Raw genomic sequence first — 72,089 nt, forward strand, 5'->3', positions numbered from 1 at the left:
CCGCTGTCCCGTATACCTATAGCGATTGTCGATTTAAATGTTTACTAATAACCAGGCTTGTCCCGCAACCACCCAGAAGTCGGTCGCTTTGCATTTTTATAAGTACATCTTAAGGCCGGTTCCAAGAACGGGGACGTTTCATATTCATCTGGCCGCCGCCGACCGACTGTCCCCTTGCGCTCGCAGACTCCTCTGCCTCCGCGTATTGTCTGCTTCCATCGGGATATGCATGCGCGCCGCGATTAGCCAGCCAACGGCATAATCATTCGCGATGCTCCTCGTGGATGTCCTGCAGAACGCTGCACAGGTCGAATCGTTGCAATGATGGAAGGATATTTGCTCCTTGTGGACTACGCGACGTATGGGTTGCGTTGAGGAGACATAAAAAGATTTTTTACAAAGGATAATACCTATGCTTGTATTTTAGAATAGAAATGCAAGTTGTTTGTTGCAAGGTTAAACTTGGTGGCCAATATTAATGGTTGGATTCAATTACCCTCGCTACTTCGGGGCCTAAAGCATAAATTGGATAACAGGATGATTGAGAAGGAATTAAAGGAAAATCTGTTTGTCTAAGAATGGGACAAAGAAAAGCTCGCTCATCTATCTCTCCAAAAATCCTTTCCCATAGATGGCAGCGATCGATCAAAAGCAGGATGTGGTGAAGAGGGAAAGAACAACGAAGCCTACCAGGTTTTCTTTTTGTATAATGATTCGTTTATTGCGAAAGGACACAGTCTGCAAGCCATCTGCCAATGTGGCATCGGCGAGCTCGCGTGAAATTTTGGACACGAATGACTAAAAGGTGATGGCGATCGTTCACTCTCGACATGACATGATATGTTGACAGTCGCTGCGCCCTGCAGGTGTCCCGTTCAACGGTTCGTGGAACTGGTAATTCAGTGTATAGTACGTATCTGGGTTTCCCCTTCCCCTATTCTTTGCTCAAGATTCGAAACATCTCAGGGTAGCAGGGCGCAACGGGAATTCTAAGTTCCGACAGATTACGAGAAGAGTCGAGCGCAGACACAATGACAATACGTCATCGGTGGTAATATTATTAAAGGACCGAGAAAAAATTAAAAGAATGCTATCTTCTACTTATTTATGAATTTTCTCAAAGGAACATCTTTTCTATCAAATCGTTTAAAGCAATAAATAAATAATACTTACGAACGCAGGATCCACCCTCACCCCGTAATCTGTCGCAGCGATCAACGATCCATACCTCGTCATGATCGACCGAGTCGACGTGAATCGATAATATTATAAACATTGCAATAACAATAATAATAATAATCATCATCATAATAATCATAATAATAATAATAATAATCGTCATCGTCGTCGTTAGTATGAATTATGATCCTCAAATATTATAATAATAATAATATCGTACCTACTCTACATACAATACATACACTGGCCGGACGCTCTTCTACTGGGCCCTCTCTACTATTTACAAACGCATAAATAATTATTATCATCGTTTATTTATATATATAGTACTTTATGTATAGTATTACCGTCGAGTCGACACGCCTAGGGATAGTTTATCTTTTTTTCCTTTAAACCGCGGTGGTTGCTGCTGCTGCTACGGAGATAAACGGGGCCTAAGATTTCGTTCTCTCGTCTCCTTTAATCAAAAGTAGGAGATCGGTAGGAATGGGGGAAAGGAGAGGTGGAGGACAAACCGCGAGAGAACGAAAGACGATAAACTATAGCTGGGACAACGTCAACTGGCTTGTTCAAGACCTTACAGGGGTTGTTCCCACCATTTCATCTCGCCAGCCTCCACTTATAAAACATCTCTTCGACGCATCGTTTGCCTCTGAATCATGGAAACAACTAAAAAACAAACCTGCGAATAAGCCGCGATAAGCAGCCTCGAACGGTCACTTGATCTTGTCCCACCTATAGGGACAACGCGCCCAGTCCAAGGGGGGGTAGAAAGGGTATATATATATCTCGTTCTGTCGGTCAGTTACTGTACACTAATTACAAGATCGTAGTCTCTTATTATTGTCATCCACACCACACTGCGCCACGCGCGACCGTCCCTCGGTTCGATTCAGTCACCTCGATTCAACAGTTCACGGGAATCACACTCGTCCGGGGGACTTGAGCTCCTGCGTGAGCGGCAGGTTACCGCTCGGATGGGGCGACTGGTCGGACCCTCCCGAGGAGGCCGTCGACGAGGAGGACGGGGAGAGGCCGGAGGACGCGGTCGTCAATAAAACGGCGGGTCCACCGGGGGTGCCGCTGCCCCCGTTGATCGAGAAGGGTTTAACGTTACCACCAGCGGAAACAGCCGACGCGGAGGACGTCAGTATGCTGGGCGCCGTGGAGGGCGGCATCACGCCGCTTAGCCCGCCCAGGGTCCTCGAGTACGTCTCTAGCAGGGACATGTCACCCGAGCCCAGGTGGGAGGCTCCGTACAGGTTCCGGTAGAAGTCGGGGTGCGGCCTGACGAACTGCGTCCCCGAGTGCATCGCGGGGTGCAACGGGTGATGGGGTGGTAAACGACTCGCCAAGGGACTCACCAGCTTCCCTCCACCTCCGCCACCTACGCCACCGCCGCCTCCTCCACTGCTGCCACTGTACGGCGACGGGAGGCCCGTCATCGTGGTGGGATTGGGACTCTGCTGGTCGCCGTCTTTGCTCGCCATGTCGGCCAGCGACCAGATCCTCGGCTTCGTGGTCACCACGCTGCCCGTGGACGGCGCGCTGCTGCTCGCCGGAAGGTGGTGACTGCTGGGCGATGTGCTCTCTGGAGAAGGGTGACGCAGCAATCGACCATGAGACGACGCCAGATACGCGGGATGCTGAAGCTGTAACGGATGCCTGGGCTCTCGTTGGTCGTACAGACACTCGGGGCTGTCTGGACCACTGTCGGCCCGAGACTCGCTCCACTCGCTCTCGGTTCTGCCTTGAACACCCGCGGAGCCGCCGCTGGTGCCGTGCAGAAGGTCCATCCGGTGCGCTGGTCGCTCACCATCTTCGCTTGAACCGGTACCCGAGTCCTTCGAGTCTGGAGCAAAGAAGGGATTTTTGGTTTTGGGTTATGGACTAGGGAAGTTTGATGAAAACACGCGAGAAAAAGGAACGATGCTGTGCAGCCTAAATTGTGGATCCGAACCCTTTGTACTCATATGTTTAGTGTTATTCGACATTAGTTTTCTTTATAACTACATCTATATTGAGTCACACTCGACATTTGTAAACTAACTTAGAATAACTGAGAATTAAAGAAAAGAAAATTTTTTAAAAAGCAGAAATGTAAAGGATTACGATAATAGGGAGTTCTTGGAAAAACAATTTTTTCAAAATCGGAAATGCAAAAATTTAAAATAATAGGGAGCTCTTGAAAAGACAATTTTTTAAAAATCGGGAGTGCAAGGGGTTAAATTTTGTTACAAAACTTACCTAGTCGATCTTTCTCGTCCACGCTCTTCCTTCCACTGTCATCGTCCTCGTTATTGTTGTCCTCGTCCTCAACCCTATTTCTCGGTTCCCACGTCATCTTGTTCTCCTTTTTAAGACGTCTTCGAGCATTCGCGAACCATGTCGACACCTGCGTCAGCGTCATCTTCGTGATGATAGCTAGCATAATCTTCTCACCCTTCGTTGGGTACGGGTTTTTCTTGTGTTCGTTCAGCCAGGCCTTCAGGGTACTCGTCGTCTCTCGCGTCGCGTTCTTCCGCCTCGCGCCATTTAAGTCCATGCCATAACTGGAATAAATAAATTAGACAACCTTGAATTAACAATACCTACACTATTTGATATATAACAGAAAATTTCCTTGGCGACGCGAGTAAAATAGCACTCATCAAATTGTCTTAAAAATAATTTCATCCTCAAATTGAAGACACTCTGCTCGATTCCTACGTATCGAAAGCTCCATATCGTTGGGGGAATCGAATGCAATGTCTCTAATGGAAACGCTCGGTCCTCTTATTAAATCCTCGGACGTTCTCATCGTCGTACGATGCACGTGACCCGGATATAAGACGGTCGGGTCGGTACACAAGTCGCGATACGTTATACCAGCAAACTGGATAAGAGGAGTCACCGCGATCTAGGGAAGGAGGAAAAGAAGAAGGCACAGCCTTCGTTGGAAGCTCGTGTCGGGAAACTTATCCAATCGTGAGGCTCGTTACGCCTTCCCCCTTCGGAGATCGGTATAAAACTCCGAGTCCTGCTCGGTTAGAGGAACGATATAAGCGGGTAGCTACTACTTTCATCCCGAGAGCAGATCTCTATCTAACGGTTTAAGCTCCTTTCTTCCATCCGGGAGTGGAGTGAAGAGGAGTCGTGAGTGCTGTGCGGCCTCCCCTCGCGCCGCCACCCAGTCGAACCGGAGCGACCGACCCTCCGAGATCCCATTACTAAAAGACTAACCCTTATCAAAGATTAAACTTCGGTATAACTGCTGAATCGACGGGATCGAAATTAAATTTTCCAGCGGCGACCAACCGGCTGAGACGTCGGGATGCTCACCCCCTCCCTTTTGCTCTTTCACGTTTTTCTCTTGTCCCACCTCTACTAGACTTCCTCCCCCGTTGCGGTCTTTTCTACATCCTTTACCCTGTTTAATGTTTCTTCTGTGACAAGCCGCTCGGTGGATGGTCGAACTTAGGAGTAGTTAAGGGTAATGTACTTCCGTGACTATCTGAAGCCAGAGATAAAACTTTACTTTCGACTTGTGTAGGTATACATAAAACAGTACAACAGCTAACAATGAACTCCTGATGACTGTATTCATCTGAGGATCGAAAAGGGTCAATATGAAATCTGACAATTTCCAACGCAGAAAAATCGCGGTTCTGAAATAATCCCTGAATATAGAGGTGACATCCCCAGCGGAAGTCAGCCCTCCGTCACGAAGGCACCGAGTAACATCCTGAACGACGAGATATCGTTGATCCAAATCCCCTTGGAGTCAACTCGGAAGCGCACCTTTGTCGTCCTACTGGGGACTGGGCCGGCGTGACGGGAAACCGCCATTATTGAGCTTTATTTTCACCCTCTTTCGGAGTGAACCGGGGAGGGAGGTCGGCGTGTGTGAACGCGCGAGTGACGTTCCCGGTGTTGGTGGCGGATCGAGGGAGGCGGCGAGGGCGGTGGAGATGGGAAATTAATAAAACTGTCACTTATCTACCCTTCCCCGAGGCAGGCCTACAACGCTATCTCTCCCGGCCTCTCTTCTATCTTCTTCCACCCCCTATCTTTCCGCGGGCTACGCACACCCTCCCCCTCTGCGCTCGCATCTGTCTCTGTTCCGCGTGAGGCTCGCAGCAGCTGAAACGAGGCGCTAAACATTTCAATTTGGCATCGCAGCCGCTTCCAGCAGAAAGCACGAAAAGCGGCGTGCACACATTCTCTCGCGCGTTTCGCTCCTCTCCCACCCCTCTAGCCATGAGTGTCCTTCCATTGTGGAGGGTCGAAGGCTGAGCAGTGTGCGCGAAGAGAGCGGAGGAGGCGAAGGAAGGTGGACCGACGGTGGTGAAAACAGAGAGGAGGAAAGGGAGAAAGAGGGTGGCTTAACCCCGGTCTGTTTGCGAGGAGCAAATGGCGTTCTGCAGTTATTTTAAAATTCAGCCGGTGGCAGGGGGCGCGGATCGGATTAAAAAATCAGAGTGGAAGCTTGTTTCTCATGATAACAGCCAGCCGCGCCCGAGAGCGGGAACTGCTGCTTTCTACCGATTCCGTCTCCACCCCCCTCTCGGCTGCTCTATCTCTCCGCCTCTTCCGCGTCCTCCCGTCTCTTCCTCTTGCTCCCTCTGTTTTTCTGTCTTCTTCGCCCCCAACCCCCGCTCACCATCGGCCAGTTTTTCGTTCTCTTCCCCCGTGGCGCGCTCCTGCACGCTTCTCCTGAACCATCTCTCGCTTGGTCTCCGCTGGTATCGCCGAACTCGCCACCCCCCTTTGGGGATCGCCATATCCTCGACAGCTTTAAATACGTCGCCAATACGGCTGCTCGCTTGCGTTCGAATATAGACGCGTTTATCTATATACAAATCGTATTATATACGCGTATACTTACGCAATCAGAATCGTATGCGCGCACAATCTCGAATCCCTCTTTCCCAGCGCGAGAGAGAGGTCGCATTAGCAACTTGTTCCCATGGCGATCGCTAATTGATTCGTCCCTCTGTTATTCTAGCATAGATGCTGCTTTGCTCCTTTTTCACACTTCGCGAAGAAGAGGTTGCAGAGATTTAAGGGTAGCTGTGCTTCGACATGATCAGATGACTTTATATTTTTTTCTAAATAACACCTATTTAATAAAACATCCATCAAATATCTTTTAACTTACTACTCTGCAAACCGCCGTAGTTAAAACTCTTTAGCGCTCATCGCAATCGCCGTCTACGATAATTAGAATTTCATTTCATCCCTCTGTATCGTGAAACGAGTGCTTCAACACGAAGATACAAACGTCCCCAGCTTTAGGAAAGTGATCAGCCATCAAAGTCCAGGGAATCCGCGCGGATCGACCATTAAAGTCTACCGAAACGGCCATTTCCCGCGACCCTCGTCGATAGAGTGGTCATCGCGGACGCGTTTGTCAAGGCGTAGCCTTGAAGGGGATCAAAACGGGGGTGAGTGACCATGGCCAGTTCGAAACGAGGCAGGTGTGCGGCTCGCACGACTCCGCCCCTCGTTACCACTCGTAACTAGGGGTGATATCCGACTTCTTTCCTCCCTCCCTCTCGCTCCCTCCCGTGTCACAGTCGGCTTAACGCACACCTTTCCAGGTGGGGTGACGGGATTCGCGCGCTTTTATCAACGCAAAGGTGCAGCCATTTCGTTCACGGCGCCATCTTCCCTTCGTGGGCACTGTACACACGCACTGAGGTCCGCACGCGCTCGCTCGTGTAGAAATTCCTGCCTCGTGGTCGCGTTTCAGCTTAATCAACCGCGAAGCCACGCCAGCCTTCTGCGGTCCCTTTCATCTGGCCGTCCTCCTTCGCTCGACTTTGCTATGGGACCCTGAGAATCCTCGAGGGACTCATGGGCTTTCGACTGGAAACTGCGTTCGAATATCGAGTAAAGTTCTATGCAAAGATGAGAAGTTGATTAGTGTCCAATTGATTGCACCATAATTTCCTCCTTATAAGTTATCTTTTCTCGCATCGAAAACATCAGTGAGTTTCTTTGTTTTGATATTCAATCATGGGTGTGTATGGACCACGAGCAACTGGGCCGATTTTAGCCGCATCGACACTATAGTAACAGCGACACGTGGTTTTGTAGGAAGTTGAAGCCTTTATCTTGTAATATTCCTGTCATTTCACTTCTCTAGTGCTCCAAACATGTTCATTTGGCCGTTTGAATAATTCTACGGCCACGCTGAATTTCTAGTCCAATTACACCTACCCTGTGCTCTTTCTTTTGTAAATAGCCAATCAACTTATTATCTTGACACAATAGTAGTTATGAGGTGATTATTTTCCAGCTTTGGTATGCTTTCTAACCCTTAACTACTACACCTATTGAAACTTACGTAACCACTATTAGCAGTCTCACGGATCATTAATGTTTATTGCGTCATTATTAACATAGAAGTAGCAAATAAAAAATCAAAATCAATTGTTCTTGACAGGCTCGTATGTCAGGCAGAAACGAAAATAGATGTAAATAAGTAATTAGTAGCGGTCTCACAAACCAACAATAGTAGTTAAGGTTTACAACATATAAGACCATAAGTACGTTTGATGAAAATCTTTGAATAAGGAAGATAGATAATTTAAGAGGCTCAGAGGAAAGTAGACCAACGAAGAATACGCAATTATATCTGAATGAAAGGCATGTAGCAGCGTTGTCGCGTTAAGTTCTCAGCAGCACAGATCGTCAAAGAAGCGCGCATCGCGTCGCGAGGAAGTTTGCGAGCGCGGTGACAGTCGGTTGTTCCACATCTAACTTTATTACCAGTTGGTTGCAACGTGACAGATCGATCGTAAACTTCGCCGATGCACGTGTGTACACGTTTTCCTCTGCGCGCGGGCCTGTATACGTGTGCGGGAAACGTCGCCAAAGGAGAACACTCGCGGATACACGACTGCACGCGCACCCACACAAAGATCTCGTCTGTCTCTCGACCCGACAGTCCAGAGATTATACAACCTATCTCTCTCCCGTTCTCGCCGAACAGCTATCTTCGTCCCTCGGCGAATGTAACGGAGTTTATATAAAATGATACACGGCCAGCTACTTTGTCATACGATCGTTTAAATTCATCTCGAGACAGACGTGCAGCGGGGCCGCGATTAAAGTCAACCACCGCTGAATTATCGTTAGCCGAGATTACCGCGGCTCGCTGTTATAGCGGGCTCGCGAAAATGTACAAAACCCGAATGATAGAGCGGGATCTACCCGCGTGTACCGTTCTGCGGCTACACTTGTCCCTGTTCTACCGTTACAACGCTCTGCGCAACCTTTATCGAGCGATTAAGAAAGCGAGGGTCGAATGTACGATCTGCGAGATAGCGGTGGAGCGAACAGTCTTATCGAAGGATAACAGAGTGTGGAGCAATGGGACACGTTGATAGACGTTTTGTGATATTCGCTATTGAACGATGGAGGTCAGAGTAACATTTTGCTAAACTATTGAATACCTTTGAATTGTCTATGGTAGACGCTTGAATCTCAAGCAGAGAATGCAGAAAGAATATGCAGACTTGGTTGAACGATCGACCTATAAATCTCTCACACGAGCCAATTTTTTCTCCCTCGGCAGCCGTTTACGTGGCATGACCTTTCACTGTCGACACGCGTTATCCGTAAAAGCGTTCACCTAGCCGCGCGCTCTACGAGAGAGCGAGCTCGTATCGAGAGACGCGAGGGGCGCGGCCGAGTCATTAAATCTTAGCGCGCACCCGACAGGACTAATCTGCGTCCATTAAGGCTAATGGGGAATAGCGCGAGAGACCGAGAACCGCTGTCATCTGCATGTCGAAGGCGAGAGGGAATGTGTCCCTCCTAACGAAAAACGCATGTCGCCGACTTTTCACTCGGCCACGTTCGGCGCAGCAACCCTTGCGCCGACCGTGGCAAAAACCAACCCCCGAGGACCGAAATCGGGTCATTAAACGGCCGTACATCATCGCTGGGACGTGACACATCCATGAGGCAGTAAGCTTTCACTCATTAGCCCTAAATATTTCTGGTTTGCAATGGATCGAGAGGAGGATCGGGTTCGATGAATGAATGGGTCCCTTGAGAACGTTATTTTATAGAAACAAGTCGCGATCTTTAGATGGTAGACGTTCATTTATGGGAGATCAATAGGAGAACACAGATTATGTCAAATTTGATATTCCTTGAACTGTTCACTTGTTACACAATGGTTACGCATTAGGTAGATTATGCACTCGTTTTTACTGTAAATAGAAACCATTCATTGAAGTATTATGTTAATATGAGAAACGTATCTTGCAGGGATTCCTTGTTGCACTGGGTAAGTAATACGTATCACTTCGCTAAAAACTTCGAGAAAATTAAGTGCAGAATAAACTGAATAAAAGAATAAACATTCTTTGCGAGACCTATAGCAGAATCAAATACATCGCGATTCAATCTAATTCCATTCCAGCCGAAGACAGCAAATATTTGACGGGGCCTTCAAAAAGGGTTGGCAGCGTGCTCGAAACGTAAATCAAATAAGCGATCTTATCGATGGATCGTACACTAGCTGTTGGCAACGCTAAATGGTCTACGATAGGATCGTCGAGTATCGTTCTATACGGTTGGTAAATAACAGACACAGTATCCCTGGGCACTAACTTTCATACTCCCTTTGATCGAGCACACCAGCAACAGTTTCACAATCATGTACCAAAAGGGACTGTTTCTCTACGAGCAACGCTTTAATCTTATCGAAATCACATACAGACAGATACAGTTATCAATGAAAATCGATTCGATTGGAAACCATTTTTCGCTGCGCCCGCGCTGTACATTCCTAACGGACAGCAGATAGCTTTCAATTCAGTATTCAGAATCGGTGCCAGAAAAATCTTGAAATTTTAGGGTCAAACCATACTACCTACATGTATGTATTGATATGCTTATGGTCCGCTCACTCTCTGCTCTCAATTCGATCAAATATTGTTTCATTGTTTTTTAAATGTACGTACGTGTTCGCATTATGAATAACTCTCCAATCTCGGTTCAGCCGTGTGTTATGGTATTGTATATTTAGACCAAGCGAACAAATGCTCATTCTTCTCCTACCTTCAGCAAAATTTAATTGACAATTGAATGACAAAATGCTTATGTCACTTGAATTCTACTGAAGTGAGGAACAAACGAACATTCGTTTGCTTGATTCAGCCGCGCCATCAGAAGAGTGTAGCTCCCAGAAATAAGCGTGATCGTATCAATAGTTCAACTTGTATCAAGATCAAATCACCAAGTCCCAAAAATCTTAGTATTCAAGTCAAGATTACTACTACGTATACCAAACTCTCGAGAGAACCCCAGTTCACGTGTCAGTGTCCATATCGTCGAGAAGTCACACCTGCACCCCATTTTTATCGCGCAAGCGGATCCAAGGTACAGCGATTAAGATTCGCGGGTCGTCCTGGCATCCTTAAACGCGCTCGAGGCTCGAAGCGCGTGCCGACACATCGGTCGTTGTACGGACACACTTAATAATACGTGTCGACGATCCAAGAGCATGGCGAGGGGACACAGCAGAGGAGGAGCGAGAAACGAAGTGGCCGGACATAGAGCACGGGCTACGTAAGCGGACTGTGTTCGTACAACGATATACACGGCTGGTTGTTTCTTATTGTTTACCCTATATGTCCCCGGAAGCAGGGCCAATCCGGCGGAAAGACGAGACCGTTAACCCGCACGATCCCAAGACCTCGCGGCCATGCATGCCAACTCTGCATTATTAGCTTTTTGTATGCTTATGTTAAGCGACGACCGCGCGCGCCTGGGCATAATGCTCCTTTCGATCTCCTTCAAGCAACACCTCCACGATTTTCGCTGAAACTATCGGCAGTTTTGGGGTTTGTCTGCCTCGAGCTCACCCGCTTCTTCCGAGAATTGACACGGGATTGAGAGATAAGAACTCCCGAGGCGAAGGGATTTGAGTACGGGTCATATCAGTCACCACTTTCTTCCTTCCATGAAGCAAATGAATTTTTAAATATTGTATATCTCAACAATTTTTCATTTCTGAGTGTTTAGATGCACATATACCCATATTCAGCGTATGTACATTCACCATAAGGGCTGTCAACTTGGTCTAAGAGAATTCTTTGTCAGAATTTGCTAGTCAAATTGAAAGATTTTTCTGTCCTAGTACTAAATTTGTATACAAGGCAAGATAAGTCTTACTACATAGAAAGCTTTATGTAAGTCATCTTGAATCCCCTAAGCCCCCAAAAGTGATCATTATTTATCAGTATATTGTAATTTTTCATTAAAACGCCATAAAATGAAATTCACTCTTTTTGCAAATCTTTTACTACTGTTATTTTTCGATTTTAATTATGAATTAATAAATATCGTATGGGTGGTAAATTTAAGAGCACTGGCGAAATAGACGTTATTTATCGATTTAAATTTTTTAGAGATTCCAGTTTCTGAAGCAGAATGCCCTTCTTGTGAATCGTTTCGCTTGTGAAATTGTTCTCAATTAGTCACCTTTGCACTATGTCAAATGTTCCTTAAATTTCTTAAAAGTTGTGTATCATGAATTCCGTATTCGATGAAAGCAAAGTCATGTAGATGCATAAGTTAGAAGGAACTACTCCAAAATGTTCAGTAAAAAGTAGCTACCGATGAGAACCACTGTAAATATCTGCAAAGTGCATAGTTAAATTTCACTTCAACTAAAAGCAACAATATCTCTAAAGCAGACGATTTGCACTTCTCCAGTTGATTAATAGATATTATTTAAAACACTTGTAGCCCGTATAAATACATGTCAAAACATCCTACAAAATCATTAATCTTCTGGAACGAAGAATTTCCTTAAAATTTGCTCCAATAAATATCTGCATGATTTATTGTATACTTCATTGTCGTTTGCACTTACGACCATTCGTACGCTTCGCCGTAATATTAATATCATGCTAATACCGATTCGTATGAAAAGAAGATAATGCCGGGGACCTTTCTACATAAATATGCAATCGTCAGTCGACGATGGAGTAGAATTTTACTTTACAAACACAAACGCGGAACTAGACCGAGAAATACGAAAACAGATAAACAGTGCCATCGAATGTGTTAATCAATGGGTCTATTAAGTGGTTAGATATTCCTCCGTTACAATCGCGAACTCTGTCGGTACACGATTCGATAAGTGCTCCACGTTGTTCCTACGATTATTTCCAAGTGCGCGTTACGTAAGTCGCGCGAGCGATAGGTTACACGCAGAACGAATTATCGATACTAACAAAATGTTGCTCGCGCCCGAGTACTCGGCGTTATCGAGGGTAGGCATAGACGTCTCCACGCGAGAGGTGCATCAGAACCGTCGTCGCGGAAAACGATGTGCCTGAGTAATGTGATGAGCCCCGAAAACGGAGACAGTGTCGAAAAAGTTGTGCTTACGTATCTCGTGCGACACCACCGAATAAATCTCATTCCTCGCAGCTTTTATTATTGGTGCGAGAGAAAAAGGTATGATAACGTATCGTCCGGCACCGCGACAAATAGATTGACGCGCGCGAATTATTCGCGAAAACGTAGAAAGAAAGCGCCCACGTATCTTGTAAACTCGTTGTTTCTCGTGGGACAGACACCTCGACGATATTTCGCGTTGCCATCGAGATAGCGACCGCCAATCCTGCGCATTAGTCTTTTCGTGCAGGGTCAAAGTGCATGCAATTTTTCTTCCGATGACTACGACAATGTACAGGTGGAACCTGTAATAACGTTTAAACGTTCAAATAAGAACGTGTTGTTTATGAAGACTCCTTGAAAATGCATCGAGTCGAAGCGTAAATTATTACCTTCCTTGTCAGCCCGATAAGACGCATCGCGATAGATATTACTCATGTTTTTTTTATGGTGCTGTGAAAATAGTTGTTTTTGATGAAAGCTTCGCGAGAATTTGACGTTGATTAAGTGTGGGGTAAAAGTGCAGTAACTGGCGTCTTTCTTTAGAAGCTTGAACCTGTTTTCTGGATTCCATGAACGTTAAGAAATATTACAGGAAATGAACTGTATCTTGTAATATTTAAGATATCCACTTGTAAAAAGAAAAATGATAATTCTTCGAGTAACCACTACCTACAGAAAACTAGCAGAATGTACTCAGATATCTTTATATTTAACCCTTAACCGGTATGGCATGAATTCAGTTGTTGCCATTCCATTATCAAACATAATTGATAACGGTAAACAGAAAATTGATAACTTTTCAGTTTATTATTATCTATAACTGATATTCATTAATATTTTATAAAAAATGAGACAATATACATGCTGTGATTCCCCTATACCAGTTACAGGTCAAGGATTTCATCTACTTTCAGCTTCCAATTATATCATCCAAAACTTCATAAAGTAAAGCTGATATTCTAGAGAAAGAAATTAGTGGAGCAAGACCGTATTATGTCAAGCAGCCGATATCAGCGAATCTTGTAAGCCTGCAGGTGCACCCTCGGACCTTTCGGTAATTATTATCGCGCAGAGGACTCGCTTGGTTCCGGTTTGGACCGGCGGTAGGTCGTCGGTAAAGGAAGACCCGGTGCGCGGAGCGACTAGACCGAATGGATGCTAAGCAAGCTGTAGTATCCGATCGCTTCCTTGCATACGAAGCAGTTTCCAGCGGAAATGCGTCACGCGCGCCTCTATAGATTCCACGAGGTGTCCGAGCACGAGGGCTACGTCGTCAAGCGGCATCGACCACCAGGTCGACCAGTGATACGTGACCACCGTCTTCCTTGAACCAGATAACGAATTAATTAGAATGATCGATAGCAGACACTGATACCATGACCTATGTTTCGTCTACTGTTTATTCAGAGGCGTTTAAAATTTAAACTTTCTATATCGCGAGCAGTTTTATTGCGGACAAATCGTCGTAAATTTGTTCGTAAACATTTGTGTGCCAGCCACTGTGGATATCGTTAAACCAGAGGAAATAGCCTTTGGATTTTTATGAACGACTGTGAGATCAAAGGTCGCCTCAAAAGGGTAGAGTCACAGACTGTGCCAGACGGTTTTGGTGCAATTTGATTACTGTGGTAGACGAATATTGGGTAACGTGGACAAATTTATTACTGTATTACTTAATTTCTACCCAAAAATTTGTACACCTACATCTATGTAAGTACTAACCAGTTCATAAAGATATAGACACACTTTTAAAGCAAATTTAGAAATAACTTTGATAATTAATATTACACAAAAAGCATTGATTAACGATCGATCTTCGTCCTTTGATTCAACCATCCTCCGATCGCACCGATACCCCTCTAATTGTTTACCAACTGCTAACGCGTTAACAAGTCGTTAAAACGCGCTTACAAATCGCCTGAAGGTTCGCTCGTGTTTCCTAGACCAAGCAAAAGCGATAACGAGCGGAAGGGACGGTTGAAAAAATGTAAAAATTGAAAACGTTCAAGAGCGTTGTCGAAAAGACGCCGGAAGGCGGCGATAAGCCGACTAATTATCGAGATCTCGCTCGAACTGTCCACCTTCGAATGCGCCATCGAATTCCCTAATCGCGTCCGCTGACCGATATACGATTTCCGATTTATCAAAATGGGCGACCTTTCACCGGTCGCGCATCGTGACACGCGTTGACCGATTCGAGGCGCGTAGCGCGAGAATAAAAACGCCCAAGGCGACAGTCCCGGGTCAACGGAGCGCTAATTTATTGGAATGTTTATGTGTTTCTCGTCCGCGCGTTATCTGGGCCTGTGCGAGCACATCGACCACTAGACCGAGCCGAGGAGAGCAACACACGCAGCAGCGTGCAAGCCGAGCAAAAGGGGGGCTTCTTCTCTCTCCTCTTTTGCCTGCTGCGCTGCTGCTGTTGCTACAAAACAGGAATCGTCGATTCGGCGCGCGTGGTGGAAGCGGATAGATAATTTCACGGCTACAGAGAAAAACTTTCCGCCTGATGTCACTTCGCAATGATTACTTCAACGGAACCACGTATCGATTGTTTACTCCTGCTCGTTGTTTTCTGGAAAGGTGGATATTTCGTAAAACGATTTTCAAATCTGACGGACGTTTAGTCAGATATTAAGTAGGAAGTAGCTTCCGTGTAATAGTTCTCTCTTGAACGTTTTACGTTTATTGAGATGCCTCGATTCAGACCCTCGAGAATGAGAATGAGTACTTCTTGTCAATTTTAGACTTTGAGGTGATGTAATTGAGCCAGTTTTGCTCACGATCATTCTCGAGGGGTACGAGCATCATTCCTATAAAAGTGCTCTTGAAAACTCACCCGTTGAAGGGATAGCTGGCGAAAGCGGCGTCGTACGGATGGTACACGGATGGATAAGGCCACGCCGCGGCAGCTCCAGCCCCGAGATTTTCCTTCAGATCGAGGCCAGCAGCCTGCAACCCAAGTAATTATACTTGTTAATGACGTGGCGACGCTTGCACGAGTAATTAGTGCGAGTTGTAGCAAGAAAAACACGCGAAGTCCATCGGTATAGGGTTAGGCAATGGTTTACTGAAATTGGATCGTTCATTTCATTGTGAAACTCGTGGTTGTTTCAAATTTTGATCCTCATTGAAATTTTCTAATTAGTCTCCATATCGTGGTAAAGAAAACATGATCTACGCTGCAAAATGGGCAATTCATTTTTAGAGGTATTCCCCGGATTAATTAGTGTCGTTGCTCGTCCACGGCTCCAATTAATCGGCGTTAATGAGAAAAATAGCTGGGAAAGTGACGATAAGAATAATTAGAATCGATGCGTGCCGGTCTTGTTTGTTTCTGTAACCCATAACCCCGTCGGTACGACTACTATATGCTGCATTTAAACTTCCATCAACCGGTAGGAATAATAGCACTATACAGAACCCGTCCCCTCTCTGCCCTTCTTCACCCCTCTATCTTCCAATATACATTAGTTTTGCATCAGTGGCATTAATTATACATCGTGTTCGAATTGCACAGTCATTCCTGGTCAACCGTAATTAGTTGCCAGAATAGTGGACGGCGAACATGGAAGTTCAATAGGAAAAAGAGGAGAAATGTGGCATTACAGTAAATGGAAAAGTAGTTTAGATTTTAGTACGATTATTATGCTCAAACTGAAATTAAACAGGATTGCATGTAAAGATACAAGCGACGGTAGGTAATTTGAAGTTTTGCAACTTTACATGCAGATGTTTTCATTGCGTCATGTTCTTGAATTCGTTCAGTTCAAGAACATGCAAGAAACTAATATCTGAATCTAATTAATATGACTGACAATCTGATCTAGATAAACGTTTTTCGTTCTTGTTACAGCAACAGGATATCCTTGAGCGTCAGCTGGACGGTTCAGTAATAATCTTAAAGACCAACGTTTATCTCTAAACAGGAATAAATTTCTTGAAAAATAATCGTTAAAAAAAGTGAGAGATATAATTACGCTAAAGTAACTTCATTCTTTTAAAAGTCCAGTACGTGACGCAGATATCATTCAAGTCCCGCGTTATCAGTTATTTGCGCTACCTATGGACACTCGACGAAACGACAGAACGAAAACTGACAAGGTCGCTCGAATTCCCAGAAATATCTCCTCGCGTAGAAACGTTTGTAATCTCATAGAATTTTGTAATCATGTTTTTACCCCTTCCACTTTCAAATGAAACTTGGTACATGGGACAATACTACTACACAGAAAAAGACACGTAAAGAAGCAACAAGGAAATGAAGCATGATCAAGACAAGTAGCATTGAGAAAAAACACGTCGGCCTTCGCTGTCCTCGCGAAGTTGCTCTCTGATATTAACATCTGTCTTTAGATACAGAACAAAACATGCGAAATGAATGAAATTGGGAATTGTGGGGGGTCGAGTAGCAGATAAAGATTCCCCACTAAAAACGATACTTAATGACCGTCCGTACGAGTAGAGCGACGAAGGTAGCCATGCACAGAGAACCTGAGCAATCTGCTGCCTCGTTACGAGGAGGCCGAACGCTATGCGCTCGCCCCTTAAGCTCGATCATAAAGAGCGACGATAACAGGGCCAGGGCCCGACGGCGTACACGACAGTGTCCCACTGTTACGGCAGAACGGATTCATAAATTTACGCTTCGCGGCTATTTTCTTCGCGTATGCACTTTGTGTGTGGTCCGATAACCTCTCTTCAGCCGGACGAATATACACGCGATGCCCAGCTATGCTCCTCTCCTTTCCTCCCGCGCGTATATTAACATCGCTGTCCGTCCCGTGGACCTTTAACCGCGATAACATCTCGATTATTGTACAATGCATCGCGCACGCGGAAAGGAGCTGCTCTTTCTCTTCCTTCGGCCAACAAAATTCCACGACACGAAGAAGGAAGAATTCGTGGGTTCGATATTGGTTTTGAATTAAGCCAGGAATCGCACGTGCTGAGAAAGTACGCGATGAGAAAGAAACAGTCGATTTCGTGTAGAATATTTTAGCTCCTTATCGTTAGAGGGCCATGACGATTATTATTTACGAGTAATATTGTACAATATTCTTCCTTCAAGCTTTTATCCGTCTTATAATTCTTATTCAAGCATAGTTTGAATACTATTTAACCATTGTACATGGTTTGCGTCAATCTAAAGTTTAATGCCTATCTTCAATGTCTTTTTGATGAGCACGTATTCACATCAAATTTATAGAATTGTAGTTACATTGTCCAAAGAGCGTATCTTCAAATGAGAATGCACTTTGTGCTATTTTAATACAATAGAAATGAATCTAATCACACTTACATAGGAAAGTTATTAAAACAGTGCATAAAGGTTAAACAGTGCGAAATGTAAAAGGTGTTTCAAAAATGAAATTTTTCCTATCCTCGATTATCCAGAATGGGTACATACCACTAGATTTAAACCTGATAGGATAAGGGACCTAATTTCCTTGCCCGTCCCAGTTTCCGGATAGTAAGCTAATCTCTTTTTAAATTTTGAAAGAAATACGTTAAATCTATTACAGTGTTTAAGTGCAAGTACAAAGAAAACCTTAAATTTTATTTAAACAATTATAATGATTAAATTACTTCACATGTTTTCCAAGCTTTTAACAACTAATTTAATATCCATAAACTGAGTTCTTTACTTATTCCTTCACTTACTGCTTAAGTCCTTAACTATATTTAACTGTAAATATCTACTCTCAACCCTAAACTCTTTTACACTCAATATGCACACCTCTAAACAACAGTATCATTCTTCAACCTACTCCCAGATAATCGAGGTTTTACTATATTGTAATTGAACAGAAACTCACCGTGGGCGTGTAGAAGGGCGCCTGTTCGGCACCGAGGCTAGGGAAGTAAGCAGCCATGCCCTCGGAAGCCGCGGCCGCGGCCGCAGCAGCGTACGGCGCGCTGTACATCGAGAGCGCGGCCGTCGGTAGCGCTCCCAGCCGCTGATAACCGCCGAGCAGCTCGTACTGGCAGGAGCAGACCGTCTGGCCCGTCAACGGGTCCGTGAAGATCGGCCTTCCGGTATCGCAGCATCTTCCGGTGGGCGTGGGACCGCCGGTCGTCGGCGGCGGGTGACCTTGGGACGGGCTCACCGAGGTGGTTGGACTGCCTGGCGGCCTAACCACCGCGCTGGTCACCGCCATTCTCGCGTTTGACAGCCCGGCTACGCCCAAGGGATGATTCGTGCCCGCTACGCTGACCAGCGACGAACCGCCCGCGCTCAGGATCGCACCGGACACCGGCGAAGCCGACGAGGACGTCAACGACGAGCTCCCTGTCACAGGACACTGTAACATCAAATAGACACGGTTGTTGAGTTAATTGGAAGCAAGGATTTGCATCTGTGCTTGTGAGTGTACACGTATGGTTACATGTAACTGCATGTTTCGGTATGGGGTTTTCTCGTGTTCTGAAGATGACGTTGGTAATATTTGTGGATGAAAGGCAAAACGATCTATGTCATGTTTACGGAAAAATTACATTGAGACTTTAATTTAGATTTGAAATATAGGTTTTATATGTTCAGAAAGAAGAAAGGCCATTAGAAAAATTGTTTCAGGTAATACAACGTATCTGGGAAACAATAATATGTAACTTAGATCATTTTGTCTTGAAACTATAGGTATATTAATAGGAAACTATGCTTCCTGAATAATAGTGAATCTTGAATCCGTGATAGAAGATTACAGATTATGGAATAGATAAGCTTACGATACCAAGAGTATTGTAACAAATTTAGGTCAATCAGTCACGGTATGGATGGCAGTAAAGCAATAACAGGTTTTTGTATTTATTTTCGTTTAGTTTCAGTGGTGTCATTAAGAGTATAGGACTTCACAAGATCTAATAACTAACACTAGTAACTCTATTAGTAATCTTTACAGCTTCAACGTCTTTCAATTTCAGTTTACTTCAGTATTACAGTGAAGAAGCACTTCAATGAAATCTTTGAAGAGCGTTAATAGTTTTAACCTACTATACACAATTTTTAAAACCTTGTTATCCTCTTATATTCCGTTTTTCTCAATAAGTGAACAATCTCAACAAACTTATGAAACAAACGACGTTCTCGAGTCAGCGAAAAAAGTTTAGCCGTAAAACTTCAAGAATCGAACCCGCACTACCACGAAATTTTAGCACACTTCACGAGGTAGAAATCCAAACCGGAGAACACTACTTAATGGTGCTCCGTCCTCTATCCTACTGATCTGCTTCCTAAGCTGAAATGTAGAACAAGATATACACCACTACTTTGAAGCCTGGTCGCTTTGAATCAGAAACAGTGTAACACTGTGTGAACAAAATGACATACTACTATGTCATCAATGACTGGGTAACACTTGTACGGTTTTCATCCTCGGTCTCTATCTAACCAGAAAGCGTGCCTCCTTAACCTGCGTCACCTAATGTATCACCGCGAAGAGTGCGTCAAAGTAAAGTAATTCGCATACACTCACGAAGAGCGAGATAACTGAAACTCGCGGCGTAATTGTGTCAACAGGAGTTTACAACGGCGCTGTTTACCTCGAAAGTCCCGGCGACCAGGGGTCCCTGGGCAAACAAGCCTGGACGAGGGTACGTTTATGCTGCAGCCCACCCACTTGCTTCTCCCTCCTCTCACGTCACACGTTTAACCACTTCTTCCATAATTTTTTATCGCCAGCTTAATATTTGCCCGAGACTCTCGACTCGTTCGATCCCCTGGTTCACAACTCGACATGGGAAAGCGGTAGCTATCCCAGAGTCCACGGCTGCCAATGCGTCGTTGCCCGATTACGGAATCAGAAAACTCATGTTGCCCATGATGTTTTCGCGTTCCGACATATTCGATGGACAGATACACATGTCAAGTTTCACTCGACCACGCTGGGTGTGTACACACACGCATTAACGTGACCAAAGTTTGCTCTCGAGGAAGCCTACCGTAGGCACACTTCAACTTGACGTTTTAATCGTCGCAGAATCTGTCGTCTGCAGCCGTGTTACATTCCGTTACGGAGCAGATATTGGTCTAGGTTGCGTGGATTCTATTTTATTGATCGAGGAATTGATGTGTATCAAAGAAAGTATAATATGATATATATCATATGTATGATATGACAGTATGATATGTTAGATAATCTAGAAAGAGTCAAGGGGACTTGTATCTAAACTTGATCAGATCTTTGTAATGAAAAGAATTTTCAGCTTAGTTTGATTCTTCCCAATCCATTTAACGCAATCTATGCAACAAATAAACCACCAGAAGACCAACACCGATTATCCTAGTTAAACAGACACCTGCCTATTGTCTCCGATCAGCAAGACAATAAACGCCTTGATCCCGATAATCTCAGGCAACTCGAAGCAGCTGCGCGAGAGAACCACACCCAGAGACCCCCGGGGACTTTCCAGCAGCTTGAAAAGGCAGAGCAACTGCTAAGTCGATCCACCAAAGATCCCCCTTGTTCCTCCCGTTCCCAACCGGAAGGTAAACCGAAAATCGGGCCCTGTACATAATACAAAGGAGGGGAGAGTCCTCATTAATTCCATATCAAACAGCACGGCTAAATAGATTAGCGGGTTGAGTGGCTTTCGCGCCCCGGGGCCTAAACAAACCCCCGTGGAACGTCCCTGGCACGAGGTCTTCCCAGCCATCAATCCGTCCACGTTCACCCATCCATCCGCATCCGTCCAACGCCTCGTTTCGATGGCCCCAAACATATTGTCGAAAGCCAGCCGCGTATTGTGCGTGCGGGGCGAAAAACGTGACCCACACGCATTATGGTCTCGAGAGCAGCATTAATGCGTGTCCCTGAATTCGCTGCTCTCTGCGAGCTTCCTGCGCCGATTGGATGCGGGGACAATGTTCCCTACACGTCCCTGGCTGCAACCGTTGCTATAGTGAAGAGAAGGAAGCGTGACGTAGTTTTGTCGATACACTGTTGTATAGGTACCTTTTTTGAGTGAAAAATTTAGTTTTATACAAGAGTTTAATACGCGGCGTGTATACGAATTAGTTCAGTGGTATGTATTTCGATCCTCCTGGTTTAGTAATGCGTGCGCGAGGAATGTGTAAGCTATCGCGGCTTACACGGTTGATATTTTAATCGCGACAGTACCGGTATCGTGTACGATGATCGATGGATGCGCTGTGTAACCGGACGATTTGTCGACTGGAATTTGTCAAACGCTTTCCAAACGTCAAACTGAAGGCTTGATGACGGTACAGTAGTTACGAGTCAGTACTGTACCCTGTCTCTCTTTTCATGACACTTCTGTGTGATGATAATACATTTCTCGTCCGATCGCTGAGAATAGAGTTCAATATTTTTGAACAACAATCAGCAGAAAATAAAGGGCAGCTATTAGAAACCACTGATACATAACAAAATTAATCGAACTTGGTCATTCAATTATAGAGAATTTAGAAATAAATTGAGAGTCTTTTAACAAAAATCGCCATTTCAAATTTTCAATTTTGCTTATACCTAAGAATACATTTTGACAGTGAAACTCATAATACAGATAACAGAATCTATATCATCAAAAACATAATATATATAATATAATGATGTTTACATGATGATTACTCTGTTCACAAATATTTTAATCTATCGAACGAGAATCCAAGATGAAATAATCATTTACTCTCCCGCAAAAAGTCAAAACTTGACAAAGATCGTTTCTGCTATGAGTTCCTAAAATGAGCACTTCTCCCTAGAACATCTCAGAGTTTCTCATTCATAGCCTCATAGAAACGCATCCTCCAAAAAACAGGCGCTTCAAAACTCGCTCAAAGAGTCATCCAGCTAGGTGAATCACCGAACACGACCGTATGGCGAGCGTTCTCACCAGGAATCGCGAGATTCCTCGGGAATCCGCGTGAAAAGCGGAGGACGGGAAGAATGCGCTTCGGGGCTCGGGATCGGGCAAGGGGTTAAACGACGAAGCGTGTTGGCGAGTGTCCGGGGCCACGGGCCATAATTCAGTCCTAGGGGCCGAGAAGAAGCAGCCGGCAGTCCCTGAGTTACTCCACGCGATCGCATCGGGGAGCTGCGTGCCGCTCACAACCCGCTCCGGACCCAGCAACTATATCACCCTGGGCCCCGATGGCGTTGCTCCGCGTCCTCGCCTTTAAAGTAGCCTCCAAGGTACGCCAGGCGCTACGTAGTCCACCGTGAACAGGGCCCCTTGTCGCTGGTAGCGAACCCAACGATAATTATTCGTCGCCGCGGGATCGATATATCGAAGCATTAGCTCGATACGCTGCCTCGTTTGTTCTTCGACGAACGTGCTAATTGCCAGCAATTTCTGCCTGAGGGTACACCTTCGAGGCGGAGGAATTGAGTGTTAGTTAGAGGCGCAGTAAAGTGGTTACTTAGTATGCGATAAGTTTCACTGTTATAAGTACGGAATCAGTATAAGGTGGCAATAAATAGGTGGAATTATCGTAATTTTGAATACCTATGCACAAGTTAAGAGTAAACTCGATACAGTTTGACAAATCTAGTTCTATCAGTCACACTTGTCCATTGTTGTCAGCTATTGATACCTTACCAATTATTTTTCTTCTTCACTTTCATTGATGTTTACTGTGTAACGAATACTTCATCTGCGAGAGTGCAGAAATAAAACAATTAATAAGTGTCAAGAATTACCAACAATCGACAAAGATAGCCGGGAAAACTATATTTGTCAAACTGTACAATAATAACAAAACCTCAAAGAGAGTCTATCACCAGATCCAAACCTCGCCAGTTCATAAACAACCGAAAATTTGTCCACTGCCTCAAGGCATCAGAGACAGAACGTCATCGAGCGACGGTCAACACGTATCTGCAGAAAATTCCTCGCGATCCCGTTCACGAGCAAGGTCGTCGTGGCTCCGCATACCTGTATCCCCACGAAAAACCGATACATACGTCGCGTACGCGGGCCTGCGAGTCAGCGATGGATGATCGATGGACGGGGCCGGATACCCTTGGCTGGAAAAAACTGGAAGTCCTCGGGTGGAAACGCGAGTGTACGAATACACTAGGAACCAGTACTCGTACCGCGATCAGCCCTCGGGTACACGCGTTTTATGACACGATTTATATGCACAATGTAACAGTCGCGTCGACGTGGGAACACGGTTACGTCCGCGGTCCTTCCCCCGTGCTGTCGTTCCTTTCTTCTGGCTACCCGTAACAACTGTCCCTCCTCTCGAGGAAAGATCGGGGACCGGCAGGAGCGGAGGAAAGGCACGCGATCGCGACGGTAGATTGACCAATGGTTTTTTTCGACGGCGATCAACGCGCAAGCGTCCCGTCGCGGCTATTCCGATTTATTGCGTATCCATATGCAGCGAGGAAAGCCTGCAGCTCTTGACGCAGTCATCGTCGCTGGACTTCGCAAAAGCACGCGAGACTTTAGTGCTGCTTGATGCAGAGTCTAGGCTAATCATAGAATAAAATTGGAGACTGCGGTCGACTCGCCTATTCTCAAAGCCTGCCGAGGAACAGGAGGAAGGCAGCGCGGGGGACGACGGGAGGAAAGTCGAATGGCGAACCGAAGGACCTCCGGTGCGTGAGCTTCCAACGATTTATAGATCCGCCGGAGAATCGGTTATCCTGTGGACACAGATGCGCCGGTGTTTGCACACGAAGCATTTGTCACGCGTGTCCTGGCGAGAGAAAAGGGACCGGTCTTCTCCTCTCGCTTTATGCGCCTCGATGATGCCCTCTTTGCAACGAGGCCCAACCGAGTCAATATTGACTGCAGCCCAGATTGATGGACCTTCCTCGCGTGTGTGTTTAGGTCTCGCGGCACTCACTTATGTTCCCACCCTGGTGTCTCGTTAGTCCCTATTTAGGTCCTCCCTTACAACGCGGTCATATGGAATCGTTGTTCTGAGAAACGACAGAAGTCGATACTGCAGTTACGCTATCGTTTACCGTTCAATCGGCCAGAAGATGAGATTAATTTATGTACGATACTCTTACGTTAGGAAAGAAGTTATATTTATGTATTAGTAGGCCCAGGAAGTCGGGCCGATCGAAATATCAAGTTCGTGAGACTTTTAAAAATAATTCCCCCATCAAACTTCAGATATAATTATTTTAATAACTTCAGTCGTGTTGTAAGGCACACGGAACCATTCCGAGAAGTATCAATACAGCGTTTTATTCGTCGATAACCATTGTATGTTATTATTATCGAGCAATGCTTCCGCCACGCGAACACGCAGCTCGTTGTGGATCATACGTAATTATCGGAGGGCCTGTTCAAAATACGAATTGTTGATTGCAAGCAAATTGCATTTGGATGTTGAAAACGCTTACGAAATCGTCCATCGACCGATCAGCGTAACGCACAGCACTCACGTACGTTCCGAGAAACTTTAGCCAGCTTTCATTAATAACAGCGAACGATTCTTCGTATCGGGAATGTTTTATGGCGACAATTTTATCGATCCAGGTTTACCGATACTAAATGTGTTTCCTGTCTAGCCATTACATTTTAGTCTAGACTCTTGGTACTATCATTATCATTCATTCTACACCAGATCGAAAACCTCTGTGCAACATTGCCACAAATGCATCACCATTTCGACGAATTGTTAGTATTCAGAGACCAGGAGAAGTAATCGTAGGTTTATCTAATCAATTTTATTAGATAACTCGATAACAATTGATTAAACCTTGCAGTACTATTTGTGCCAGTAATTATGGAAGTGGTTTAATGTAAGTCCAAAGTCTAAAAAAGTTGAATGTATCACTTATTTGGCGTTGCATCGATTTACATTGCAAAATAAGTGTTACATTCAACTTTTTTACATTTTTCACTTACGTAGACTATTTTCATAATTACTGGCATATTTACCTAACACAAACGCCTACAGTGTTTCCTCGATATTGTCTGCTTCATTGGCAAAATTTATATCATATTGGTGAACACGTTTTCAACATTAACTTTGGCCTGATAAAGAATTCTGAGTAATAAGGTTCCATAAATAATTTTTTCACTCTAAACAATTTTAATCTCTAGCAAATGTAACAACAACGCAATATCGAGAAAACAGGTACTGTATTTTTCTCAGTGTAACATCAGCAGAAAAGAATTTCCCCAAAATTCGAAGCTAGAAAGCAAGTGCACCGAAGGATATCAGATAAACCGTGAAATCGGTCGTTCTCACGGGGATTTCTCCGCGGCCATGCGCGGTATCTGGCTAAATTAATTCGCTCCTGCTAACTAATCGCTGTCCCCTCCCCGTTTCTCGCGAGTCCAAGGGGGAAGCAAGTCGTTATCGTGGCTAGGATCGACAGAGGGGTGTCGCAGGACAATCGGCCACGGTACACAGGACGGATCGGGCAACGGGAAAAGGTTTGCACGCGTTCCGACAAAAGCAAGCAAGCAAGCAAACAGACGAAGTAAAGCAAGCGCAGCGGAGCCAAGCAAGGAAGCGGACGAGCAGAGTGGAAAAGCAGAGATCGCCTCGTCGCCATCCGACACCGAAGTTTCGCCGTAAAACGATTAGCGGGCGTGAGTGGCGTTATCGAAGGAGAACTCGGTGACGATACAATGGCGCATCCGGCGTCGTTTGCTAACGCCGTCAGCCGAACGATAGCAGCCCTGTCTCTCTACGCATTGTCGCGCGATACTTTCGTCCTCGTCGGCATAATCGGTATTCCTCCTGCTCGCTGTGCCTGGTATACGTTCGCGTTCCATGCTATTTATTAAACATACACACCGCGCCGCGGGGCCCCGGAACGTATTAACGCGATACCGCTTATCAGCCCGTAAGAGTTACTTTGTAATCTCCGGCCGCGGCGTGTGTTGGATGTTACACGCTCGGTTGCGAAGCCAGAAACAAAACCTCCTTCCTCCCCCTGCTGGGGCTGCTTCCTTCTCGATCGTTTCCTTTCACGAAAAATACCAGCGATTTTGGGATTAAGTGCGGTTGCTGTGGGTACTTGAGATATTTCGCTCAAAATGGATGTGGGCATACAGTATTTTTGGGGCAGGTAGGTTTCGTATACTTTATGGCTAGCATTAGTTAAAGAGTCGATTTTTATTTTCAGTGAAAGCTTGGCGAAGAGTATGTTGGTATAGGTATCTACTTAAGTATATTAAGTATGTACGAGAAGTGCATTGAAATTGTGAATAGAAGAGAATTATTCTTTACCAATAGGAAATGATTGTATTCGTTGCGAAGTAAAATTCAAGAGGGAACTAGAAAAGTGATTAAAGTTATAATAATAATAAAAGCGTGCAATATTGGGAACTTTACAGTGCAACAAAAAAGAAGAATTTAAAATATTCTTTAATTGATCTATTAATTCCCCTTTCACTTCGCTTTACCACTTCACTCTATCACGCGGCCAGGAAAACTCGTAAGCCACTGGGTTAATCTAAGAACGAGCACTTGTTAAGTGTCACGGCGTCGAAAAGGCACGCCACGGAGCAAGGAAACCTCAGAAACGGGAAAGTTGGGTACACCGAATTCGTAATGGCCCGGTTTACAAGCGTCACGCGGAATTTATCGCGCGGCACGTACAGAGACCAATGATTTATGCCGTGAGAAAGATTAGGCATTCGCCGATGCGTGGAACCCTTGCACCACTGCTGTTACGCGAGACCGTGTGCCTCTGTATCCGCGGGATAAAATAGTAACGACTCTCGTAACGACAATTTCAATAAATTATCTTGCGGCGTGCGTCGCGACTGATCGCAGATCGCGCTGGTCTTTCTGTCTTTCTTTCTTCCTCTTACTCTCCGCTTCTCGACTTTCCTCGAATGCCTGGAACACCGATTACACCGATTCCCCTGTCTCCCCCGGGTCTGCATTCTCTCGCCTTCCGCTGAATTTGCATCGACGTGTTCGTTCGATCTTTTACGCCCCCTCCCTCCTCTTGTCGGCCGAGCAGCCACGAGAATGCACGGAACGAGAGACTCCTTTCGGTGAAAACTGATCGAACATCGACGAGCCGATGGAGCCTCGCGATCCCATTGTTCCACGCCGTTTTTAGATCGCCAAGAAACTTTAAAAATTTTCGACCCCGATATGATGTATTTTCGGGAAAAAAGTTTCTTACTATCCACGGATCACTTGCAACCCGCAATTAAATCCGTAAATTTTGAATTTAGGAAGGCTTTCAGAAGTTTCAACTAAAATTAGGATGTCTTCTGCAAGATTTATTACTCCAGATCGAGAACCTGTCAGCACGCCTTCCTACATCTTAACGCTTAGGTACTTTAAGATTGAAAACGTGCTGATTGTTTGAAGAACAAACAGAGGGAGAGATTCTGGGAATGAGTCGAATATCAGAGGCGAGAGAAGCTTGTATATTTAACCCTTTCGCCAGTTTAGAGGCTAAGGCTACTTGAACTTGATTTACCACGTAAATTGATACACAGCAACTATGTAGGTAATCGCTAAATGCAACAAGCAAGAGGTAACGTTCTCACCTCCTTATCTCACGGTTCTACGTATCGACACCGAAACTAAGACGAAGGGAACGCAGTTTCAATGGTATCAATCGTGTCCGATAAATCTCTTTATCAAAAACAACGACTGCCTGTTCCCGAGCTGTAATCGGAGTGTCGGAAACGGGCTAATGCCAGCCACGGTGACAATGTTTCTGTTACAGCCTCTCACGAACCCATACGAATGCGACGCGCGTCCCCGAGAGAACCAGAGAAGCGACGTACTCCAAAGAGCGATCTAAAAGCACTGACCAGCGAAGTGAATTCTTCGAAGCAGCGCCCCGAGGGAAGTAAAAAAAGTGGAGTTAGGATGCAAGAAGCGCGTCAAGGAAAAAATCCGCTCGCCAGCAAAAAAAGTAGAGAAGCACCAGGAGACAAGTAGCTGCGAAACGCTAGCACGCGAATGAATGAATAGAAGAGGCCGCGAACGGGGCGAAAAAAACGGAGCAGAATAAGAGAAAGAAAGAAGGGAAGCGAAGAGAACGAGGGAAGCGCGATCGGAAGAAGGTGAAGGAAGAAAGAACGCGAGCGTGCGAGTGAATGAATGCAAGAGAGAGAGGTGGAGAAAGAGAGTAATGAAGAGACGAAGAAAGACAGAGAGAAACAAAGAGAGAAAGAGGGCGAAGGAGGGCGCAAGAGAGAGAGAGAGAGCGAGGACGGAGGATCTGAGTCAGCTCGATTGGATCGAGTAGCGCCGAGTCAGCGAGCGAAACACACCGCTAACTGCCAGCCGCGACTACTACCGGAGATCGTATCTATATGGCAACGTATCGTGCCGCGCGGCGCACCGCGCTGCCAACTTGCAATAATATGGCCATTCATAATTTTTACGCGGACGTCGTCATTGAGGAATCCTCGGTCTACCCGCCGTCTCTCCGCAGACATTCCGATCTGTGGCGTCGCGTTCTCCTTTTCGAATTCTCCTCGCCTCCCCTCCTCTAAACGCGTTGCAAGCAAGGTGGATTACGCGGTACCAAGACAATTCCACGAATTCCACGACGTCTCCGTCGCAATTTCGTCGCCCTGGACTGAAGAGGCGGGAAAGCTCGTGCTATCGGTCGCGATTCGCTGCGCGCCACGCGGTCGACTCCCTTATTTTTTTGCGGTTTGCATATAGCTAACGCTAACTACCGCGTCCACCGGAAACATTGCTGCCCTCGCTGAAGGGAGCAGATGGAATTTCAGTCGCCAAGAAGGAATCTTGATAACGGCGTGGTACGCGAGGACCTCGCTCGCGAAACGCTACGGTTTTGCTGTCGAGGCGAACTCCTGTGGGGTTCGATGGGTGGAGAGTTCGAAAGCTGGGTGCTGCTGCGTTCCTTGAAAAGGAAAGCCAGTAGAGGGATTTTAGTTGCAACGAAGTCTGAAATGAAACTTGCTAGTATCTATCTACCTTCTTTTTTACAATATTATGTTGATTCGGTAGTATGATGGAAACTAAAGAGTATCTACCTATCTAAGAAGATAGATAGAGGGTGTGAATAGTATCTGTAATAAGATATTGCTATGTACATAGAGCGTCCATTATCCGAACTGAAGTTTCCTCGATTTTTGTTAGCTAGAATTTTCAGTATTTGGAGTATTAACGATGAAACTATGCATACAAGGACCTCAAGTAAATCTCAGACTATCACTTAGTAATAGTTTATCTAAAGTAAGAAAAACATTGACCATGAATTTTGAAGTTAGTATTAATTCTGATAATCGACATCCTACTGTACTGTCATGTCGAAAAGATTGTATTTGAAATGTATTTTATGAAACTGTAGATATCTTAAAATGCATTTTTTCAATGTCAATCCTCAACCAAAATAAAAAAGTAGTGCAAGAACAAGGTTCGTCTTTTACCAACTCCTACTATTAACTCGGACATAACTTCGCGAAACAGGTCCAGCAATCGTTACACGGAAGAGTTACAAGAGAAAAATCTCGCGACAGGCTCGATTATCGACACCCAGGCCAGACACGACCAACGCGTGCCTTTCATCGGACGTTATCCTTAATTGCTTTAATTCGCCTGCGACACTTACGGGCGTTGTAATCTCTGGAGTCTAGTCGAACGTGTAACCAATTGCCGGTAGCGATATCGCGAAGTAACGGGATGCAATGCATTCGTGCTCACCAATGATTTCTCGATCGTGTTTTATTCGATGCTACTATGGTCGTTCAAGCAGCTTTCTTGTGACATTTAAATGAATTAGTAAGTCTCGAGCGATCTAAAAATACTGGCACATTAATATTCGAATTATTCGAGAGGCCTGAATAATTTCTAAAGCGAAGGAAATATTTGATTGCACGTTTAAAACATTTAAAGTGACATACCGTGGCACACTCTAAAAATATGCGACAGTACGGGGCAAGAAAAAGAAGTACAACCTTGACAGAGGGGAAGGAAGGATCGTTGCTTCAATTAGATCACAAGACACGGAAGATTAGCGATATGAATTCATCACGTTCTAAATTTAATGTACGCCCGTCTCGGGGACGTGGTATTCGTTTCGGCGAGCAACGCTCTGAATTTTTCAAGCCGAAATTAAGTGACGCTTCAGCGCGACAGGAATATTCTAACTTCGCGCCATTAGGAGACACGTCGGTCAATGTCGCGATTTTTCCTAAACGAAACCAAAGACATAACCATTTTCACAGAGTAAATACATCCGTGGAAATCCCATAAATAGTTTCACCAGTAATAAAGATAGCCGACTGTCGGTTCACGTAACGGTCGATCTATTGAAAAATAAAACTTTACTTCTGGAACATGTCAACGTCACGAAGAGAAACTGATCGGGTCTCGAAACTGAGAAGCAACGGCGAAAGCCTATGTCAAACACACCTGAACGCTCTTAACAGTTATTAATGATAAATTTACACGGTTTACGCGTCGTACGTATTTATGGCTGGTGGTTTCTTCGCGGAGAGCGGTAATTCGTTACATCACACTATACACAGATGAGGCAAGCACAGTATCACCGTAGGATCTCCTTGCAATAAGAAATTTCACCAACAATTAACGATACATTGTCTATCAAAAAATAGGAATCGAAAAGTACAAGGAATGAAAAGATGTAGACGCGATTAAAAGGAAAGTAGGCTTCGCGGACGTTGGAATGGAATACGCGGTTTATCGCTCATTTTTAGCCGGCCTATGACATAATTACGATAAGGAATGTCGCTTCTCGTCGAGAAAGTGGCATTTTATGATTCAGTAACCAATCTCCTCGCCCCTCTCCCTTCGCTCAGAAATTGAATCCTATGATTACGATACTCCTCCCTTTTTGTGTCTTCTTATAATAAATGACGTTTCCAATGCATACCATAGATCCGTGTTCACAGTTGACGGCTAAACGGGAATTTGAAAGAAAAGTGTGTCAACGATAATGCAACACCGTGACTAAAGTGCCCGCTTGTTTATTTAACGCTGTTATAAGCGGAGTAACACTCATAGATAATCGGCCATTAATTTTTATCGGCAGCTCAACTGTGCACAGTGCACGATAAATTTTGCCTACGAGAAGACACTGTCGTGGTAAAAAATTGTCACTTTTCTTCTCCCACTCTCTGCGAAATGATAAAAAAAACTTGTTTAACTGAAATACACTTCACGGAAATTTGCACCGAAAATAAAGACTTTAACACGAATAATAACCGATAGGAAGAATGGCTTTTAGACAACGACTCACAAATGCATACAGTACCGCTCATAAGTATTCGAACGGTGTCACGTGTTGAAAAAAATACAGGTTTCTTTGTAGTAACTGCTGTATATTCTTTACATTTGTTTCGTATTTTTATTATATTTTAAAATCAAGCATATAATAATTACAGTAATTGGATTTTTAGCAGTACTTAATGATTAGTCTAAGCACTAAATATCGGTTGCTACCAATAAATCTGTAATTTTCCAAATTTGTAAAATTGTTCAAATACTTATAAGTGGTACTGTATACGTTCACCAAGGGCTTTCACACTGATGTGACAAATCTATGTTATATCTGCATGAAGTTTTACTTCTTACAGCAGAATTAGAGAAACTAGACACGATCGAAAACCCACGAATTACTTCACAAAAGTAAGATAGAACAAACTGAACGAAAAGAAGAATTCCCAATCGTAACAAGTGCGAAGAAATCCCTCGGTAGCACAGCCCGCCTTAATCCCCGCTCGCGAAAGAATTCCGCCGCGCGATCGTGTCTCCCAATTCCCATTTCCGTCCCTCGAGCAAACGTGCCGTGAAAATCGATAAGGAAGAGGCGGTCGCGTGTCTTGAAAACGCGAAAATTGGACCGCGTAATAGCAGGGAATGAGCGTGCGATATCAGACGGCGTGAACAAAGACGAAAAGAGCGATTTCGAAGGTGCAACGTCGAGAAAACGCGCCTATAGATGTGTAGAAGACGTGGCTGTACGCGTGTGTTAGTGTCGAGGCAAAAAGCTCGTTGATGGTAAGACGAGATAATTATTCTAGTGAGCGCAAGCTCTTCGATCATTTCGGAGCGTTGCTTTAGGCGTGGCAACACATGTTCTCAGCTCGGCGCTATGCACACCGCATAGGTATGCACCGTGCACCTATATGCAACAACATGTCAGGACACGCGGTACCGAATCTCTCAGGTTTGCCAACGGCTATCCATTCTCGCAACGGACAAGATCCCACGCTACAAATTATCCCCTGCGATTGCTGGACCGAGATGAAGCGGCACACGTCAGACATGCTCGAGATTTTCCTGGGCCTATCGTTCTTGAATTTGCAACGATACGAGAGACGGAAAAACTGATGCGTGCACAGCTTACTGGATCGCATATGAAGCGTGTAGATTTGCACGCGTAATATGTGGACGTGTGCACGCGGTCGGAAGCAAATCTACGGTATAACGCCATCTCTAAATCTTTCGCTTTGCTCGGGTCGTATATTTTGTAATCTTATGGGTAATAAGAACGTTACGGTTAGTGTAGTCGTTAGACGTTAATTTCTCAGATTTTATCGACGCTCTATTAACAGTCTCGAGTAACCAATTTGAGCGCGTGAGCTCGAATTAATTACCTCGTTTCACGATGCGCAATCCGTATTAAATAAATTCGTCTAAATGCGTTCGCGACGCACGGAGTACATATTTTATGGAAATTATTATTCGTTTACCGTTCCGATTTTACAATTTCATAGCCTTACGTGCAATAAAAACACTAATACGAACTTCTGATTGTGAGATTGTAATCGATACTTCATTAGTTAGTCGTAAATAACCATTTTCAACAAGTAAATCTCAAATTAATTATCTCGTTACTGTGATTCGCCTCGGATAGATAATTTTACTCTGATTGTACGTATCGTTTAAAGAGAAATGAGATCCTTGTCGTAACCGAAGTGAAATTCAATTGTTAATTATTGTAAAATATTTAATATAATCTTAACATTGATCCTACGATCGTTCTTACAATGTAACAGTAATTTGTGGTACTATTTCACAATTATCATTCTTGAAATATTATTCATATGAGTGGCAGCAATATTTTTTCTACAGTGACTGATTCGTGAAATATTTAATCAGTAATACTGCTATGTTAGAAATTTATGATTCCGTTTTTGATAGTTTTATGATTTAACTACAGTATTTATAATAGAGAAATGCAGCTCAAAATACTCATATATGTATAAACTTTATAGGTAGATACTCCTCTATGCAGCAAAGACACTTAAAGTTTCTACCTACATTGTAGGTAGATGTTGCTTGCAAGTAACCAATTTTATAAATTATTTAACTAATATACATATCATAATATTCAACTAATATACATACGTAATAAGCATAGATATCATTTTTTTGTTTTGAATGCTACATAAATTTCGCAAAACTACATGCAAGAGAAATTTTAATCTCTCAAGCGTTTTGTTAGATAAAGGTACAATTTTCTCCTAAGTGGTTATGTCAATTTACAAAGTGAAAATACATATAAAAGCGCTTTATCAACAGACTCGTGAAAATTTTCTTAACGCGCTTAGGTACATTCAAACTAAATCTTTCAATCGATATACATTTTTCAAATCACTCAATTAAGTGGTCATTTTTCATACATCTCTTCATCAGACGTTTCTACTTTGACTCGAGATTAGTTAACGTATTTCGTGCCACGTGGCACAGACTATTTAATCAAACGCAAATTTTCCTCAAACATATTTTCCAAATCGCACAGAATTTAATCAAGTTTCTATTTCTCTCGAACTACATAAGCAGTATGTTCTACATTTTCAACCAGTGTTCAGAATCCTGCCAAGAATCTACACCCATCGGACCTATGCAAAGGCTACCAAGTGAAGAATCGAATGTCGTGTCGCATGCAATTTCGCTAATAGCCTGTCTCTGGGAAGTCACCGACGGTCGTGTTAGTCAAAGACGCGAGAAGAACACTTTCCTCAACGGCTCGTAAAAATGGATTCGCAGGGATAGCGAGCGGAACGATGCGTGTCCCTTTCGCGGCGAACAGTCGGTACTATACATAAACGATTCATGGTGCCGGTTAGCTGGGCACACGTGAAATCGCACACGAGAAGGAACAGATAGACGCAAGTAGGCGAGGCTTTCGACCATTGAATACATTTGACTTTCAAACGGCTGAAATTATACCCGGATTCATACGTCCACAGAGTGGACAACCGACCCGTGGCCAGACGACAATCTCGGCCCGTGTACTCCGCGTGTCTCTCCTAACGTCTACCGTTCAAACCTGAAACACGTCTACGCTCACTGCCGATATTTCAATGGGTCTCTGCTTTTTCGTCGTGCTTACGCGTGTCCCGTTCTGCTCCTTAACTTCCCTGTCACTGAACATACAATACGTTTTATTTGTAACTATGTGTATTTTCAGCTCGATACCGAACCTGTTAGTTCGCTATCACGGATGGAAGAAACGAGTCAGATCCGCGCCTCGGCGTGGACGCTTTTCTACCGATGCATCAGACACGCAAAGGCATAACTAGTCCCGTTGAGTGTCGCTTAAAATTTCATCGCGCCTCGGGTTCCAACCGAGGAGATAATTTTGAAATCCGATAAAGAACCGAGGCTCTGTTTATCGCGGCGAAAAGATTCTTACGCTTCTTCGACACTCTGCTGAGGGATTTATTGGCTGGCCGTGATAAGGGAATGTGAAATCAAGTAAACGAGAAAATTGTTTGTCATATCCTCGGAGGAACTGCTCGTTTAAATGATAAACATATCCTAGTGGAGAATTGGTTTTCTGTTCGAGGTGTATGTACTGAGCGTTTCAGGTTTTTGGAGTAAAGTGGCTTAACGAAGATTGCCTTTAGTCGAGACGTGGAATATATTTCTGTACAGTGGTTGTTCGAACTGAAAGCCAGTCTGGCATTCTGTTACAATATTGCACAACTGATACCTACTGATATTAATACAAGTCAGGTTAACTACCTCTAACAACTTCGAGTATTACGCGTGCGGTTCGAATAACGAAACTACAAGCAGACATTACCGACAATCTTATGCTTCAATGCATCAGTGACACACGTGTTATTGCAACCTTTTACGTTTTACAATCCCACTACAACTTGTTGACATTAGTAGAGGACAATTATTCCTTGGGTCACTGAGGATGCAATATGCCTGATCTTTAGATCGGAACTTTTTCAGAACTTCTGCTACTGTTATTTCCTTTCCTCTTACAGCAGTAGCCTTCAATTCCAAGTTCATAATATAGACACTAAGACCATCCAATTACCATCCCCTTTACACTTCGAAAGATTTAACAAGTAATCGCATGTCTGCGTTTAAGTGCCACGTAACCTATAAAGCTGTCTCCATATTTCTCTTCACCAAGCACGCCAGCACAACCTAACACAACCTGCAGCACCCTGTACCTCATCCTTTAACGAAACCTTCAGTCATGCCACTCTTTTTATAAGACAAACTCTCAAAAACCTAATCATCAAGAAACCCTCTCAATTGCACCGACAAAAAATCCGCCACTCGTTATTCTGAACGAGGCAGGACAACTCAAAGAGCTGAGGCCGATTGATCTCAGTCACAGGGCGTTTGATCGACGTCATCCAGGGTACCATCCATCACGCTGGTAATCGTGTCGCGGGTCCCGCGACCGATAGATCCGCGGGTCAGGAAAGCGGAGCAGGGAAGTGACGCGGGACTCACCTGTAGATTTGGCGATCCTCGGAAAGAGAACTGTGACATGATGTGTCGGCCACTCAGGGCCGTGATAGTCGGACACCGCTACGCGATCATCGTTTCTGGCCGTGGCATTCGTTGCGGCGTCTCACCCGCCGAGTCACTCTCCAACAAATACGCCCGTGAACACTTTCTCCTCTTTCTCTCGTCTCGTTCGCTCTCCGTTTCGCTCGCGACAAGCACGGCGACGACACCGGGGCGAAAAAAGAAGCCGCGCGATATCCGTCGCCGGTCGGCGAGTGTGTGCAACAGTCACAACGACGGAACTCGACGTGGAGGAAGAAAAAAAAGCGGGAGGAGGCGATACTTTTTTTCCCTTTTCGTTCACTCGCAGCCGCGCGGGAACAACTCGTTTTTTATTGCACCGTCTAAGTAGTCGAAGGCGAGGTCTTCACCACACTCTCACTGTCACTGAGACGCGGGCACAAAGAGAGCCAGGGACCAGTTTTCCGATCGCAGGCTGCAACGTGGTCGACACTCCGTGTCCACTGCGCGAGGATCCGAGGAGATTCGCGACTAGCACCAGACGAGTACGTGTCAACAGTTCGCCAAGTGACGATAGGCTACGCGATCCAACGACGTTTCACCGTGGCACGAGCCCGTAACAGGTGTAAACCGTGGCGATTATCGTGGCGGTGGAAAAACACGGGGACGCGTGAATGCGCGCATCGTACGCGGTGGATGGCGTTCCCGCGGCGAGCCTCGGCACGCCGTTGATCCCGATCGACGCGCCAGCTATGATCGGTCGCGACTATCCTCCGAATCGTCGTTTCTTTTCGACGGAATCCAGCCGTCCGCTCGGGCGAACAGGAAGGCGGAGGTAGCACGGGAGCGAGGAGGAAAGCGCAGCGAGAGAAAGGAAGAGAGAGAGCGAGAGGGGTCAGAGGGAGGAGCGAGCGAGAGGACGCGCTCAGAGGGACGGGAGGCGCTCGAGCGAGCGACAGAGAGAGGGAGAGAGCGGTAGGTCGAGGGAAGTCGAGTGATGGTGACGGAGAGACACGTTCCGTGGAAAAGGAAAGGCGAGGATCGACTCGTTCGCGCGCACCAATCTCCTTTTTTCTCCTTCTCGGCTGCCACGGTCTTTCTACACAGCTTCTTCTTTTTCTCCCGAATCGGCCGATCACGGTTACTCCGTGCCACGGCTAGTCCCAGTCCCACCGTATGCTGTGCACTCTTTAAACAACCAACCAACAAACTGCCGCGATTCGCGACAAGTCTCGGCGCTTCTGTCCTCGTCCTCTACGTGATCCGCGCGCGTCCACATGTACGCGTGCACACTCGTTCTCACTCGTGTTTAGAGGGGGCACGAGAAGGAGGGCGCGTGTCCATGCGGCTCATCCCTCTCTCCCTCTTCGTGCTTCGGAGGAAACTTCTTTTGCGCGCACTCAGGAGGGGCAGTCCAATTAGCCACGATGTTCTATTACCTAGTTAGCGTCGTCGATAACGATTCGATAAACGATCCACACCCGCGCACTTTTGTCATAGATCCTCACTGACGAGCACCGGTTTCGATCGACGATCGCGGGCCAGCGCGAGCAGAGGCGGCACGGTCGACTCGAGGATGGGTGGCCTCGAACGACCTGGCCTCAGGACCGTGCGAGCCAACGAACAACAACGCGATCCGTAAGTCCGTAAGTTCTGGTATCCTCGTTCCGCGAGATGACGGTTGATCGCGGTGTAGGAGGAGGCAGCGGTACAGTGACGGTGGCGCTGGCGATAACGATGGTAGTGTGCCGATGGTGGTGGTGGTAGTGACGAGAAACGGTCGGCTCGACGCTACCGCTGCTGGTGGTGGTGGTGGCAGAGTCGTCGCCGTAGTTCTTTTCCTTCCCATGGAAAGGGGGACGATTTTTGCGAGATGGTTTGCCCTCGACGAGACGGGTGGGAGGGTCCAGGGCAGGCACGCCGCGCGGTGTGGTGGGGGTGCTGGTGCCACCTCTGCTGGGTGGCTGACGATGCCACTACCGGCAGGCACCTCGTGTACCCGCGCGCGAATTCGTAGCACACCGGCACTCTCTCTACCTGGTAGCGTTCCGTGTAGCGTTCCCTCTTCTCCCGAGTCAGCTCGACATCTTCGTAGTAGATCGGGCCACGGAACCGTACGGCGGTTAGCGTTGGCAAACGCGACAATAAAATATGGTGAGTCGCCCGTGGGGCCAGCTAACGCGCTCCCTGCCTACCCCCTCCCGCGGCGCCAACTTCCCTTCTCTTTCTCTCCTTTTCCTCTTTCCGTTTCTTCCCCCCTCTCTCTCTTCACAGTCGAGTCCCGATCACTCCCTCTCCGTCGCTCCCACGAGCCTCGTCCCTCGTCACGCCCCACCCCGTCGCTGCCGCGGCTTTCTTCCCTCTTCGTTCGGCTTTCGTTTCGGTGGAGGGGATGGGTGCCCCGGTCGGAGGGGGCGCAACCGGCCGAGATGCTGCCTGGCGTGCTTCGCCCCTCCGGTGGGGTCAAGGGGGAGGCAGTGCTCGCCGTTAGGAGGGGCGAGAAGAGGAGGCAGAAACTACACGACAATTTTAGTTCGATAGATCCCGAAGTTTAGCCTCGGCGGCGCTGCTTTACTCGCCGCTGACTTCTTCCCCGGTAGTTTGTCGTTTCCCTCTCCCCCGCGACCCTCGTTCGCCACCCCACCTCCTTCTTCGACACGACCGCACACTCTCGCGCCTCCCCACTGCCGCGCCAATTCCCACTCTCTTTCTCTCTCTTCTCCTACTACTTCGCTCCGCGATGATCGCCACAACTTGGTACCCCTCGCGCTCTACACCTCTGTTCCCCACCTCCTTCGAATCCTCCTTGCTCCGCGCACAAACGCGACACTTGACTACACACCAACTTTCCCTCTCTTTCTTCTCTGCCTTCGCCGCCCTCCCGTCTTCGCGAGCTCAACGTCTTTCTCGCTTAGGTACAGCGAAACGCACGATCATCGGCGGCCGACGAGCGTATTACGCGAGCACGTTTACGCGGGAGGAGCACGTACCGGCTGTTCGACGCGATGATCACGCGTGCTTCCATCGCGCGTTCCGTCACCGATCCTCATCCGTTTAGTGGAGATTGCGATGAACGATCCCCTTGGTACAACTTTGCGTCCCGATCGAACTTGAATCCACTGGACGAAAGTTTCGATCGACTGCCAAACAGTCGAAACAGCACAGCTGTCGGTTCAACGATCGCGGGAACGTTCCGACGATCACTAACAATGTACAAGTTGACAACGGCGAGCGACGGACACGATGACGACACAACGACGACCTCGGGGCCGTGGCATCGCGCGAGACCGTGTTTTGCGCAGTTCTTTCAAGGGAACTCGCCTCCTCGCGCTTACTTGTCGCCCTCCTGGCACGGGCGCCGATCAAAGGGGCGGGTAGGGGCGGTTGTAGCTGCTGGATCGCGAGCACGACCGTTGCGGGGGAGGACATACCAGTCCTGCCTGGTGGGGGATCAGGAAGGGGACGCGACGCGATCCGCAGGGTGGGTGGAAAAAGGCTCACTGACATTTTTCGCCCGGCAAGCAGATTGCCGCTATACAGGGTGTATTGTCGTAACGGCGCGCATGATTTTCGAGTCGATTGCGATAATGGTGATGGAGAAGATTATGTGAGAGGAGGGAATAAAAAGATGGCCAGTTGGAATTGCGGTAAAAATTGAAGCAGGATTTGTTGGCAAGAGTGAATCGGAGAATTTCTTTTAGGGGTCAAAAATAAATTTTAATGTATTATTGAAGTAGAAAAAAAGAAGAAGGTTATGATAAGGTGTGAAATACTAAGTCGAACGCAAAGACTAGGAGTACATGGAACTAATGTAAATTTAACATATCGTTTAAAAACTTGACAATACTTCGCAAATTCTCTTTCCAATATTTCAAAAAAGTAATGAAGGATCTTCTACCAAAGTCTGAAGGTAATTATATTCTTAGTCGTCCCTCAATTTGTTCAGGAAATCCCCTGAATATTAATCCTTTGTAGACACATGTCTATGGACAATCTCGTGAAATCATTTGAAAGTAAAATAATCCTGTAGACAGAAGAATAAGTGCATAAAGAAATCATAGTATCTTGAACTTTTTTAAAGTACACATTTGCATAAAATCAACAGCACAATCCTTCCACGAGGTGCGTCTCACAATTTATTCATATTCACAAGATTTACTCAAAAATCAACAGCAGCGTCCTATTTTCTCGGATTCCCCGTATCCGCAAGTGACGGGAGAATCGTAGACAGCATTAAGCACACCCTGTATACATCCATGAAAGTACCTGGCAGCGGAGATATTTTTGCCGTTTCGCGGTGAAACTCGCACGGTCGCGCTTAACCCTCAGTTAGACTTGTCCCGCGTGTGACGGCGGCCACGGCGGCGCGGTGTGCGAGAGGAGAGGGCGAGAGCCGGATAAATTGTCCCCTTCCACACTTCTTTCGTCTCCCCTCTAACGGGGCTCAGTGGGTGCGGAGCTCGGGTTTTTTCCCCTCCGTGGGCGCGGACTAGCCTTGCCCCGCCCCCACACCTTCACGTGCCCCCTCCCGACGCGGTGGAAGGTGCTCGTGGCAGCGCTCTCGCCTTCCTTCCTTTCTCGTCGCCCCGCGGTGCGCGCGGCACGTTCGGCTGCTACTTCGCGCTCTTGCTCGCCACGGCGCGCGGCGACGGAGGAACGCGCCTCGCGCGGGACGAAGAGGACGTGTGCTGGAAGGCGGAGCGAGATGGGAGCATACGGTGAGCAGCACACCGAGATGTGAAACATTAGTGTACCGTTTGTTAACACCGCCGTCTACACACAGAGCCGCGCGCAACTCTCCTCCGCGCCGCGCCGGCTGACTTCAAGAGGCCGCTACTATGCGTGTACGCTTTGTGAAGCTCACTGCGCGCAAGTGTGAGTACGACGATCGCGTACGCGCGAGTGCCGTTGCAGTGTGGACGCGAGCGTGTGTGCACGTTAGCGGATTCTCCCTCTTCGTCTCGTAACCGACCCCCCCTGCCCTCCCGCCCCTGCCCACTTCTCGATCTCTCTTCTGCTCTTTGACTCCACCTTAAACCACCCCCTTCCTCGATCGACCTCCCTGTCCCCGCGCCGCTGACTTTCCGAGAATGCGGCACCGAATTTGTCGACGACGGCAGAGAAACCGTCGACTACGTTCCGTTACGACTACGCCCAGGCTAAGCCGCTGACCGATGTCGTCGTCGCACCACATCGATTTTGGATTTCCCGTCTGTCTCTGTGCGTGTGCTACACAACGGATCGACCGTGCGTCTTCGGCATCGGGAATCAAGGAGCGATAGTGGCGTTTCGTATCGTGCTCCTCTCGCCTTCCTCTTCGTGCATCGGTTGTCGATCAGCCGAAATATCGTGAGATGTGGAAGGAATTTAGTGGGGATGTTCATACGAAACCCACTCGAGTGACACGTGGAGGAACGTTTTAGAAGCCGTCGAATGTGTTCTGTAGTTAATAATAGGAACGTGACGTGGATAGTTGAGAGATTTATGTTGATCGAATGGTAGGGATATTCGGTGTAGCGTAGAGTCGTACAGATTATTGTTCCTGGTGTTTGTATGCGCTTATCGTGATAGTGTCCAAAAGAATAAAAGAGTCTGAGCTCGGTTTGAGATGATGAAGTGAGATATGTACTGCGTATGTCTTTATTGCCACCTGGTCCAGTTTGGAGTTTAGGGACTTCGTTAATATTGCTCTTGCATTTCGCACAAATTGGTACACTGAATAAAGTGATAAAATTAAAAAATATACTTAGCACCTTGACCCTGTGGCCACCTTTGTGCTACTGTTAATAGAGTCTCACTGTGATTACCTATCCTATACATAGTAGGTATATCTCATTAGAAACATGTATTTAGTTATAGGGTGAATTAATTAATTAAATAAACCAACATTAATATAGTGACGAAAAGTAATTATATAATGTCATAAAAAGTATTATCTAGGTATATAAATTATTCACAAAATAGAAAACAAACCGTGAACAAATTGTGTACTACGTTTGCAGTGATAGCTCTCAATAGTCACAAATTTGCCATTCTTCAAATCTTCTTCTGGTACTCCAATCCTTCCATCCATGATATCGTCGATTTAGAATTCTTCTTGTCTTATAATATTTATACTGTAACATTACGTTGACAAACATTTACCATATTTCCATGAAATTTCAGTGTTTCCAATTTCCAATTAATGCATCGCTTAATGGACAAAATGCTGCGTCAAAGAGACCCGTTGTTGGCGCAACGTTCGTCAATCGTGACGGAGCAATTTGTAAAGAATCGACCCGTAAACGCGGAGGTGTTTTATTATGATTGTGCCGCGCGGTGTAGGTGTCTCCGGGCTTTGAATTACTAATGCCCGTGGATCAGCTAACGCGTTTAGCAGTAGTGAGACGAGACAGTTAACCGTAGCGCGAGACAAGGCATTAACATGTTAATGCGTTCCCTACTATATAGCCTACGGTCTAGCACACACTACCTACATGCAATTCATGTTAAATGCATCGGCGGCTGTACGCATTGTTACGCCTCAACTAATGATTCCCACTTTGTTGGCGAATTTGAATATAAATGGAAGGAAAGATGAGAGGGGCTTAACAGTTACGTGTGCGATGCAGCAAAGTGTTTTTCGGAGTATATTAACATATTAGTCGAGAAAGGCAAGTTAATTGCCCGTGAAAGTTTAGTAATTAGACTCTTACGAGAAGAGCAAATATTGTATTTGCTGTGGGAAAATGAATTAATTAGATTTCAATCTTGCAGGTACATAGGAGATGATTTTTAATCGTGATCGAGCGAAATTAATGGGTTACCAAAGTCTGCGTATGGTTTCTTCGATTGATCGTGTAGACAAATTTTAATTTGCAGAGTATTTCAGGAGTTGCAAGCAAGAAAGGCTACTAGTATTTATTTGAGAAGCTAAAGACAAGGTTTATTAACCAAATAAAATTGTTGTTCAATGGTTTGTACAATTATGCACGCTAGAGAAGGAATAATATTTACAGAGTCTAGCATACCAATTATCAATGCGCAATCATTCATAGTTAAGTAGGTATTGCTAAACGAATGTCAATCATTTTTGTTTAGAGTTTCTCTAAACAACCGTAAACCTCTTTTTCTGAAGATCTATTACTATATTTACATTCATTACGACTATTATTCCACATTGTTAGTTCCAACAACTCAATTATCTTTACTTAATTCAGAGATCTGAAGCACCCTATACAAAACCCATAGCAATTAATATCTTCCCCCAATTCAAGAGAAGTAGTTTGTAAGCAACCGTAACATAGTCACTACAAGGTTGTAAAAAATTCTGTACAGATATCGAAATATAGTCATACACGATTATTGCGTTCATCATGAACATCCTCGTAACACGAGGAACACAAGTTAATGCAACGAAACAACGAGCGATACATGTCGTGAATGAAAAGTTCTCGCGTGGAAACGCGAGTCGAAATGCACGATGTCTCGTATGATCGGCACATGTATCATTCGAGGAGCACGTAAAAACTGTCATGGCAATAACACATAATTACAGATCAACCGCGATAAGGTAAAAGGTGCACGTAACGCTGAGGGAAGGTTCGTCCGACGTTAAACCGACGGGGCTACTCGTCCGTTGAACCCGCAATTATTTGCACGATGCACACACGTGTTTCGTGCGTTTATCTAATGTCCTACAGACTACGATTCCTCTAAATTACCCTTCATGCTATATCTGATCGCCGAGCCGCGTGCTGCACGTAATTCGATTTGCGACGATAATTTTCCGGCTCTTCTGATAAACACTAGCTTCGTTTCTGCTCACTGCGATGATTACCAGCACTCAAATCTCCCCATTAAATCTAAATGCAAGGTATAAGTAGACTATAGCGAGTTTCTACGTGTGAAGGTTTTTCTGTGCTAATTAAATACTATGTTGATTATAATAAGAATGGAACAGTTGAATGCTTTCTCAATTGTGAATAACGTCCCAAGGGATCCCTTCTTTCATAATAAACTGTGAATGAGGTTTTTACTCCTGACAGCCAATCAATCCTGACTCTACTTCATTACCTACTTTTAGGAACATTGCAAGGAATATGACAAGAATAAAGATAATACTGCCACATATTATAATATTGAGTACCTATTCAGAATTCAGAACTACATTCTATACAATCCCGACAAGTACCACAGATAAATAAGTACTCCAAAACCCCCTATCTCTTTAAAAATATAAAAAAACTGCGTTTAACCCCCATTGCACCCCTGAAAATATCTCCTCACGCATCACTGCAGCGCATCCGAAAACACTTCGCGATTCGCAACAGCTCTTCCACCAGCTGTCAAAGCGATTGCCAGGCAAGCTCGCATAAAATCGAAGAAAGACGTCTCTGGCTGTTTGCTGCGCAAGATCGACGCTGAAAAAGCTCAAAGTCGCGAGACGAGTCCGAAGTGGTTGGCGACCAGTCACGGGCAAGGTCGACGAAAGCTGGCTGGCACAGGTGGCAGCACAACTCGACAAAGGACGGTTATAGACCCTCCTCGTTGGCACCCGAAGCGCGTCGTTGCCAGCGTGAAAAGTGGGGGATCAGAACAGTTTCGTTGAAGTGGCGGGGGAAACTTTTCCCTTTCCACTTTCCGCGCGCAGGGCCACCCCTCCAGTTACTCGCCCTCCCCCCGCTTGCACCTGGAGGGGCGCGGAGGGGTAGTATACTTTTCGACGATGTGTGCAGCAACGGTTGTCACCGTGTTGAATACCCGCGCTTCGACAGGTTCTACGGGCGCGAGACGTTTCTAACGCTGGCACCGAGGTGCAACGAGGAAAGAATCATGGACGGGTTCGCCGTGCACTCGGTAGAGTGCGCACCCGTTGCACTTTTCAATTCGATCTTTTGCACACCTTTACTTTGAAATCATTGCTATTTCTCCGTTGAATAGACGTAGGCATTAGTATGGATACTGTAGACATTGTTCTTGGAAATAGGGCGTTAGAGTGGGTTCTGTGTTGCATCTTCTTTGAATAGAATAGTGATGTATGATCGTAAGAGACTACTGATTTGTAGTAGCTTTTAATCTATTCGCTGCCAGCCCAATTTATGTGCTGAATACATTTAAATATCTACACTCGCGTTGACAGTCTTGGCAATTGACGAGTACACTTCTAGTTAGCAGTTATCGTGTTGATAAGTGCATGTCAGATAGGGGTCCCTTTTTGACTCTTTAAAAGAGATCTTGGTATTTGCGAACGAAGAATTGCATTATAGATCTATTCACTGTATAGATACAATCAATCGTAGTTCTAGCACTTACTTCGTATATGTATTCTTCTTATACAGGAGAACTTCGATTAAGGCAGTACTTAGCTAAACGTCAAAATGCAAGATTTCGTCCAAATTTTGAGCACAACTAATTTGGACTACAAGAAATCCTTGTACAAAATATGGAATCGATTTACCGCTTAGTTATCGATAAATTATTAATAAAATTTGACGCGCTTTAACACCGTAAGGTATGGTGAAATATAAAGAAATTATTGAGTTTTATTATTCAGAATTGTACATATTGAGTACATATTGAGAACATCAATTGAAACTTATGAAGATAATAATAATTCAAGATATTCTGTAAAACATATTAGGCATCAAACGAAGGTTTCAGGTTTGAATCTCGTGGTTCCTCGAATAATCATAATCTTAATCGATCAGATTAATAAAATGTTTATACCCAAATAACATCATCTTTTTTGTCTCCACAATCCTTCCCTTCGAAACAAAACTTTCGCCGAAATCGACTTGACATTTCCGTCGAAGTACCATGCGTCGCGAGTTTGGGCGCCCATAAATCAAGACTTTGGCCCAAAGACGATGAGAGCACGAAAAGCTGTGGAGCAAAGCGAGCCATAGTACTTACTTATGCCAGGAGTTGAAGTGGATACAGGAGGTATAAACTTGAGTGATTAATCTTGCCGGATTGATAACGCTCCCCTCGGCCCTAACCCTGTGCTCCCATAAATTACGTTATAAGGAGAGTCGAGGATAATTAATACCCAACCCGGCACGTACATAAGCAGCGCCGTTGTAGCGCGTAGTTGACACAAGGTGATCTGCGACGGCGTTTCCAGGCGCCATTGTCTGCGCCCATTCCACCATGAAATCCAACGCGCGAATTTTGCCGAGATTCGGGCACGCTGCGCGATCTTGCGCGCAGCCAGATATCGCTAGTCATTGCTGCCACTTATTGCACCAGTAGTATGCGACGAGCAAAGCTGGGATAATTAATGGGATAGCGATTACAGTGCTGTTGGCCCTGCTGAAACATTAACGACATTGTACGAGCAATGTTTGCAGCACGTGTTTAGAATAAATGAAATGCAGATGAATATTAAGTTGGCTGATGGGTGTCGCGAGATGGCTTCAGATTGAGCGTTTTATAGCTCAGTGAAGAAGGGATAATGCACGTTATTGTGTCAGAATTGATTTCGAAAGTGGCAGCGGATGGGTGTATTCAAAATTTATTTCTGAAATTCACCGACTTGCTCTTTCTTTATCGACAATTATGTAACTTCTCCCACATTTAAGGTTCTAAGAATAGGAACCCGAACAAGGCCACTTTTCGTAATCGACTTGCCGATCTCTTTTTAGCAATACTTTAAGCGACACGCGTACAAATATGTCGTGGCTGATAAGAAGTTGACTAAAGCGGACAGCATGCCCCACGATCGCTGGAACCATCGACGATCGGCGCTGTTATCAATGACAAACGGAGTGCACGTCCATGTTTCGACGCAAATCAAACAACGAATCGACCGATATGTGATATCTTCAAAGGATTTCGGCCGACCCTTTGTCAGTCTATCGCTGATAAATTTGAAATCTGGTCCGAGCAAATATGTCTACGCAACGAAGCGTCACAAGTCGACCGCGTTTCAACGATGGCGACGATACAATCGCGAATTGTTAGGTATTTTTCGGTTATCTGCTCCACTGAATGCCTGGCAAGTGGCATTAATTTTGCAGTATCAGAACTTGACCCACTTGGGCTATTAAATAACGAGATAAGTGACAAAACATTAAAAGATATTTGGATTAAATTCTTAGCAGTCCAAGATATGAAATTTGATTAAATCTAGTTTGCAGGGGAATTAAATTTGCATAAAGCTAATATTGACTGTAACGCGTTTAGAATGAAAACTTACGACTGCGTATTCTTTCATAGTTTCAGTAGTTTTCTATCGTGATGCAAGTCAAAGAATAATAAATGAAAAATATATGTACCTAATCAGCACTGACGACTGCAAGTAGTCCACATTTCCATATAAACACCCATTTTCTCACACAACCTAGGTATAACACATGTTTTCCAAAAATTTTGTATCTATCTAGTAATATTTTTCACTGCTTTGACAGTGAATACAAGAGTTACCGCAAAGTAAGTACGTAGCACAGATTGAGGTGACATTTTCAAAAGATTTTCTTAACCTAGGTGCGTCCAACCAACAATTTCGTCACTCAAACTAAAAGCTGATTACAGATTTAGTATAGGTGCACACGATCGACAATTTTGTTAGTTCAACAAAGGCCGATTATAGATTAATCAAACATTCTTGTTCTATTTAATGGATAAGAAGAAAATCGATATATGAAATTGTGTTAAAGCTGTAATCGGCCTTCAGTTACACCGACGAAAATGTCAGTCTTATGTGTCTGAGTTTAACAGAATTTTATATATCGATTATCTTCTTATCCAGTAGATAGAAAAAGAAGGTTTGTTTTTAAAGTCTCCCACAGACCAATGTGAATTTTCCGCAGTGTCAGCGAATGCACTGTGAATTTTTCGTGGCATCCTCTTCACACCATTATAAATGTGAGTGGATCAATTAAATAATCACACCTGGTTCGAAAATAACATATTAAAGAAAAATATTGGAATAAGATTATATAAGATCTTAACAAATTGCTCGCGCATGGATTTCTTTACACTGCGACAATAGCTTTTTCTTCACAAGTGCTCTCTCTCTCAATGTTTATCATACAGTCCTCGTCACACGCTCCCTCTCTCTTCCTCGCTCTCTTTCCAATCATACCCCATATATATCACATAGACCATACCAAGTCATACTCATTACGCGCATACTCATTTCCATAACACGAACTATAAGCCTCATTCGTCAATACAATATTTTCCATACACACACGTTACACTCATCCTTCCATGAAACCATCACTCTCCTTTACACCATACTACTACATACTTTATGAAAACCAGTACCACAATAAATTCATATGTTTCTGTTCTTAATTTGCCGCGAATAGCATTGGTCTGAGGGATCGTTAAACCAACAGAATTTTCTCCCTTTCGACCGTAAAGTAGAAGAAGCGAGTCAAATTCCCATAATAGTAATTATACCATGGATCCATCGCACGCACACGTAGGCATAATTAAAAAAAGATATTCGCAACAGATAAGTACCTACGATTTATCATCACCATACAATTACCACTCGAATTAGATTCGAAATCAGTATCCCGACCGTCGCCAAGCCAGGAGGAAAATTGGTGGTCAGAAACGCTCCGATGTAACCGATCAGCGTAGACGTGGTCGATCGACGCGACGGCGTCTGATCGTCGTGAAAGGTGAGCTCGTATCTCGTCGAGCTCGTCGAGCGGCAACATGAAAGATTCCATGCGGCAGAAAAGCCCGCCGGATTCGTCCGTGTTCCGCTCGAAGCCCGTGCATCCACCGAGTGGTCCATAAACAGCGTCATCATTCTATCCGCATGCGCGATGCCTGTGTAATCGTGAGAAGAATGCAGGCATCGGGGTAGACAGAGGCTGAGAGAGAGAGCGTAAGAGAGGGAGAGGCAGGAGGCACGACTAGATCACCGCCGCTGGGACCTTATAAAGGGAAGAGAGGAGCGGCGCCGCCGTCGTTCATTAATTAAACGAAGCGTGAGATTCCCAACCCTCTCTCCGCCGTTAGCGGTCCTTTCTTTGCCCCACCTCTCCTTTGTTCGAAGCCGGCCAACCCCCGCGATCTGAAGGAGCCGCTCACGGCCGATCATCTGCCAGAAAGTCGATCGACCGATTCATAAATCCGTCCCAGTGTCCCTCTTCTTCTTTCCGCTTTAAATCGCCAGGACAGTTCGAGCACTGGAACAAAAGGGTCGATGGACGGGGTACACGAATGGTTTCTGCAAACTTTCGAAGCTGTGCGTGCGAAGAGTTGGGAGGCCAAGTGTGGGAGGATGTATTATCGATACTGTAATGGGACAGAGTGGAGTTACGTGTCGGGAATTGTTATGAGTGTCTGGAAATGTATTGCTAGAGTTGAAGGTTAAATGTTGGATTCTGAATGGTCTGTTGCAAAGAGTGGGGGTTACCCTATAGAAGTACGGGAAAGGTTTGATTGTTAAGCATGGTAAAGGGTTGAAATCTGGAGCAACCCGCCCTTCTATTCAGAGCCCTCGAACGACCCCAAAATTCGCAATATGAAAACTCGCTCCTCGCAGAATCACCGCGCGGGGTTCGAAACGATTCATCATTTACCAGGGACAGCCTCGACTTTCATCCGAATTTGTTCGATCGATCCTCCTGATGGATCGTGATTGGTCAACTGATTGACAAGTTTGTGCGTGTACAACGAAGTCCTAAATCACCGTATTCTACTTCGTCGAAACGGAACAAGGGTGGCTTTCTTTCGACCTGTCCCTCAATTGTCTCTACACATCGAGAGGTTCTGGACCTCTTATCGAAAGGATGCGAAATTATCTGGAGGAGTGGAGCTTTCTGAAAATTTCGAGCTGCCTGGTTGACGATAAGGAGCATGATCGATGCACAGGCATCCCGACAGCGAGCAGAGAAGATCGTCGAGCGAAAAGACACCAGAGGACGAAGAATCGGGCGAAATTGCTCGTTCGCTGCGATAATCGACACGGATCGTCAACGTCGCCGGAAACGAACGCGACGCGTCCTCGAAACGAGCCTGAGATTTAGCTGGCTCCTCGCGCGGCTAATGGGCCACGTATTTATCGCGATCGGAGTCGACGTAGCGGAGAACGCGCGGACGAGCGAAGCACCGAGCTAATCGACGACCGCACAGATCTCGACAATCGGCTTCGAGGATGGCTGCACCCCTTATCTGGGAATATATTGGCTGAGTTGCGCGCACTCGCGACAGAGATGCGAGCCTTCGTTTCTCCAACGACTGAGGCTGCGTGAATCAAACCAGCCGCTCGGTACGCACCGTTACGTCGTTAATGACGCCACCTCACCCCAACAATATAGCGTCCTGAGACGATAACGACGACCATATGCGATACCATTTTCACCAGAACATGGCGTTCCCGCGATACGGCGTGGCTCGTTTTTATTTCGCTGCAAGACAGTGCGCGCGCGCGATCACACGGGACACCGTGGACACGTGTGTCTGCGCGTGTGTGCGCATTTATACGAAGTACGATAACGCGGTTTATCGGGCGAGGACGTCCGCGGGATATCGTCCAATGTGAACGTAATTATTCGGCAGGGCAGTTCCTGAGGGCAATCGGGCTACCACGAGGCAGTCGAGTATTTTAGCTGGAAGGTAATCGTCTCTTTGGGAACGTCCAAAACATCGGATATGTGCAAAATGAGTTATCTAATAGTAGAATATAGGAGGTTCCTTGGACTGGTGAAAGTAGGAATGGGTTAATGCATGTATATTTATTTTTATTAAGGAATACGATTTTTTACTGAGTAATATTGCCACTTAATATTAATATTCTATACAGAAATTAAGAAGTCTATTACTCGAATTTCCTTATTCATATGGGAATGAAATATGCATCAATCTCACATACCTATTACACTTTGCATTTTCATCTCAACCCTAAATCTTCTATATAAAGATAATAAAACATTGACGTGCATTAATTATGTTGAAGATTTGCGAAGGAGAACGGTGAAAGGCGTAGTGCAGTTTTAATGAATTGTAAGTTAGTGAAGAGGACATTGTTTTATCTACCACAAAGTACCGTAACATCCTGGAGGTCCAGTCGGTTGAATAACGAGCAACTCGCCTAGCATAACCGAATGCTAAAAAGGCGGCGATAAGCCCGCTTTTAACGTGAATTATGCATACGCTAATTATTAAAGCCGGACTTTTATCTAGGAACGCGTGTGTCGCCGTGTACAGGAATTAGCGTGAATAAGTGGCGCAGATTAAGCTGACATTGACGGCGTTGATTTTCTTTTAATCGACGCACCATCCACGTGTGGTCTTTTTGTACTCTTTACCGCCGTCTTATCGATGAATGCTTCCTCGAGTGTACTTTATTCGACGTTTCTGACAAATAGTATGGTCAGATAAAGAAATATTTGATGGGAAGCAGCTACTCGAATCGATGTGTCGAGAGCGCTCGACGCTCTTAAAATTCTGAGACTAATGGCTTCATTCGCGGAATCGTGGGATGACGAGACGATTGTTTCTAAATACACTCGATTAAAGGATACGCTGCACCAGCAATTAACCACGCTATCGTGTTTTACACGAGGGAAGATCCGACGCGATTAAAAGTTAAAAAAAAAGACACGATGATATTATTCAGCCGGTATTTATTAAGTCAAATAATCCTTCGATATTAATTGCGGCAGAAGCCGATTAACGTTCGCGGTGTAGCGTTCCTTTAAGTGCGCGGCACGAACTTTACTTAGTTACCGCTATATTATGTGGATCCCTCATATCGTGGCGATCTTTCCAAATAATCAAAGCAATTAAATACCCACCATCGCGCATCATGTCGATGCATCAGGATCTGACGATGAGAGACAGGTGCGGTACCGTTCCCGTTTCCACTCGCTATTAAACGGTAATTAAAGGTAATTGCGTGAGTTTGCATCCGCCCGATAACAAAGTAAAAATCGCTTCCTGTTGTGAGCCCGATCCGCGGATACGCCGCGCATGGGTAAACAGGGATCTGCATTTGTACTGCGCTCGTGAAGGTACGATGCTTTTCGTTTCTACGAAACTTCAGCTCCTCTTAACATTAAACGCTTCTTTTTTCAGGCAATTTCTGTGAAGTCGAAGTCGAAGTAGAATGTAATTCAACGCTACTGTAAGTATGTGAATGATAGGATATGAAATTTAAAAACATTCTTTGATATAACTGAAGAAGTAGAGCATGGAGATGGATAAACGTATAGCAGAATGCTTGAAGAAAGAACAAAAAACATAAATAAAGGCTTAGAAATAGCAATGAGCGATCAGTAAAGAAAGTTTCGTGCTTATTGCATAATAATTATTAGTTTTTTAATCTCTTATCTACGTACTGCATCTAAACATCTAGGTGGATAGATAGATACTATTCTGTACGAATTCTTCCTGAATAAAAAATATGTATCTATATTCGCAATAACACGATATGTTTGATATTATCGCCTTTCTCTAAATTCTTGCGAAAATTATTTCAACAGTAATCCATCAAAAAATCCAACTACCCATCGAGCACGTCATTCTCACGTTCCCTGCGACCTGTAAAAAATCGTAAAGCCTGTTGTAGGATTCTTCAGCCGCCTTAGAGACATCGTTCCCCATTGAGGTCAGGATAGGGGTTCATCGGTAGAGCAGGAAAACCTACGGTTCTCACGGCGGACTTCCATAAATTGCGAATAAAGCAGGACCACAGGGTGCAGGCGAGCTGGTCGCGAGGGAGTCTCGGCTAGGAACATGGTAGCGTTGGTCGAAGGGCATGATGGTCGCGGCGAACGCGTCGGTGCTCGCGTAGGTCCTCGTCCTGGGTACCAGAGACTCGCAACCCCGTGGAACGTTCGCTTCACCACTCCCAGCCGCGGAGGCATGGTTTCTGCAGGTGAGTTTTTCTCACCTGGTGCATCGAGGGGTCCGTCCTCGTCCAACCAGGTCGCGGCTGTGGTCGGGCCCACGGGCCAATCCCCGCTGATGATCACTGGTCCACAGCCACAGCCTCCTCTCGTTCTTCCCTCTCCGTCGGCCTGCTCCTCGGCTCGTCTACCGTCTCCTTCGCTCCTGCAGTCTCTCGGTCGCGTTCACAGTCCTCATTAGTGCCTCCTACCTTCCTCGGGCCGACGAGACGTCGTATCCTGGTCCTTATATCAACGACGCGTAGGAAAAGGGCGACCGTGCCCCTCCACCCTCTCCGTCGACAGTAACGCCCCTTTCTGATACCTGGTCATGTTTCATTATTTTCCCCCGGAATCATTAAGCCGGTCGAGTCATCTCCCCCCTAAGAGGCGCGGACTGGACTTCCATCAGCCCTCCTCCACGCCATACGGCCAGATTAAACGCACACCATCGACCTCCGTGCACCCACACATCGACGTATCTCTCCCTTTCTCCTCTCCTCGCTCTCTCCTCCCGCAATGTCCTCTCTCTGAAGGGCTTCGTGCTCCTTTTTTCGTTCCACCCAACTACTACCCCTCCCACGACCCTCTTCCCGTGTCTCTCCTCGAGTTCACCTTCCTCCCCCTTCGTCATTCTTTCTCATTTCCTCTCTCGCTCCTTCTTTCCCGCTCCATTTGCTCACCGTTGCTCCTCGATTCACTCCATCACGTTCCTCTCCTCTCCTCCTCTTTCTCTCCGGTTCGACCGGAGATTCTCGCTCCATTCATTCCTCCTCTCCGTCTTCACGCTGGTTCCTCCTCCACTCCCGCGGCTTTTTAATTCCATGCGGCGCAGTGCGGTGCTGCCATCTGCTACTTGCAGGAACTAAGCGTTTTTACACGGTGGAAGGCTTACTCGGGAACCAGGTGAATCCCCGTGATTGCTGAGTTTCGGAATCGCGACGGGACTCGGGCGGAAACTGGTCTCTGCTGAGGGAGATCGCACGCCCTCGCTTTCCCCGCGAAAGCGCGGCTTTCGAAATGATTTATCGCGTATACAGCGTACCAGCAGAATTTGATGAAGATCGATGGCTGGGAGAAGAAGTTTAATCCTATTCGTGCGATCTGAATGTTTGTCATGTGTTGCATCTGGTCCTGCGATGAAAGTGCAGCGAGAGGAATTTCGCTTTGATGAAAAGTAGAGTTAGTTAATGGAGTATAACTGCAATTTCTGTTTGCTTTGTTAGGGAGCTTGTACAGGTACTTAGTTTTAGTTTACTGGGCTCAGAGTTGAGACTTGTCGAGATTCTATAAGGGATTAAGGTTCCTCAATCGACATAGGTATGCAAGTGGAATGGAATTTCTAACCATGCCTATTATTTGTCTTTTTCCTTTCCTTTCCAACCTCTTCGATAAAGCTTTTCGTCATAAGTTTCACCGATCGTCGTCAAACCTTTGCAAGTGCAGTCACGAATCAGCTGCCACGACTCGCCGTCGGCGCAACACGGATCCGCGAATAGGTCATGAAATTCTTCCCAACGAATCATGTTCTGGGCTTGAGCATTTGCATCCGTGGCAATTCTCGAATCGAGGCTGCGTCACGGCGCGCAGAGCCAAGGATAGATCATAGAATCGGAACTCGAGCACGCCATGAGCTGCCATTTCGCTGATAACGAAGGCTTGAGCTGCCATTACGAGCTCGCAGATAAACGACCACCTTATCAGCAATGAGTGACTACCCGCTCGCGAGTTGGTATTGCCTCGCGCTCGAGATTGGCCGATAAAACTCCGCTAATGAACGACCAGCGATCGCGTTCCTCGAGAATGATCCCCGAGCCGATGGCAACGATTTAATTGCGTTAAATTACACCACGTTTAATTATCGAACTCACCTGGGGAGACAGGTCGACGACACTATGACAGAAATTGCGACTGCATCAAAAGGAATTAAGGGTCTATCTTGCAGTGGCATCAAATATACCTAGTAATAAAGAACGATAATGGCGGGACAGAGTTCGAGGATTCCTTCGAGAATACATACGCTGATATGTATAAGCGTCGATTCGAGAGCAGATTGCTAGCACGAAATTGATAATCGCTCTCGACAGAATGGAACGGTTACGTGCAGAAAAATACTGTGTTGCAGAGGGTAATTATAGCTGTCGCCTGGAAGCGACCGAAGGTGCGAAGTGTCGTTAAATCATTAGCATCTGTACCTGCGACGCGATTTTCACGTAATTTAGCGAACCGAGTCTGTTATTAGTGAACACGCCTCAGAAAAAGTTTCCGTGATAACTTTGATGATCGCTTCATTTAGGACACGTCTGCGGCAGAGGAAGGGCTAAAAATAAAGTGCTTGTATTTGTTCTGGGGAATTCCCATTTCTAGGCAGACTACATGGATTTCCAGACCATTGAACGTGATCTTATCGATCACAGGTGGGCGGCGTGATTTGAAGTAGAGTTAGCCCATACTTCGTTTCATGAATGAAGCACTTAAAGGAATTATTTGTGTAGATAAGGATATAGTTTCCTCTTATCGAATTGTGATACTTTTTTTCACCGTCGCATTTCAGATGAAATATGTTCCTCGAGGAGAACACCTGATCGATACTGTCACGTGGAGACTGAAAGGTAATTTTATTGCAATCTTCAACCTCTTATCACCATTTACCTGCAATTCAATGTTAAACAGCCTTCGTGCAATGAATTACTTTCGATCACTATTTGCAACATTAACACGTATTCGTCGTAACATGTATTCGACATCACGAAAGTTCCTGATCAAGAGAAATAAGGTCTCGAGACATCGTTCTCCTTAACGATTCAGTCACGGTACACTGCAATCCAGCCGCCATTTATTTCGTACTGAGAAGAATAGTGGCCGTCTAAATAATGATAGTATCGACTTTATTTCCTAGCGCAACAGAGAAGTGTTAATAGTACAGCTAATGGTATTAATAGAAAGCAGCGTAGACAGTGGCAGATGTGTAATATAGTAATATCAGTAGAAACTTCTGATATTATCTAAATAGAAAAGTTCAGGAAACTGAACCTAGAGAGATCGTTAAAAAATAATTACAACTACACTGTCACGAAATACCTCACCAATCACACCATTTGCACATACAAAAGATATTTAAAACCAATCCTAATGCTTCCACCACCTTCGCTTGCAGCTGCACGGTCCGAGTCAGCAGAGCTGGGTGTTCCACCAGCATTGCACTAATACGACATCAAAATCGTGTTGACCCCAACCTACACTAATCATTCCCAGCCACAGTACCCACGAAGTAAACTATTAAGAATCTCAAGATAGCCGGCAGGCGACAAATTAACCAGCAATGCCTTAGAACTGGCTGAAAGGTCAGCGGTTCAAGGGTCAATCGCGTATCTCTTCCATCGCGAATGGGACAGGGAGGCGCAGCGGTTCCCTCGAGATTTCCACTGTCCTTGAGGATGCGTTTCGTCGGCCGTAGATCAGGATCAAGCGCGGGAGGGGGCCGCGGGAGGTGGAGGGGCGAGGGGAGGGAGACAGGACGCGGTGCAAGGATCGCTCGCGTCCTGCCCGGCAATAATTATTCCGATGTAGATAGGGACCGCGTAACTCGAGCGTTAATGCTCGCCGACGGTGCGAGTCGGCGTCGAGCTGCGCCCGTGTGCAACGCCGCGGAGCGAAACGGGGAGACAGATCACGAGGCCCGATTGCCTCTCGGCTATAACCCGGCTCCTGAAACGATATTCATGCCGGTCAACAGTAATAACGATAAATTGCCCGCCCCCTAATGCTCGTACCGCCGTCGCTGCGAGTCCTTAGAGGATGCACCCCTCTCAACTTTCGATGAACCATTTTTTTAATCGCCCCCTCGAACTGTGAATCCCTTTGGTCTGACGCCTCCGCGTTGGTAGACGCTCGGAGAAGAATCAACGACTAGCGTAGTGTAAATCGATTTTGAATGTGTTAAGAGTTGCATCTTGGCTTTAGTGGATTGTAGTATCATGTTTAATGGTTTGGATATGTGAGTATGGAATAGAAGACTTTGAGGGTTTTCTGGGAACACTGGGTGTATTGAGGAGGTTGTGTTCAGGTATTTACTATTTACTTTGTACAATGTTTAATATTGTGATTGCAGTAAAGCCTCAATTAACCGAGCTTTAGTTATACCATTCGGTGTAATGACAATGGAAATACAGTAGAATATTGACTGAGTTTTAAACTACGAATTAATGTTAGTCTATCGAAAATTGTAGAAACATCCATGGACTAAGTATTTTAGATTTGACTCTTGTGTTAAGCTAAGAAGGATTCAATGCACATAGAAATCAATCAGCTGTTCTCTGTATCGATGATTGTACCTTTCAGGAAGATAAACCTTCATTATTTTTCACTTTCCAGTGTGTACTATGTACTCATAGCAATGCATCTACTCTTTACCTCTCTCCTCCATCATTCCTTACCTTCCCAACGCATAAACGTGTTACAAATTCAATCAGATTCACGGGCAAACCACGTCGGCGAAGAATTATTCTGCGACGCAGGACGCGGCCACGGAACGAACTTAATCTGAGATAAAGTTTGCCGTGTACAGGGTAGGCTAGACCAAAGTTGAGAGCGCGAACTCGCAGTTCGGCCTGTGTTTCAGCCGCTTCCAGGGCGTTCGCGAGGTGCGACACGTGCACCGCCTCCGATTTCTTCTTCTTTCCTTCCGAACTGCCTCACGCCCCGTTTCCACGCTCCCTCCCCCGTTCTCCGCGAGAGCGACGTTATGTTTCCGTCGAAGCTGAGTTTCCGTCCGCGTACATTCGCGCCAGACTACCGCCTCCTTTCCCCCAGGAAACTTCGTGTAAGTTTTGCTGCACGTTACGACGCGTTATATACCCCCGTCGGTATATACCTGCTCCTCTCGCTGTCGAAACGTCCTGTACGTACAGTTTGTACAAGTACGCGAAGTTTTCGTCGCGACGTGTGACGTACACGGGACGAGCGCCGCGGAAAAACGAGCTACGACATGATCTTCAGACTTTCCAAGGGGTGTTTGCTGCTGAAGCTGAGCTCGTTTCGTTCTCATGTTAACTTTCGTTTGAAAATAAAGCGATGTTTTGGCGAACTAATACGTTCCAGTTCAGGACTCTGGTTTTATGTAATATATAAATATAAATTAGTTTTTTTTTATTTGTAAAAACACTATAGAAAGAAATGGAAACTATATAGGTACATGTATAGTACTGGGATACATGGTATATAGGGTAATTCTGGCAATTCCATCTTACAATTAAATTTTAAGGATATACTCGAAATTTACTCCAACTATTGTGATACTAGATAATATTGAGTATGTCATAACAATCGTTCCTTTGGTTTGTTCAAAATTGAGAAATTGGGTACCTAAATAATTTGTAATACAACAATTGTCTACACTCGAAAATGTTCTGCATATTCTGTAAGTTTTAATTTACTAACGTTTTATTAAAAAACAATAGTTTAATCCGAATGCAGCGCGTTAATACAATATTTAGAGATTATGTTCCAATTGCTACGATGAAATATTATTAACATCATTATGCAATAAAGAAGTAAGTCATCTATCCCTTACTGTTGCTCTAGATGACTTAATTTTTTAGGGGATAGTTGGCCCACCATAGGTAAATGTTTTTATTCTGTAATAATTAGTAAATATTTATTCTCTTATTGTTAGAGGAACATAGTAAACCAACACCTGTCGTTCCCAGTTGTTCGGATTTAATTGTTAGACGTGGTATGGATTTGGTAGGACTAATGTAATTTCTACTACATCGGACCTTGAGCACAGTAGACAATCCAACAAAATAAATACTTTAATTTTCATATTTTCCGACAATATGAAAAGTAGCAGACTAGAGGGAAAAAATGCTTAAAAAATAGAAAGCGACAAACGTATTACAATATGCCATATGTTCTTTTAATATAGCTATGGAAGAGTCACGTTCAGATGAAAATTTTTCAGATTCTCTAACTTAGAAGGCTGAAGGAGACCATACCAAATGTGTGTGATATGGTGACTAATGCTGTTAAACGACAAAAGAGGATGCCTGGATACAATACTTAAAATGTAAAAACTGGTTCCATGAAGGAACGTCTTTCATATAAGAAGATGACCTTTTGCATACGTTGCAACTTCTTTTATGTTTCCTGAAATCAAAGATTATTTTTTGTGTGTACGTGCACATTTAATATTTTCGTATTTGTAATAATAATTGTATTTATTATGTACTGGTACATTTAAAAAAATAGACTATCTCACCCGAAATTCTCCTACGCCTCTTACAATGATTCAAATATTATTTAGGAAAAAATTCTTGTAATCATAGCACACTGTACTGTGTAGGTACAATATGTATTTAATGATACCTATATGAAGAAATAGAAGTCCATATGATGTACGGAACCTACTACTGAGATGTTAACATAGAATTCGACAGACTGTCTTCCTGACTTTGTTTAGTGTAGGTATAGTAAACCTGGCTTCAAAGTCGATTGCTGTCGTCTCCCGTCGCGTTAAGACTTCTTCCAGGTGTCGTTGTTGGGAAATCTGAAAGAACGAGTCGACAGGGGACTTGTATCAAGCTGGTAGCTGCAAGCTTTTCTAGTCTTCCCTTGCGTCGCGTTGCCTTAATATGCACAAAGTGCGAAAGTTCTGTCGTAAAAGAACGACAAGGAGACTGGAGCAACGATATCGGACCTCCTCCGCGTTTCATTTGTACTTTCTAAGGTACCCCGAGGCTGTTTGTATTTAATGCGTGCCATTAAAAGATAACTTTCGTCGTTAACAAGCGCGGATTCTCGTCTGCATGGCTTCTAACGATCTATTCCATCTGTAGGCGAATTACAGATGAAACAGCACGGGATACTTAGCGTATCGCATCGAATGTTAACAGCTCCACGAACCGTGAACTATTGAATACAATGGGAAAGTTCGCGGTCGTGCAACTTCTCAGCTAATCAGAAGTGAATTAGAAATTCAGAAGGCTGAATCGAAAGTTGACCAGGCAAATCGAAAACATCTTCGGGGATTTGATTAAGCATTCATATCGTTGTTTGCCACGGAGGAGGCATCGTTAAGAACCAGCAAGGAATTCAAAGGCTGATGGATTTGCATTCTAATGGTGAATGGTCTTGAAATGGAGCTCATTCGTTTTCAAATGCGCCTACTTCATCGTCAGGTCTTATTGGTGTCTTTAACCCCGAGTCAATTTCGATAATTATGCAATTAGTAATCCGTCGATGCTGTTTCACTTTATTGAGTCTTGTAATAGGGATCACTAAATCGCTTCCGTATACAATCCTTATATTCTCTCTAATACTCGATAAGAGTACTGTTTGAGGGTACATGCAGACAACATACAGAGAGAGTCAAAACTAAGTACTTATACAGTTTATAAAAATGAAATCTGTGTACTATTAAAATTTGTGTAGAAAAGAAAGTAGTAGCATGAAATCCCTATTTGTTTTTTGACGATTTTCACAAGCTAATGCATTAAATGACTTAAATTGGGCTTTAACTTAATTCTCATATATTCCTCTCTTATATTTAAAAATGTTAAACAGCAAAAATATTTACTTAGGAAATTTTAGCTCTTTTTGATAAAGCGTACTTTTCTACATAAGAGTTTACTTCAGTGGAAAACATAAACATATTGATATATTAATGCTTACAAGTCTTCGTAATATAGCTGTAAGTACAAAAAACAGTTTGACTGTTTTATTTGGACCCATTTTCTTCGTTTTTATTGCTGCAAAACTTTAATCGTATAATTCATCTTTTACGTTTTATTGGTAATAACAGGATGCTTTGAGGAATATCTAAATATATCTAAGAAATTACAGAAAATCGTTTATTCAACTAATATGGTTTAAGTGTTAATGGAATAGGGTTCCACATGTAGGGTTCCATATTAGCAGCGAGCTAAAGTGTTTAATTTTTGCACGTATAAAAAGTTAAGAAATTTCATGGAACCTCTTACTACAATAAATAAACCTTCAAACTAATTTAACCATGTCACAACAATTGCCAATAATTCAAGAAATAAAAAGAAACCTTTTATTTCTACTACAAACATATTCTGTTATGATACAAGTGGTAGTGTAATACTCATTTTATTAGTGAGTTGCATATTACCACCTTTTCTTCTATAGCATTTAGTTTAAATCTAGATAGCATTCTGTCTGGTTCACGATATTTACGGCATTCCACAAACAAATAAATATAAATGGAGACACATACGTACATACATGCATGCATAAGATTTGTTGAATAAATTCTGTGCTGTCAAGGTGTATACTCACTTTTAACTTTCTCTGTATATTATATATACGTGTTTTCTCAACACATTCTTTCAAGTTAGCTCCAGATCGCGTAGTCTAAAATAAAGTGCAAGGTAAAAGATTTATATCGTTTTCGAAATAGGAGAAGATTCGACGTAATTTTTGAAACTACGAGTAAACATGGGTTACTCGCGTTTTTGCTGACAAAAAACGTGGAAATCAGCAAAAAATCATTCAAAGACTAGCACAAGACTAGCTACAGGCAATGAAAGACAAAGTAAACAATCCGTCTGTCTGAATTCGGTATACTATGTGATTCTGCTTTTTGCACTGGGTGATCTTTCGTGAGATAGAAAGAATGTGTTCTCAGCTTTTTCTATAGATATAGCTGTGTCGTAGAGGGAAACAGTACATGCACAAAGAATGAAGAGAAATAGAATACCTATTATTTATCTGAGGAATGACATTCATCGTGTGAATAGTTCTGTATTGTTTCTCGGATTTCATTTCCTTTTCACCCAATTTATTCAATCTGATCTGTAACATAATCACGTCTCGATAAAGCATCTAATGATTTTTTCATATGATCACTTTCAGCACAGTTGATGAGAGGGGTGGGAATGATGACGTAAGATTCCGCGGATCTGAGATTCACAGGACGTTATTCCACAATTAGCTTCTTTATGTGCTAATTAACCGAGTTAAAAGCAGAGTAATAAATTGCCCCTTATATAGTACAATTTATGCCGTGTTTAGACTACATTTTCAATAGATAATGTATTTATCTATTGAAAACGCTATTTACTTGAGGCCCATGTAAATTTACTTCTCCAGGTGTAGCGACATCTCTTGATACCTCTGACTTTCAGTAAACTATATCCATATACATACTACTTTTTGCAGTTTCTTCGCATTTCTAGGATTATATTCCCATCTTTATTCACCCTTCTCTTTTACACGATTAAAACAAGCCATCAATGCCTGTACTGGTGTAGAACTCCTTTCTCTCTTCCTATAAATTCCCAGCTTTTATGTTCTGTTTTCCTAACATCACATCAGGAGCACAAATATACTACCGTGCATAAAACACTGTAACGCTATTGAAAACGCATAAAATACCTATATTCCTTTATTTACACTAACTGATGTAATTACACTAACTATAGTTTACACTAACTAATATTTGTAAACCTTGTACAACCATCTGAGGTGAGATTTGTAGCCAAAGCTATATTATACAATTTTACTTAATGCATTTTACATAAACTGCAATAACGTGAAAATGTCCAAATACTTCGAGACAAGTTCCATAAATCCAACTCATCGAAACCTTTGCCATCCCCAAAGGAACACTTTCCAAACGGAAAGCTCCGAACCACCGTAGTTTCTGCTGTATTCCCAAGTCAGATTTGGCCAATGAAGTCGGTCAAATTTCGCTCGTTCGAATCGCAGCTTATCAAGCGGGGAAAAAATAAAGAGCGCGCTTCGCCTCAATGGAACATGGTCGACACGGGCCTCGGTCCCGGCGAGTGCGCCAATTAATTCACCGCAGCTTATTTATTTATCGAACGGTCCCGTGATACCACGGCACTTAATCACCGCGATCTACGCGCCGGGACGAAGCCACGGACGAAAAAGGCAGAGTATCAGCGAAGATAAATCAATGGCCGATTCGTAAGAGATTCGCTGGGCGAACCGTATCACCGCCGCGGAAACGCGACCACCGCGCAATCGTCGCTAATGAACTCGTGTGTTTTATTTCACGCCGCGTCGCGACGACGAAGATACGCGGTCAGAGGCGGGCAAGCAGAGTGACGCGCGTAGACGCTCGTGGCGGGGACCCGCAGGGACTGCGGCTATCCTTTTTCCCGACTCCTACGCGGGGCTGTCCCTAATGTTTAATGAATGGCCCCCAATAAATTCATAAGCCGACCAAAACACGGCCGCGAGATGCAGAACACGTCGGCGAGCCGAGAACCTCCGCGCGTTAGCCCTTGCCTGAAACCGCGGTTTGCGTGGCCAAACTGGCCCGAGGTAGATTCTGGGTACCTAAGCGTGTCAGTGGATTATGGCGGGTCTGGATTGTGGTTCAATGCTAATACAATGGATGGAGGAGTAAGAAGTGTCTACAATGACGAAGGAGTCTTACCACTGTAAGGTGAATATGGGATAAGGTGTTTAGGCAAGAAATTAAGAATGGGAGAAAGAAATAATAGAGTGTCCTTAGAGAATTGACAATGCGCTTTTAATTATTGTAACGTAATCTTGTATACACGCGGCCTTATATAAAAGGGATCAAACAACTTTTAAACTAACTAAACTGTATTCTGGCGATGATCTTAATTCGTGGCGCTCGTGGGAACTGACACCTATTGGTGCGCGATACAATTATCCCTCTGGGGAGGAATATAAATGCATTTATATACAGGTATAGGGACGTTCTTACACCACAGATATGGATACTCATTTGTGAGTTTTTTGTTGATGTGAAGTTAAGGTTCGCTCCAGATGGGGGTTTTTTTGACGCCGTGTCGATTTGCCGCAGCTCGTTGTAGCAAGTCTATTCACAATTTTTTATTATGGAAAACAAGGAAAGACAAATCTGCGGCAAAGAAACACTCGTCTGCAGCGGACCTACTAGGTTCAGTACAGGACATTTTCGAGAGGACGATTTTTGGAACCTTATTTCCCCTTTGTTCTCCTTTGTCTTGAGATGTCTTAAGACATCATCTACACAGACGGTTCTGTCCACTTAATGCCTTATGACATCTTAGTACTGAGTATGTTAATAGATTAAAAGAGAAGGTGATTTTGACTTAATTCAGTGAGATCTGATAGAGCTTCGTAGCATAGGCTGGCATTGGTGAATTGGACTAGCGAGATGTGGAATCATCTGTGAGTGTTCTGTCTGTCTGAGAGCAGTAGATTAAGAGAAAAGTCGATTTCGTTTCGATTCTTTGAAACTTTATGGAACAGTTTGGCACAGACTGGTGAATAAAGTGGTAAGTTAGATGGGGTGTGTCACCCAGTGGCATCGCCTGACCCATTCCTGTTCTCCCTCTCGCGAACCGTGACAAAGAGGCATCAAACGGAAGGAACGCAGCACGAAAACAGAGGGGAAGGCCCGAGAAGGGAAGGTACATTAAATTAAGTCAGCTTTACGAGGCTGGCGTGGAAATGAATGCGCCACGCCATGACCACACGCCCCATGACCATCTCGATACCACAAAGTTCACCGTATCACCGTAACGCTTGTGTATGACCACAGGCCACGAAAGGGAGCGGGCTCACGCGTATCTACTCTCCTTCACGCACCCACAGCACGCGGCTTTCCACGCGTTCGCGTTTCTGGATGTCATAGTTCGCGAGCGCGTCGCGTTTTGCAATTCGGACCCTTTCAATTTCGTGTGTTAACTGGGTGGAGATCTAGGTTGTCCTTGACAATTCCCACGTGACTACTTCGGGCGACAATCTTAAATTTAAAATTCGCCTCAATACTCACCGAAAAAGTTTTAAGGTAAAGTTAATGAAGTCTTTTGTAGAATTCATAAAATGTACATATTATAACAGACCTTAGCTTGACAGAATCAGTAAAGCTGATATATAATAAAACATAAAACAAAGTTAACTTCGTTATATAAAATGTAGTGTAGACCCATTTTAAGAGTCAGCTTTGTAGATTTAACAATGCTATACTTACTGTAGTCAAACTACCTTTCTTAATTTTACAAAGGTCCCTTTCTTAATTTTACAGACCCCAGAAAAGTCTACCCTGCTTGAATCTACTTAGGAGACTTTTTCATGGCTGTATGACCATTTTTTCCTATGTAGGTGTAGGTACTAGAACAGTTAAAATTATTGACACGACTATTTCTTTACAGATTTTAATAGTAATGATAATCAGTATTCAAGTAATTATCATAGGAAGTAATCTAATAATATTGCACAACATTTGTAATATGTAACCATTAATTAACAACTCGACATCATACAATAAATGCATATGCATATTCATTATGGTAGTAAAACCGAAATGCACAGAAAAGTCTGTAATTGATATTCTTATATCAGACTGCATACTTCTAAAGCGATGAAAATATAGTGTACGTTTATAAACTTTTTTCTATTGTTTAGCAGGGTATGAATTAATAGAACTGAGTAATATCATTGATGTGTAACACTGGTACACATATGCTGATACATTTGTCACAGTTTGTATTATCTTGGCAATATTATTATTACAAACAAATTACCGATTCAATCATTCAAAAGTGTAATCATATCATGATTAATTATCGTTGAATTAATCATAATCTATGATTACAACAACTTTGACTACTTCTCTTATTCATCAATCCAGGATTTACTAAAATTCACTTAATGATCAGTAACCATTGATTAATGAATAAGATATATTAAATTAATTACTTAATAATCAGTTATCGTGATCCATATCACGATTTTAAATTAATCATAAGCTTCGATCACTAATCAGATTACATTTTGGTCCACTGTTTACCTTGATACAAATCCAACTTTCAGTGCACGATACGAGTCTGTCGCTATCCGCATTACTTTGATTGTAATTCGCCGCGACGATGACAGCTACAAGCTATAAATTTCGTTTAATATGGCGGAGGCAGCGCCTTTGTAATAGGAGACGGATTAGGACATTTTCCTCTAACTTTGCAGCACTTGCATTCCTTATTTGTATTTTAAATGAACAAAATATCTTCAGATTTCATCAATTGTCATTTAATCTATTCATTCACTCATCTCTCTATTTTCTCTTGACAATACAGCGATATAGATTCGCCCCGTCCTTCGTAATGTGGGCTTGTATTGAGGTAATACTGTACCTATTAAAAGTATCTAAATGTGTGCGAGAAGTATAAGAAGCTCAAGAATAAACGAAAATTATCCCCATTTTTAAGTGTATAATCATGTTGTAGAGGAGGGTAGAATACATATGTAAATAAGAGGGATATGTACAAATAATAAACTGAAGTAGAATACCGTATTACTTCCTTTCACTGTCAGGCACACCACAGCCACCACGACAAAGAAGAAAAACGAGTCGAATAGTATCTAGTTCACAATAAAGTTTTGCACTGTTCCCCGAATTGTGGACTCTTATCGAGGGATCACTGTAGTCCTCAGTAGGCTGAAAAGCCCAATAACAGCTTCAGCTTTGCCATCGCGGCAGCAATCAAGGAACCATCGAGCGAGACGATGAACGGTATCCTTTTCTCTCAATGACATTCTGTTCTTCGTGGAAAGGATCCCGCGATCGATCGAGCATCGTTCTAGAATTCGACTAGGCCCGAGGCTGGGGCTCTAGATCATCGTCGATCCCCCGCTTCGAAAAGGGAGACGATCGTCCTCGAGTAATGAGAACAATGTGAGGCACGTGACGCCAATGGTCATTCTTATCCTCCCCGCCCTCTCCCCTTTCGCCATTCGCATCTGCCACCCTCTTTTTATCCTCCCGACTCGCTCGTTCCTTCTCTCTCGGTGTACAACGAGGCGCAGCGAGTTATAGCGGCATGGATCGAGGTAAATAATATATTAATATAAGATACGAGTGGCGGTGCAGTGGTTGGCAGGGCACCAGGAGGTAATGGATGCCCGGGCTCGCTGGAAGTGACGGCTCTCCGCTGGTTGCGTGGCCATTCGTGGTTAAATTCCTGGTTCCTCCGAGGAGACCCCCCGCGGTCTGCGGGCCCCGCTGTCACCACCCCCCGCCAAGGGCCCCCCTCGAAACTACGCTCGCATGCCTTGCGCACCGCGTTCCTCCACCGCGTTCTCCGCCACGTTCCATCATTCCGAGCGAAACCCTTTTCCCTCCTCTCGCTCTTTCGCCTTTCAGCTTCAACTTGCTTCCATTTGCTTCGACTCTCCTCCCTTATCCTCCTCGCTCTCCCGCCGTCGCGGTTTTCGCTCTCCACGCTTCGTCAGCCTCCTGCCCTCCTTCATATCTTCTTCATATCTTCTTCGCGTGAGCTTTCCTCTGTAATCTCTTAATCTTCAGTGTATTTCGGGTTTTCGCGGGTTGAATCTTGCGAATAGTCTTTCACCTGCAAATTGAATGGTTCAGGAAATTGTTGAGTGAGGCTGAGCATGGTCTTGACGGCGTAATAGTCTTCAGTGTTGATAGATACCTTCGACCGATTGATTAAAGTATATCATGAACTTCTGGTAAAGTAATTCCGGGAGAGACGACTCAGTCTTAGGTTTTATCGATATACTCGAATTTTACATCATCTATTGTAATCTTAGTTAATACTGATTACGTCGTGATCCTCGTTTCTTTTGTTTGCATAGAATTGAGAAATTAGGTAAGTTATATGTAATGCAATAATTAACTACTCTTAAAAATTTTCTGCATGTTCTTTAATTTTTAATTTACTAACGTTTTACTAGAAACAGTGACTTCATCTGAATGTAGTGAGTAAATACAATGTTTGGAGATTATATTTCAATTGTTATGAGGAAATATTGTTGATGTCATTACGCAATAAACTCTGTTAACTAACAAAATATCGACAAGATCAGGACTGACCAGGTGAGCTGACCTTTTTTATATGTTGCAACTTCTTATTTTTTTCTTAAACCAAAGATTATCTCCTTTATTTGTACATGCACATGCTAGCTCTACATTATTGTTCTTTAGAAATACATTTTTGTATTTATAATAATTTATAATAATTGCATTTATTATAATCTAAAGAAAAGTGGGCCATCTTATTCGAAATTATAATTTTTTTAGTACCAGCAGTATAAGCAGAAGAGCCTTTATTAACAATAAACTTCTTTCATTCCTTAAATCTCAAAATAACACAACTTCCACGTGAATCAATCTAATGAATATAGATAGGGACCAAAAAATTCTAACATCAGCACAAAACGAAATTACATATCCACAATAATAATTCCATTCAAAAACGTTTTATACCCTCTGCAATAAATTCCGACGGTCCCCTGTAATGAAATCTCGACTGAACTCTGTATAGATGAGAGCTCGTTCTGCGAGCGACCGATCGGTAATTCGACCTTGTTTCTTCTGCTCGTCCCATCCTATTCACCATTTTCAACGTTCATGGCGGCTGAGTCGATAATCAAATTAGGCCGTGCACAGAGGGAGGGTCGCGTCGTCAGACTCGTGAGCTGGCGGGAAAGGGTAGGACACGGAGGGCAGGTGAGAGGACGTCGTATGTGTATCGAACCTGTCGACCGAGCGGATCCCATCTAACCGATGGAACAGGACTCGTCTCCTAACGGGCCGCCCAGCTACGGCTGCTGTAATTGAAAAATGCACACAGTTCGATGCAACTGCATTTTTTGTTCGTCCGTTCGGTTTGTTCGGTGACTTGAATGGAGCTGACAGTGGAGGAGGAACAGCCTCCCTGTGGCATCGAACTGTCCGATGATGTGTGGGCCCTTATTGTTACCGCGAAACGGTGTTTCTCCGCCTCGTAACGACGATACGTTTTCATTAAACGCGAAGCCACTGGCTGGTGTCTGTGGTGAATTCGGTTCTGCGGGTGTCGATAGTGATGAAGAGTTTGATTTTGTTGGGGCTTTTCAGGATGCTTCGTGAGTGGATGTTGAATATACCTACGTATTCAGGGTGTTTCAGAACTGGTTACTCTCTACATGACAATAACTTGATAATATAGAATTAAATTTTTTGCTATTTTCTTTCGTTTCCGACACAATTAGAGAGTACCGAAGTACAGTTTTATGCACTTAGGAAGCATGTAAACAGGAAGAGAAAACTGTTTCTACCTTATACATATGTAGAGATCAGGTCGTGAGTGTTTCCCTTACCTCGAGTACTCTTTAAGTACCTAAGACTGTATGCAAATACTTCCTTACACTTGTACTTAATCGAAATTCAAAGTCAGTTTTCTCGAAAACGAAGCAAGGTATTTTTAAACAGAATTATTATCTTCCCGATTGTACCACAACTTCTGGGACACCATGTATTTGTTCTTTAAGATGTTCTGCAATTGAAACGATTTTTCATTAATTTACAATGCTTAGTGTAACATCCAATTTTGAAGCAATTTCCAGAATTCTTCGTATAATACAATAGTAGCTCCATATCTACCATTCTTTTTAATCTTCAATATAGATACTTTAACGAAATCGAGAATTTCCTTTTCTACAAGTTCTGTATCGTATCATTGTTTTCGAACACAACCGCTCAAACAGAGACTTCCTTTAAGCGCAACGTAATTAGGCAAATTAATTGAGTGTGCAAGGGGTTAACTAGACTCGTCCCCCGTTGTTCGGTCGCAGCGGAGTCTAAATTGATACAACAGCGTCCGAACGATGCCAAGAAACGATTAGGCGCAGCGATCCCCGTGGTCCGTCGGGACGAGGGCCAGTGAACGACACGTCCACGAAAACCGTGCGAAATCGTTTCGATTCCCATCGCGACCGTGACCAATCAGCTGGGCATCCGTCCCGCCGTCTACAGCCCTGCTAGCACAGAAGGCAGGTACGAAGGGCCGAAAATAGCCAGGGACGGTAACCGTGCTAGGTCTGAACGATCTCCATCTTGGAAATAATTAGGGGGACCAAGATCGATGTCCCGGGCCCCGAAAACCACTCGCGAGATAGGATCAGGACGGGAGTTTGAATGGAGCCCATTGATGCGTCCCAAGCTTCGTTTCTGCTATCAGCGTCCACCAGCGGGCCCCGGCCTAAATCTCCTGACGGAGGGCCCCGCCGTTCCGAGAAATCGAGCGTCCTTTCCGGGACGAATTCTCGAGATAAAAAGGGTCTGAATGAATCAAGGCCAGCCGCCACGAGTCCTCTACGCCGACTTCTTCTTTTCTCCTCGCGCTCATCCCTCTCCCTTTTCTCTTTCGCTTCTCTTCTTCTTCTCCTTCGCCTCCTCTCGTCTGCTTTCGCTTCTTCGGTCAGGGTGTAGCCCTTTCGTGAAGCTTGTCGCCATCTCCAGGAGACGAGATCACCCGATAGAAGGTCGCCCGGTTTTTTTCTCTTCCTCGCTTTCCGAGCCACGATCTGGGGGACGGAAGTTACGTTTGGCTATTGTCTTTGTTCGACTCCGACTTCCTGCCTGGAGGTGGCGCAATTTCAATGGTCGCGGATGGTAGATAGATACATATTTGTTTGTGGAATATCAGAGCACGAGGTCTTCGGAATTCTGAAGGTCACGTGTAGTATCTATTTAATCTATGTGTTGCCTGTTCGTAATTTCTTTTAGATATTACATAAATTATTGAGAGTAAACAAGAAAGTAAGATTTCCTTCTTATAGATATACACATATCTTCAGTAAACCTAGAATAGACTTCCCAAATAGCAGGTATATATATACCTAAGTAGATTTCAGAAATGTGTCCCTCACAATTAATTAGTCAGTGAGTTGCGAAAGTAGGCTTAGCGAGGAGACACAGTATCTCCGATTTTCAGTTTCCGATTTCTTGGTGCAGAAGAAGCTAAGATCAAGTTATCAACCACCATATATCAACCGTCAGTGTTTCGATATCCCTGAAACGTAGATTAATTTTGATCTCCTAAAATTTCCTCTTAGGGAGATTGTCGACTCATTACCTAGCCTGCATAATTACCGCTTCCCATATCTAACAGATATTTTGGAAGTTACAGGAGAATCTTTAAACGTGTCTATTGAGTCTCAAGCGATTTACGACTTCCGTGACCATTGGAGCACCGACCATGGAAAAACTGTTCATCATGATACACAAGCCCAGTCGATTTTCATACGAATCGGTGTGATTCACTTGAGCGCGCTTACTATGCACGACAAGGAATGGCGTCGCCACGTGAGGCGGTGACAATGGCCGACTCGTTGTCGAGATTTAGCTGGAATACAACCGGCGAACCAAGTGACAATGGTTTGCCACGCGTATAGAAGGAAAGGGAAGTGGATGAGTGGAAAAGAAGAAATGTAAGCTGATGACGATGTAGCTGGTGGTACGTGACAGGATGAGCAGCCACGTGCCTGCTGCGCGGGTGGTTGCTCACACGTTCGACGGCGCGGCGTATCTTCGTCATCGACTACGTGGAAGACGCTAACAGACGCCACGTATAGAATACTTGGGGTATAGACGCACGTTGCTAATCCTTTTTGTTAATGCAAGCCTCGCGGCGGGGACGTCGGTTTAGAAAATGAGGTCTTGCATGCCTTGGGCTGCTTCTGCAACTCCAATTCCTGTAGAGGGGATTACTTAAGAGCAGCTGACGCACTTGTAATGTATTATTGTTATGCTTTTAAATGTAAAAGAGTGAATGGAAAAATAGTGTTTCAGAGTATTTCAGGTAGAATAATTCTGGAGTTACAATAAAATATGAATGATTGCAGACAAGATGGTTGATAATGCGCATGAGTATTGAGAGGCTACTGACTTATGACAAATTTTGATTTGCATTTTTCAAATATAATGCTAAGCCACGCGACACCATCCGATTCATAGTTATTCCCGATGCACCTGACGACGTGCGACAACAGTGGCCTAAAGACGCGTCTTTAACACTGATGATTCACGGCTAGACAAACCGAACGTGCCATACGTCGATTTTTAATCGACCCACTCGTAGTCTGCGTAGACAAGCCACGCTTTGGTGTGACCGACGTCTTGTTAATGCGCACTTTTAACGGTTTCCTGTATTCAAGCCTCTGAAAGGTACTCGAAACGTTGTAATAAGAGAGACAATGGAGAACCACGTGCCATGGTCACTGTCTCTACA

At 44.6% G+C, this 72,089-nt stretch overlaps 1 protein-coding gene across 1 annotated transcript; it reads right to left on the reverse strand.

The window, feature by feature from the left end:
• Nucleotides 1–2,089: 2,089 nt before the first annotated feature.
• Nucleotides 2,090–36,366, reverse strand: Mirr (iroquois-class homeodomain protein mirror). Its single transcript, XM_076387263.1, has 5 exons — nt 36,212–36,366; nt 18,411–18,896; nt 15,431–15,543; nt 3,427–3,731; nt 2,090–3,031 (listed from the first exon to the last, which is right to left on the reverse strand). Exons 1-5 carry the CDS (start codon nt 36,248–36,250, stop codon nt 2,103–2,105), a joined length of 1,872 nt encoding a protein of 623 aa, XP_076243378.1. The 5' UTR covers nt 36,251–36,366; the 3' UTR covers nt 2,090–2,102.
• Nucleotides 36,367–72,089: the final 35,723 nt, after the last annotated feature.

Source organism: Calliopsis andreniformis, chromosome 2 (genome assembly GCF_051401765.1).
Source record: "Calliopsis andreniformis isolate RMS-2024a chromosome 2, iyCalAndr_principal, whole genome shotgun sequence".
NCBI classification, from domain to species: domain Eukaryota; kingdom Metazoa; phylum Arthropoda; class Insecta; order Hymenoptera; family Andrenidae; genus Calliopsis; species Calliopsis andreniformis.

Coding starts and splice junctions, on each gene's coding strand:
- Mirr (XM_076387263.1), bottom strand. CDS start 36,250: ATGTCACAGTTCTCTTTCCGAGGATCGCCAAATCTACAG. Junction 18,897..36,211: donor GAGGATCGCCAAATCTACAG/GTGAGTCCCGCG, acceptor TTGATGTTACAG/TGTCCTGTGACAGGGAGCTC. Junction 3,732..15,430: donor GCCAGCTATCCCTTCAACGG/GTGAGTTTTCAA, acceptor TATTTATTCCAG/TTATGGCATGGACTTAAATG.